The 71,888-nt window shown below is 38.4% G+C and overlaps 8 protein-coding genes and 1 long non-coding RNA gene across 13 annotated transcripts in view; 4 read left to right on the top strand and 5 right to left on the bottom strand.

Annotated features, from left to right (window-relative positions):
- Nucleotides 1-1,326: 1,326 nt before the first annotated feature.
- LOC135428336 (uncharacterized) lies at nt 1,327-22,276 on the top strand. Of its 2 annotated transcripts, none has more exons than XR_010436245.1 (4): nt 1,327-1,680; nt 21,423-21,617; nt 21,671-21,832; nt 21,897-22,276. It is a non-coding gene; the product is annotated as an uncharacterized LOC135428336 (long non-coding RNA). The 2 variants fall into 2 exon arrangements; XR_010436243.1 differs by lacking the exon at nt 1,327-1,680 and adding an exon at nt 21,245-21,343.
- On the bottom strand, nt 18,054-19,252 carry LOC135428230 (uncharacterized). Its single transcript, XM_064682083.1, has one exon. The coding sequence runs from the start codon at nt 19,175-19,177 to the stop codon at nt 18,170-18,172; it is 1,008 nt and encodes a 335-aa protein (XP_064538153.1). The 5' UTR covers nt 19,178-19,252; the 3' UTR covers nt 18,054-18,169.
- Nucleotides 22,277-29,094: 6,818 nt separating the features above from the next.
- On the bottom strand, nt 29,095-31,227 carry LOC135428538 (uncharacterized). Its single transcript, XM_064682605.1, has one exon. The coding sequence runs from the start codon at nt 31,185-31,187 to the stop codon at nt 29,271-29,273; it is 1,917 nt and encodes a 638-aa protein (XP_064538675.1). The 5' UTR covers nt 31,188-31,227; the 3' UTR covers nt 29,095-29,270.
- A 181-nt stretch (nt 31,228-31,408) lies between these two features.
- Nucleotides 31,409-33,465, bottom strand: LOC135428468 (uncharacterized). The gene has a single exon (XM_064682515.1). It carries the CDS (start codon nt 33,357-33,359, stop codon nt 31,452-31,454), a length of 1,908 nt encoding a protein of 635 aa, XP_064538585.1. The 5' UTR covers nt 33,360-33,465; the 3' UTR covers nt 31,409-31,451.
- On the bottom strand, nt 33,409-36,037 carry LOC135428479 (mitochondrial sodium/calcium exchanger protein-like). Of its 2 annotated transcripts, XM_064682526.1 has the most exons (7): nt 35,886-36,036; nt 35,603-35,820; nt 35,137-35,543; nt 34,723-35,076; nt 34,291-34,653; nt 34,158-34,225; nt 33,409-33,724 (listed from the first exon to the last, which is right to left on the bottom strand). In XM_064682526.1, the coding sequence occupies exons 1-7, from the start codon at nt 35,976-35,978 to the stop codon at nt 33,488-33,490; spliced, it is 1,740 nt and encodes a 579-aa protein (XP_064538596.1). In that variant the 5' UTR covers nt 35,979-36,036; the 3' UTR covers nt 33,409-33,487. The 2 variants fall into 2 exon arrangements, with proteins under 2 accessions (XP_064538596.1, XP_064538603.1); XM_064682533.1 differs by lacking the exons at nt 34,158-34,225; nt 34,291-34,653; nt 34,723-35,076 and having other exon boundaries at nt 35,886-36,037.
- A 3,118-nt stretch (nt 36,038-39,155) lies between these two features.
- LOC135428269 (uncharacterized) lies at nt 39,156-40,264 on the bottom strand. Its single transcript, XM_064682136.1, has 2 exons — nt 40,246-40,264; nt 39,156-40,143 (listed from the first exon to the last, which is right to left on the bottom strand). The coding sequence occupies exon 2, from the start codon at nt 40,018-40,020 to the stop codon at nt 39,235-39,237; it is 786 nt and encodes a 261-aa protein (XP_064538206.1). The 5' UTR covers nt 40,021-40,143; nt 40,246-40,264; the 3' UTR covers nt 39,156-39,234.
- Nucleotides 40,265-44,016: 3,752 nt separating this feature from the next.
- On the top strand, nt 44,017-45,594 carry LOC135428462 (uncharacterized). Its single transcript, XM_064682487.1, has one exon. It carries the CDS (start codon nt 44,017-44,019, stop codon nt 45,592-45,594), a length of 1,578 nt encoding a protein of 525 aa, XP_064538557.1.
- A 7,642-nt stretch (nt 45,595-53,236) lies between these two features.
- The window catches only part of LOC135428571 (zinc finger protein 814), a 240,866-nt gene continuing 222,214 nt past the window's right edge, over nt 53,237-71,888 (top strand). For all 3 annotated transcript variants that reach the window (XR_010436279.1, XR_010436280.1, XM_064682645.1), the window contains exon 1: nt 53,237-53,285. The gene's annotated coding sequence lies outside the window, so the exon portion shown is untranslated. The remainder of the gene's footprint in view (nt 53,286-71,888) is intronic.
- Nucleotides 67,373-67,777, top strand: LOC135428463 (uncharacterized). Its single transcript, XM_064682503.1, has one exon. It carries the CDS (start codon nt 67,373-67,375, stop codon nt 67,775-67,777), a length of 405 nt encoding a protein of 134 aa, XP_064538573.1.

Consider the following 71,888-nt stretch of genomic DNA (forward strand, 5'->3'; position numbering starts at 1 on the left):
ATGTACATGCATGTCCATATGTAAGTTAGATATAGAAAATTAGACATACATATGTATGTACATATGTACATATATACGTGGCCATGCATTCACCTATTACCAAAAACACATTAAAATTCATAATTATATGTATGTATGTCCATATGTAATTTAAGTATAGACAATTATCGGTTAGCACTATTCATACTTATATATTCACACAGTACCGTATATACCAAACACATATGGGCATCGTATACATACGTACATACATATATAATACAGAATTAGCACTTACCACTTTTATTTTCGGTTCAATTAGATTATAAATTATTTCGTAATTTGTATTTTAATTGTCTGTTGCTATTTATTAATGGTTTGTTTTATTTGTTTTAAAATTCGGCACTTCACTTCACAAACTTCACTACTTACACTACTTTACACTTCCACAATGAAAAAGAACTAAATTTGACGACGAGAGCGCGACTTTCTGTTACGCCTTGTTACCATTCTGTTTCCAATGCACAACAAGTGAGAGTGTTCTAGTAGGGAATGCCCAGCCATGAGATACCCTAAGCCCAGGATACGCTGCTGTTGCAAAACATTTGAACATGCTGACAGATAGACGGACCTCACCAAATGGATTTGCATATTGCACTGATCAAGAATATATATACTTAATGGTGTCGCAGTGCCTCCTTCTGCCTGTTACATTCATTTCAAAAATCATCAAATCCCTTCTACGCATTTTCAAAGAGTACAGGATATACAAATGCAGCTTTGTTTTCGCAAATTCTTTTCAATTTCGTCGTTCTCTTCACCCGCTCATTTCTGTTGTTGTTGCGCATTGGAAGAAGCATAATAAGATAGAGTGAAGAATTGACGCGGTGGCGGCGTCAAATTTAGTTTAATTTGTGAAGTGAAAGTGTTTTGTGAAGTGCGGTGCGGTGCGCGGTATAAAAAAGTAAAACAGCCAAATAAATAAAACCAAAAACTAAATAACTAATAATATGTTCGTATTGTAATATGTCTAAGCAGCAAACGAATAAGTGTTTCTAACGCAACAACAAAAACGCGGTAATTGTGCAGTAGTTAATTATGTATGTACATATGTGCTGCAGTATGTACATATGTATATACATAGTTTTTTTTTTTTTTTGTTACGTGCATATTTATATTTATATTCACATATGTATGTATGCATGTGGTATTGCTAAAATTGTAAGTGGTCATTCAAATTGAGTAAAACGGGTATAATGGTTTTCTACAGTGTATGTAACAGATAAAAACTCCATTTATTTTATTCTTGATCAATGTCCGTTTTTTTGTGTGCACAAACGCATAAAGCAGCTTGAGTGCCTGTGTGTGTATATGTGTATATGAAGAAAGTTCCAGTGTTTGTTATGGCAGCTAAGAGCTGGGCTTAGGGTATCGTCTTGTCGATCATTCCCGACTGGAGCAATCTCAATTTTTGAGCATTGGCAAATGAATGGATAGAAGTAGCGGAGGAAGAAGTGGAAGAAGGACGGGTAGTCGGCAGCAAATTTACTTCGATCGCCAAAGTGGAAGTGTAAAATAGTGTAAAAAGTGAAGTACCCGTTATAAAGCAAATAAAACAAATAAAAATTATTTTAATAAAACCAAAAAATCAAAATGAAAAGCAAAACTCATACAAACTCTGTGTGCAGCTGCAAGAAAACCGTAAGTGCTAAGTTTACAATAGAATAATTATGTATATACATACATAATACACATACATATGTATGTACATATGTGTGTCGGTATAAACGTTACTGCGAACATATGTAAGTATGTATGTATGTACATACTCTGTGCAATTGCTTTTAATTATGTTTGTATAGATTTACATGGTTATATAGAAAAAATAAGTGAATTTTTTTCAATATTTATGCTAATGTATACACACATATATATATATCGGCTTATTTTTGTGGATTTGACAATAATATAAGGTTTTAATTGTCGTTTTATACTCATCACCCATTGAAAATTGGTAAAAGGAGTATAATGGTTCTGTAGGTGTATGCAAAAGACTGAATGAAGCATCTCCGACCCTATTTGGTATATAGATTTTCGATCCATGTCTGTCTGTCTGTATGTGCTTGTGCTTGTATATGTGCATATGTTTACTGAAGAATGTTCGAATGTTTGTAATGGCATCTGAGCGCTGAGTTCAGGGTATCGCTTAGTCGCGCATTGCCAACTAGAGCAATTTTAGATTTTGGGCAACAGATGAATGAATGAAAAGAAGGGGCGAAAGAATAAGATGGCAAAGGTGCAAGTAGAAAATGGAGAAAAAATATGGAATTTGTGAATTGTCCGCCATAAGGCAAATAAAATATACAATAAATATTTTTATAGTACCATAAAACCAAAATTTATGCAAAAACTTATAGCAATTGCTAAGTGAAATGAGAAAAAAAGGCGTAAGAGCTAATTGTGTAATTGCATAGTTGTGTATACATTCATAACTGCATGTACAAATGTGTGCCTGTAAAAACGATACTGCGAACTTGCATAAATATGTATGTATGTGTGTAGATACACTGTGCGATTAGTTACTTACATACATACTTATGTACGTAGAACTGCAAATGTGTATAGATAATTAACAATATTGATGGGATTATATATATAATATGTATGTTCGCATGTATGTATTTGAATATATACATATATGTATATGTATACGTATAAGGTATTAAAGTGGGTAAATAGGGTAAAATTAGTTTGTTGAATTGTATGTGACAGCCAGCAGGAGGCACCTGAGACTGCTTCAAGTTTATATACAGTGGCTCACAGCTTATTTCAACCAGTACATAAAAAAAACTTTGGGAAGCTATAAAAACTAAATTAAGAATGATATTCAAATGATATAAATGCAGGTTTTTAAATTATTGTTTCAAGTTTTAAACTATGACTTCATATATTTTTTAAATATTTTTTTTAACATCTTATAACAACTAAAAACAAAATCACAACCCAAAACAATGTCACAGCTTATTTCAACCATTTTCTTGATTCAATTTCAAATAAAAAGTTTACAGCTAAACAATATTTTTTAATATTTAGTATGACCACCCTTGTGATCAATAACCATTTTGAGCCTTTTTGGCATGGATTCTACCAACTTTTGGGTAACCTGTGGCGAAATTTTGGCCCATTCCTCAACCAATGCAATTTTAAGATCTAACTTATTAGATATTTTGCGTTTGCGAATGTTTGAATCCAAAATGGACCACAAATTTTCAATAACATTTATGTCTGGCGACTGTGCCGGTGGCTGCATAACATGTGGACAGTTCCAGATCAACCATGTCTGAACAATACCCGACTTATGTTTCGGATCATTGTCTTGATAAAATCTGAACACATCCCGAATGCCCAGATTTTCCGCACTTTCTATTAAATTATTTTTCAAAATCTCAAGATATTGAGATTTGTCCATTGTCGTCTCAATAAATTGCAGATTTCCAACGCCGGCTGCCGACATACAGGCCCAAACCATAACGCTCCCACCGCCATGTTTTACTGTAGCCTTCAAATTTTTTGTTTGCAGCTCTGTATTTGGTTTACGCCACACATATGAGGCTCCATCAGAGCCAAAAATATTAAATTTGGACTCATCGCAGAATATGACGGTGTTCCAAAAACTATCGTCCTTATTAAAGTGCTCCTGGGCAAACTTTAAGCGGCACTTCTTATTTTTCTCACTAATAAAGGGCTTCTTGCGCGCTATTCTGCCATTGAAATCATGTTCCCTAAGCACCCGGCGAATAGTTTCTGGGTGGCATGACTTGCCCAACTCTACCTCCACATCATTGGCTATTTTTGGAGCCGATAGCCTTGGATTTTCCCGGATTTTCCGAACAATATAACGCTCGTCGGTTGAATTAAAAATTTTGTTGGGAGCATTTCTCCCCTTATCATGGGTTCTATTTTCTCGGACAAATCGGTATATTATACTCTGCACTGTAGAATCACTCAGTCCAACCATTTCACCAATTTTCCTGCGCGAATGACCGTTTTTAAAATGATTGAGAACGAGTTCTCTCTGCTCGATAGTTGTTCGTGGTCCCATTTCGCTAAATACAATTTTCTGCAAGATCTATTCTCAAAATTCAGCTAAAATGTATTTCACCATATTGCGAATTTAATAAGTAAAGCAAAAAAAAAGGAAACAACCGTTGCATCGTAAGATAACGGATCATTGCCCAATTGCAAAGTCTCTGGTTGAAATAAGCTGTGACATTGTTTATGGTTGAATTCTTAGTTTTTAGCTATTATAAAATAGTTAAAAAAATTGCAAAAAATTATCGTAATCATAGTTGATAACTTTAAGCATCAGGCTAACAACCTGCATTTCTAAAACTTTGATATATCTTTAAGTTTAGTTTTTATAGCATTGCAAAGTATTTTCAATGTACTGGTTGAAATAAGCTGTGAGCCACTGTATGTATATTCTTGATCAGGACAACGAGCTTATTCGTTTTAGCCAAGTCCACCTATTCGACTGTATAAACGCGTCGTTCTCAGAAGCCTAACTATAAAGTGATTCGTATGTGTCCTTATATGATCTTCTAACATTTTCCATTATCTCTGTCTACCATAATATTCCTCTCCGTCTCTCCTAATAGACTGCGTTGATCCTTCCTCCGATAGTTTTTGCGGCGTATCCTTAAAATTTTACTGGCAATTGAAATAAATTTCTTTAAGTGATTTCGTTGTTGAATTTTATCCGATATAAGAACAATTCATTTAATGGATCTACTTCCCTTTTTCTATTTAATTTATTACTCGATAAACATTTATTTGAAAATGTTTGTTGGAAAAGGCCACTGACATTTTACAATCGGACTTGTGACTGAGCCTGAGAGACACTTGCACAAATGAACATTTGCAGAAAGAGTTCGACTGAGTGACAGTCGGCAAGACAGCCGACAATGTTCAGTTTTCAAATACTCAAACACTAAGATGGCAATACTTGCTATAGACACACACACACCCGCACACACACCCGCACACACACCCGCACACACTCAGTGCTAACTAAACAAACACGTACATACTTGTATGTCAAAAGTATTTCGAGATTTTTAGCTACAAAACTGCCAATAACAAAACTCCAAGCATCCAACCTTCATGTGGAACAGCGCCTCCCACTCCCCGGCATCGCCCCCAACCCGTTGGCGGATGCAGTTTGGACAAATGACAGCAGACACAGCCTCATCTCGTCTCGTCCTCGTTGCCCATCCTCCAACACGCACCACCCACACGGCGACAGGGAAAGACAAGCAAATGATGAACCGGCATATAGAAGACTAGATTTTCATTTCGCCTTTGAACTAGTAGAGTGAGCGAAAGAGAGGAAGGTAGGGGGGGGGGGGGTGGAGGAGCAGATACTGATGTAAAGGAAGTTCATTTTGCGAAAGGGCAAAGATGTTCATCAATGGGAGGCGAGTGAAATGAGCAAAAAAGCCTGCTGGTTGACAACTAGCAAAGTATTTTTTATTTTGTTGGTCATGTACATAAAATATTTTATTTCATTTGGGATTCTCAAGTGAACACATCTCCAAAATACATACGTATATGTAAAATCTCTCACTTGAAAAATAGTTGACATTTTGAGTATTATTTTAGATTTTAGTGAGCCTGTCTTTGCAGTTCCTGATCAGTGACAGGCGATGCAAAGGCATTTAATTGGATGGGCATTTATGGGCAGGTCTGTTGCCTTTGGCCTGGATAGCTTTTAAGTCTTGACTCGACGATAAAATAATTGTTCGCCATGTAGGTTTCTTTTATCAGAATTGCTTTCGTTGTCAATTAAATGAAAATAATGAAACTCGCAATGCGGGAGATGAGCTGCAAGTCAAATGCTCAACAATAAGTAGCAACGCTTAAAATAAATCTGATTCATCTGTTCGGATTTCTGGTTGGTTTTTCTCTTAGTCTTTTTGGTTGTCAATCAAACTGCAACTTACGTATGTCTCAGGCAAATCAAACTGTTTTCCTACATTGCAATTACTTGTCTACCTATCAACCCATCCATCCATTTACCCACCCATCCATCCATCCATCCAGCCATCTATCCATCTAACACAAGCGCTCAACTGTCCAAACTGTCTATTCAACTGGCCATCTAATTGCAGCAGTCAGCTCACTCGGATGGCCATCATTCTCAACCCAACTCCTGCCGCAAGGATTCTACCAGAGAATGTCCTTTGCAGCAGCATCCGTTGTGTGTTTCGGCTTCTCTGTTGTGTAATGTGCTATCGTCCCTGTCTTTAGTTGTAAATTTTAGTGTTTAGTCCTTTATTATTTTCACATTTTGCAGTCATTTACACTGCTCAGCGGAATAATACAGCTGCACTTGTGTGTCCTGTCCAACTGACCGTCCATCTCGATGTTCATCCGTCAGAAGTCCGGTTGATGTTGTCCTTCAGCTTTCGCTTCCTCCAACGGAATTTACTTCAAATACCCTTCAGTTTAGATTCTAGTGCGTATATTTCGAGTGGAAGCATCCAGTCTTTAAACGAGTCTTAAGCATGTAGCGAAGAGTATGTAACGAGTGGAATTAAGCAACGAATAAGAGTTTATAATGAATATATGTAACGAGTATATTTAATTACTATAAATCAGTATGTGGAGTTGAGGTAGAGTAGTTAGCCAAAATAATTTGTAAAGGGCGACGATATAGGTTGAAATGTGTAGCGTGAAAAATGCAGCAAGAAAAAGTTTACAGTGCATGTTTACCTTGTAGAAATAACAAAAAAGCGATTAACCCATTTTATTTTAATTTGTTTTATTTTGCGCTGGAATCGAACAGTAACTTTTGATCTCTACAAGTATGTATATGATATTAACAGAGAGGGATATTCACAATGAAGGGGAAGGAGGTATTTAAATGACGCTTCTCTCTGATGGGGTCAGACAGGACCCTGGCGACCGTTTGGCTTGGTTTGAATTCTAGACTAGAGTTAGTATTTTCAGTTAGTATTTTCATAGTCGAAGGTCATAGGTCACTGTGCTGTAAAAAGAGTTGCATTGATGGCTTGTATCTACAGATTAAAGATTAATCTATAAAGAGATCCAACTTCATGTAAATATTGCAAACAGCAGAAATCCCATTATTGGCAATGTATAATTTTACAAAGAACAGATAAATAGCCAAAAGCCGCTTAAAGGCCAATGAACCCGGCATCGTTGTGTGTCCCCGCGTGAGATGAGAGCTTTCCACTTTGGTAATTTGTGCGACGACTAAAGTCTATTTGGTTATTAGTCTGTGGGCCGGGTTCCATTAAATGAGCGACAAGTCCGACGGCATCATTACGCTGGCATTAATATATCACATGGCCAAAAGTCAGCCAGGCTCAGGGCGGGGATTGGGATACCGTAATTGCGGTTATGTCTGTGTGCGTGCGGATCGAGTTTGTTGTTTTTTTTTGTGCCCAGCATTATTGGCAAAAATTAATTAAATATTTTCCAAATGAATGATTCAACGTAACCATTGTGCGGGATGGCGGAATGTCGGCAGGTCAATCCCAATCCGGTATCCTAACCAAAACCAGACCAGGACCAGGGCGAAGCAGGCGAGGAGGGAGGGGGGGCAGCACTTATGCACTCCTGCATTTGAATTATGTCAAATCCATTTTGTTTTAATGAAACGTTGATTGTTTCGCAATTAATTTTCTATTGTTTGACAGTAATTATTATTATATTATAATTTATATATTTGCATTGTTTTGAAGCACACACAAAAGCCCAGCAAATTATTCGCTTGATATGCAAAAACACATCCTGTCGCTGTTGCGTGTCTCCCTATTGACAATGCAAACGATTTTGGCTATAATTGTAGGGCGATTCTGATAATAGTTGACATATCGATAACAAGTGTCCATAAAATGATGAGACTGCGGAAAAAATAACAAACTAAAGTTTAAAGAGCCGTGGAAATATTAAATTAAAATTTTCAATAGCTTTGCGACTGTTGCATTTAACTTCAAAATGTAAAGTTGAATGTATTTTATCATAATGAAATGAAAAATTTAAAGAATAATCTCGTGCGCCTTGTCATTATTTTGTATGATTACGACTATAACGCTTACCTAGCTAATTATTTTTGAGGTGTTAGACTTTTTATACCCTGAACCCATTAAAAATATGTAAAATGGGTATAATTTTTTTTGTCTTTGTGTTAGCCTGCCTGCCCGTCCGTCCGTCTGTCCATATGTACGAATGCGTCGAACTCAAAACCTAACAGAGCTAGAGACCTGAATCGTTGGTCCTTCTAGTGCCCGCGCAGTACGAGCTTTTTCCGATAATCGCTAAGTTTCCTAGTTTCCAAGCAATCAATAAAAATCGATACCGAAATCCTGTTTTTTACGCCAATCTCTTAGGTTTTAAGAGTTAGAGTCAACAAACTTAAAATAATAATACTTAATGCTATGGACAGAGCAAGTAACTTTTATTTTGTAGGCTAAAACTTGAGGGTACCATTTTCACGTGAATTTTGACTATGAAAAATGTTGCTCTATTTAAATGCTAAATTGATTAAGCGGCCAAACCATGAACAAAGAGCCAAACCTCGTGAAAATCTGATGAGATTTGACCGAGTTATGGGGTTGGGAAATTTTGGCCTATGTCTATATAGGATATTTGAGAGTGTCATTATCACATGAATTTTGACCAAAAATAATGTTGCCAGATGTAAATGCCAAATTGATTTAGGGGCCAAACCATGAGCAAAGAGCCAAATCTCGTGAAAATCTGATGAGATTTGACAGAGTTATGGGGTTGGGAAATTATGGCCTATATAGGATATTTGAGGTTACCATATTCACATGATTTTTGACCAAGAATAATGTGGCCAGATTTAGACGCCAATTTGATCTGTAGTGAAAATTGATACGATTTTACCAAGTTATGGAGTTGGGAAGTTTTGACCTGTCTACATAGGACAACAATATGTATACCCCGGCTTCTTAGAAAATAAGTTTTAAGCCGATCGGTAAACAAAGAAGTTTCATACATACGTTTTTTGGGGATTTTTCCACACATGTGGATGGAATTTCCCGAAACCCCGTCTTAACGTGCATCATCATCACATTAGGTAACTAAAGGTAAAATTTCAGCTTCATAGCTCTGCGCGCTCTGTGCGTTGATCCCCAATCAATCAGTCAATAAGTAAGCTAGTCAGTCAGGACAAACAGTTGTATATAGAGAGATATATGTCTATCTATTCATGTGATTCGTTTTCTGTTGTTTCCTACATTTTAGATAATCGGGATGAAAATCAAATTGTTCTTAATTATTTACTTGAAATATTTTATATGATTTTATACTGTAGGGTCATTTTATGATGTCGTCATCTTATAATATACACCTGATCCAACATATTAAATTTGAAGCAGGTATTGCACTTATATCAGTTTATTCGGGATCTTAAATTAACAAGTAATAGTGCTTAGTATTTTGTATATGGCTTGTTGACCATTTCTAAAACTCGTACGACAACAATTTATATCAAGTGATGGCCGTTTTCATGGCATTTGCTGCAGCTGCTTGTGCCCGGCCTGACATACGGAGTGTGTTTAGCTGGATTTTGGCCATTTGAACTGTGGGAGCTGGAGCTGGGGGAGACGCCATCTTGAGTATGGGCCATAAATCGCTTAGGTTGGTTCGTCTTCGTCAGTTAATTTAAAACATGTCAGACAACTCCGACAACTTTGGACAATTGATTGACGTTTTAAAAGTTTAGCAGAGGAGGCGTCGCTTGCACCAACAACAATAACAACAACAACAACAGCAACAATCACATGTAGACAACAACAAGGCCACAAGAAAATCAACTGCAACTGGACAACGACCAACTGTTGGCTTGGCTTGGCCATTGGTCTGGCCTCCACAGGCCTGGCCAGGTCTGGACTGGACTGACTGCTTGACCAGAATATGCAGTGACGTTTTGGAATTGCAAAAAGGCCGAAAGTAATTTATTTATTCTCCATTTGTCTTGACGATGAGCAAACGAGCCAAGTGATGGCCGGCCACGCTTCGATGAATGGCGTTGGCGTTGACCGTTGGACGATATGTGTTTCGGCCTCCTTGACTTGGAGCTGGCTTTGGAGTTTTTGGGGGCACAAAGTGGATGCACTCGGTTGAGTTTTGAGCCGGATTTGACTAGCTGCCTGAGACTTGTTGGACCTACTTACAATGAATGAATATGTTAAAGTTCAGTTTATCCAGCCTCATTTAAGTGCTCTGTAAACTGACGGTCGTTTGTGCGGTATATATTCCATATATATAAATTTGAAAGACTTATCTTTAAAAGAGAAGGAATCTACCCTTTGTTGAAGGTAAGGGGATGCTAAAACTCATAATTTCCAAGTTTCATCAAGATATCTTGACCATTGTAGCTATACGATATAGTGCTGCGATCTGTAAGGTATATTTGCTGTGTGTAAAATTATATAACAATAGGGATATGCATACATACATACAGACTGACGGACAGACTGATCTTGACAAGACTATATTAAAGCAGTATAAAAGATTGGGGCATCGCCCTTCTATATGATTCTCATGAAAACAAGTATGATTTGCAGCATTTTATGCTTGAATTATAGGAGCTTTATTGTACCTATACAAGGATATGTATTTAGATATTAATAGGAATATATGTTCACAATTCAGACTCCGGTTAAGCTTATCTTCTATAGATATATTTTTCCATTAGGCAAGAATCTAAAAAGCAGGCTAAACTCGTATTTCTTTGGCAATTTAAAATGTTGCCAAGGGCAAACAAGAAGCAGCCATCCATCTATCTGTCTATGGATGCAGGTTCCTCTGCTGCTTTTCAACATTCTTCTTAACTAACCATCAAAAGAAATGGTCAGCAACTTTTTATGAAAAAAACCAAATAAAAAAAAACAAAAACAAACAAGAAAGCCATCAGCTGTGCATATGTCTGGTTCTGTGTGTGTGTGTGTGTTTGTGTACTCTTGTGTGTGTGTGAGTGTGTGTGTGAGTGTGTGTGTGTGGGCCAAGAGAGCATTTCCAATGCAAGATGACAGCTCATTCGTCAAATCACACAAAGAAAAATTTGAACTCTTCATCAGCTTTTTGGGTCGTCGTCGTCGTCGTCCTCGTTGAATTCCTTGTCCTTGTTCTCTGTCCCCATCACCGCCGACATCTCTTTTGTCTATGCAGTAAGCGCCATTTCGCCGCTGGCGAGTTGATGTTGACGTTTCAATATTGATGCAATGTGCTCCGACTGGGCGTTCGGCCCCTTTGCATCCCCTCTTGCTAGACGAATCTGCTGGCAGAATCTCTCTCTATATAACTATATATATATATAACATATTTCATCGGCCATGTCCTGTTTTGCTCGCTGCTTGCCAATTCTTGACTGACATGAAAAATAACAAAACAACAAAAGCGGTCAGTGCCAAAAGGATAACGCGAGTAAACAGCGCGCAGACAACGTCAGCTTGATGACGATGACGTTGTATTGGCTCCAGCCCTAAACTGAAACCTATGCCCCATTCTATGCTCGGTCAACGGAAGCAGAGTAATCCATCGTCGAGCGCCTTGCTCCCATGTCCTTGGACCCGGCAACTGCCAACTCGCTGCTGCATATGCCGCGCATTGCATTCCCATCCATTCATTGGTCCGCCCCTACCCGGCCCTGTCCAGCTGCTGGATAGCCAATTCTGTGCAGCTGTCTTTTAGCAATCGATGGATGGATAGACGAGCGGCTCCACAAATCCTACAAGTACGAACTTGCATGTCAAAATTGATGGACACGTTCTACGTACTATATGCTAATGGAGCGTAAGCTAAACACAGGCAGATCTCAAAACCGAATGCAAAATGGTTGAGATGGAGCCAAGCAACTTATCATATTATTACATAATGCCCCAAATTCTGTGACATTTTGTCATATATTCAGGCAATTACTTCTTTTAATAGATTCGAAACTCTGTCCAATTGAATCTGCATTTCTAGCCCTAATCTTCAAGAAAAATCTTAAAACCGCGGCTTTTCCCTCTTTTACACACTAGAAAGTAAAATTAATGGTAAACTTATGTTAAATATCCGAAAACTAATTAGCTTTCAAACATTGTTTTATAATAGTTTCCCAAACATAAGTTATACTCTATGTATAAAACATGGAATTTGGATCTTGGAAGGTGTTCAGGTTCTTCAAGGATCGACAGCTAAAATATGTAACATACTTCTTTTGATGATTTGTCATCGCGATGTATTCCACAAACTGTCATTCACCCTGTGAACCCTGACCCCACCCGAACCCATTCACCAAATGATGCAATAATTCTTGAGTCTTGAGATGGCTACATCGCAAAACTGGGCGCCAAGCAACAGCTGAATCAAGAAAATTTGGCCTCCGGGAGTTTAGCTCGTGCGCAAAGGATTACTGGGGACAACTGAGGAACTTGGCATAGGTTATGTGAAAAATGCACAGGACATTAAAGCAGCTGCTACTGGCTAGCGCTGGCGCATGATATATGGACCGGCAGCTGCTCCTGTCCTGTCCTGTCCTCCTGCTTACCTGCTATCCTAGCATCCTAGCAGCCAGCATCAGCGTCGACAGCTTCTTCTCGTCATCTTTGCAGCGGTCAGACGGTGGCTGACTGACGGTCCGGGCACTGTTAATGGCTTCGGTCCATTATCTCGTCATGTTTGTTACGAAATTTAATTACTCTTATTTATTTTGCAGTGCTCCGCCCCGTACCGCTCCGCCCCCCCTCCCCACATTCCTTGCTCAGCCAGGAGCTGCCCCCAGGTCCTTTGTTGTGTTTTATGATTTTCAACTTCATCAAAAAAATGTGAACGCAAAAATTAAATGTGAAAAAAATTAAATTAAAAACACTTTTTGCTGGATGCGTCCTTATGCTGCTTCTTCCTGTCTCATGTTTCGCCTGTCCGCCTAATGTTTCGTCAAAAGGACAAATCAGCTCCAGGACAACACTGCACTTGACCCCTCCACCCAAACACCAACCCCAACCCCCGCCCGTTGCCATTGAGCTTTTCGAGGGAGGTGCGGTAATGAGTGTCCTTTATTTGTTTTTGCCCTAGCAAAAAAAAAAAACGACTCACAATTTGCGCTTGCGATTAATTTTTTAATGTTTTTTACTTTGATTTTTTCACTCTTCGGGTAGCTTTACAATATTTCGTTGCTGATAATTAAAGTTAACAGTCATATTAATGTCAGTCTGAAATTATAAATGATATCTAGTATCGAGGTCTTAGAGGAAGTTATGAATAAAAGCCGGAAAATAGGTTTAGCTTGTGCATACAATAAATCTAGCCCAAAGCTTTAATGAGCTTTGAAAGCTGTTCACCAATCTTGTGCAACTGAGCTTTCTGCTCTGATTAAAATATTTATTCAGAAGTTTCACTCCCGACTAAAGCCCTCTTACTTTTTTTTTTCTATTAATCTATGCAATTGCATGCACTTAAAGAATTCGTGGACTTTTGTAGCTGTGCTTTGAACTGAAGCTAGTTTTATTTAATCAGAATGAATGCAGTATTTCTGCTCTTATCCATTTTATTCCCTATTAGTATAATTTAAAATACATTTAGCCATGAATCTTTGAACTTAATCGAGTCCAAGTTGCATTTAAGGCTAAGAACCAGAGTTGCCTGCTTGCCTTTGCCTTTGGTCGTCACTTCTTGACGCTCTCAATATTCATCTAAGTGCTTACCAGTCCTCTACGTGCCTCCCTCCCTCTCTACCACTTACGTTCCCTACCTCCCTCCCTTTCTCAGGCCCTCTCTCACTTTCCAGCGCTCTGGGCTTGTCAGCTCCCGAGTATAACCAACAAAACGTTCGTCATTTGCTTTTGTCTTTCGGTTTGTTTGCACACGCCGTTTCTTGCACAATCCTTTGCACTTGCCACGCCACGCCCCACGGCCCAGGCACCATGCCCCATGCCCCACGCTCCATGAGCAACGCTCCATGGCGCCCGCTAGCCTCGACTTGACTCGACTCAGCTCAGCTCTGCTCAGCTCGGCTCGGCCCCTGCAGCTGTCAGTCAATGTGTCGTGTCACAGTGTCTCTCCATCTGTCTGTCAGTTGCATGTCTCTTGTCTATCTACGTGACATCAGCCCAGCGAATTTTGCTCCTTGCGCAAATGCTCGCAAGCAAGCTCGAAGGATGCCGCCCGGCCAAGGCGAAGGATGCTGCGAGAAGATGCTGCTGCAGCCGATGGATGGATTTTTGGATTCGCAACTTGCACTTGGATTACAAGTCTGATTTTGATGCGTACATGCTGTACCCGGCTGTGTATGTGTGTGTGTGTGTGTGTGTGTGTGTTTGTGTGCGGTCGGGTGGGTGGTCGAGTGGCCCACAAAATATTGCACTTGCTCAGCTCAGCTTACTCAAACTACTAAATAGGTCAATATCCACGTTCATAGTCACACACTCACCCACACACACAACCACCCACCCACACACAGTGCGTTGTGAGCTCAAGTTTTCTTATGCTTTTGTCTTTTGTCCTTTTATTATTTTATTCCTGGCCTTGTTTTAATTCACAGCGTCTGCTGGCGCGTCATCCTCTGGCATTCTTGGTAGACTTTGTCGTCCTTTGGCAACGTCTCCAGCAACATTGTCTCAGTCGCATCCTTGGCTAGAATGTTTACACATGGCTATAGATACACACATGCTCGAGTATGTGTGTGTGTGTGTGTGTGGGCTGCCTGAGTTGTAAGTGACATTTGCAATTTTCAAACTATTGAATGAGTGACAAGTTCTGCAGACACGATTGAAACTGACAGCTACGTACTGCTATGCACTCTCGTATTCCTTTAGCTCCAGCCAAGGGCTAGTCCTTAGTCCTTGCTGCACTTTGTTTCTTCAGCTTGGCCTCGCACTCTGCCAGCTTAAAGTCCTCACCGCCCCTTTCAGTCGTTGTGTGGGGAACGCGTACTGCCAGACTTTTAAATAGTCATATATCTCTGCTAAACGAATAAACTTTAATTATTGCATCTAGTATTTTCGGCTTGCATGCATGGGGGCCAATCAATTATTTATATGACCTTATCGAGTCTTACAGCACTGGAAATTTAAAAACTATATATTAGATGGAATAAGTGTATAACAGGAGAATATCTCATAGACATAAATATCATTATCAAGAATATACATATGTAAGAAAAATAGAAATAATTATTTTTTATAATAATTTATGCATTCTATAATATACTTATACGCAATAACAATACGTGTAGCTTCTTATATACTATATGGATCCACATATAGATCCAAAATTAACTTCAAAGTCAAGGTAAATTAAAATTGAGGTTTCTCATCTGATTAAGATTAGTTTAAATAGATGAATGAGCAGACATAATATAATTATATAAAATCTTTTTTTCTGTGCTATAACATCGAGTTTTCACGACTCGCTTAATTAGGTGCCTGGCAGTTGTATTATACAAGATTTCTCTAGTACTATGATTCTGTCGTTATAATTTCGGTAAATGCGCTGTCTAAGTGAGCCAATCATCAGGTTAATGTGCAACGAATTTCCGGGTTCAAATCCTGAGCATGTCTGACTCTAGAAAAAAATGCCATTAAAAAAAAAATATCATGTTCATAGCTTGTAACAATATAAGTTTATTTACTATTATATATTATTATTTTTATTATTATTATTGTTATTGTTATTATTATTATTGATATTATTATTTTTATTATTATTATCATTATTATTGTTGACAAAGAAACAATAATAATTATTATTATCATATTAATTTTTATTATTATTGATAATTTTTATTAGTTTTATTATTATTATATACTATAATTATATTCTATTCTGCCTATATTGAGGTCATATCATGATATTATATACCAAAAACTGCTGTTGTTGCTGTTAATAATAAATTGCGTATTATGATTACAAATTGTCTTATTAATTATCATATTGTATTTTAATATTTAATAAACCCAAAATAAGTCTAGAAATATGAGTACAAATTTGCATATTAATTGGGCTGTGGAACGCAGTTCGACCGAGTGAAAGTAAAGCCAAATAGTATAAATTAATATTCATTTAGCAATCCCAATATTCCACGATATAAGTTAAACGTATTCTTGTTATATCTTATGCATATTATGACTGTCTATAATTGTCTGCATATGCATATTAGATCATTTAGATGGCAATTAAATGCAACCGGATTACTGTGCAGTTTAGTCAGGCCTCTTGCAACTGGTTCAAAACACATAAAGGTGTTAACAGTACAGATTGTGCTTATATTTTATGCATATATGGACAAATATGAAGAGATCATTGGCAAATGGTAGAGGTAATTGGCTTTGCAGCGGACATTAACGAGCCTGCAATGCGGCAATTACTCAGGGTAATGTGTAATTTGCATAATACCGGTGCGAATGTATAACAATAAAATAACATATTAAATAATGGCTAAGAGGCACTGACTAGCCGCAGCACTGTCTAGCTGATTGAATGACAGACTGACTGACTGAATGACAGACTGAATGACTGACAGGCTGAATGACTAGATGACTAGATGAGTCACTGGCCATTAACAATTATATTTATTTCGTTGGAGCTGTGGCGTTCGTCTGGCTGAACGTCAATGTCAACATCAATGTCACATCCATTGGAGATGTCAGCCAGACATATATATCTGACGGACATTTCGACAAATAATTCAAACCGCATTTAATAATGAATTCAACGCATTGTCCACAGTTAGAGCCCCAATACGAGCTGCATCTGCGGCTGCACCTGCGCCATTTGGAGCCCTGGGCCACACATAGTTATTTACACTCATGCCCATTTCATCTGGGGTCTGACAGTCGGCTGTGTGTCGCTCGTGTCACTTCTTGCAAGATTTATGCTGTATAAATTCAATACCGATAATCGCAAAGCCTGAGCCTGGCTTATTTTTGGCGCTCTTAAGTGCCGGGAGGTGCGTCCATGTCGATGCCGAAGTCGAAGTCGATGTCGATGTCGATGACAATGACGATGACGACGACTCCGTCACTCACGCATCATCCTCTCCACAGTCGTAAACTGATGGTTTTATTGGCCAGCTGAATCTGTCGCACAATGTGTCCGGCTTGGCGCTGTTAAAAGTCGCTCGTAAATTTCAAATGAAGCGTTGCGAACGTATCGCAAAGCAAGTGGGCTTGATCGTATCGGCCTTAGCAGACTTTCAAATGCACTGCAATGTCATTGTCCTGGCAAATAGTCATGCTAATTATTTAGATTTATATTAAAAGAAATTTCGGAATAATAAGATTATAATTATTGAATCATTCCGGGTCTATGTAAGCTTGAAATGGATATAAAACTTTCTTATGCTGAATAAAATCAAATTATTTAGAGTCTTTACTACGGACTTTGGCCTAAATTATAGTTATAAAACACATGGATCTTACATTATACTTATAGAAATTATTAATTATAATTACCAAAGGAAAGAAAACAATTAAATTTATTGTTTTATTATTATTAATATGTTTGGTATTATTCTATTTATTATTATTATTGTAATTATATTTTCTTTAAGTAAAACTGCATAAACATTAAAAAAAATATATAAATATTAATAAATATAAATATATAAATTTATGTTTTCACTAAACGATCTTAAAGATCTTTTTAAAGAGAGTTTTTGTAGTTCTATGCACACTTTTGGGTGATTTATTATTATTTTAATTTCATTTACTCTTGTCACTGTTATCTTCTTTTATAAGAAGCATACTTCATGGCTGGGTACATTGGGCTATAGGAAGGCAAATGCGCTTGCATGCTCGAGGAACTGCAAGCCGAATTAGTCATGCGCTTAACCCGTTTGCTAACTGCTCATATTTACATAAGACGGACTCATTAAACGAACCCTAATAAAAAGAAAAACACGCAAAAAACACAAAAGATATACATATATTACTCGTATTACGGCCGCTGACAGCTGCCATCATATTTGATCGCATCATCATCAAAATCAATTAGCATAAAATGGCTTATCATTGATCCAAAAATAACGCGAAATATTGATGGAAATTTATATATTTTTGGCATAAACAATTGAACGAATTTTTATCTCGGAAACTCCCGAAACGTGCCAGCCAAAAAGATGATAATGAGGAAGCTGGAAGCCAAGATGGGCTCATTCATTGAGGAAGACAATGGGAGCCAGCGAAATTCTGCGATCTTCTGTACTTCGCTGGGCTAAATGCGCACCAATCGGAAATACTATGATCTTTATTTTGTCATTGACCTGCAGCGTCTCATAGTGGAATCGGTCGACAATGTGCACATCAATTTTGTTCACGGCATGTGATGGAATAATGGGGCTCAAATTCACATTACAGCAGTTGAAGAAGAAGTTGGTGCAGTCGATGTTTACGGCCAGCTGGTAGAGACCCTCCACAGACTCGTTCCAAATGCTGACGCTCTCAAAGTGCACGCTATCCTTTCGGCATATCTCGATGGCCTCGTTCGTGGTGCGGAATGTGTGCAGGCAGAGGACACCTGTTGGGCCGGGGCCGAGCCCCAGCTGATTATGCTTACCATTGCAGACCACAATGGGCGTAGCCAATGGCGGCGGCACCTGCTCCTTGGCGGCAACGATTAGTTCCAGTTTGAGATCGTGAAGCGCCTTCACTGAAGCCCGATAGCTGGACTGTGTGGCCACCCGTTCGCACAGCGGACGCATCTGGACACGAATGCGCTCCACCAACTCGTCGCGTATGCTCTCCTCCACGAGCAACGTGACAAACGCATTCGATTGAAATGGTCGATGTAGGGAATCAATTATAAAGTATAGGGCACAATTGATATCACCCTGCCCAAAGATGATCATAAGCTGTGGACAGAACACTTCAATATTAGCTTGAATATCTGAAACATTAAACAATAAGGTGTCTTTCGACAATGGATCTGAATCGGGAAAATCTGTATCCCCAGCCTCGGAAACTGGCGGTGTTGGCGCATAGAACGGCAGAAAAGGTCTTTCACCATAGCCATCGGCATTACATTTCAGATTGAAGACCATTCGGTTCGTTACTCTGACTGCATCCTGCGATGGATGCGAACTTTCCGACTTAGCTGGCAGCGATTCATAGGATGGTATGGAAACAACATCGTAGCTGTTTCGACGGCCCTCGTTCTGCATATTCAGCGTAGAATTTTCAGATTTTTACAAATATGTGTATGTGTATTTATTAACATTTGTGGAATTAAAGAAGATTTTCATTTGACAATTTTTACCATGCACTAAGGAAGTTTAATTAAATATCGCAACGCTGCAAGCCGGGCTTATAAAATCCTTTCAGCTTAGCTTTTTCCCTCCGCATGCGGTTTATTAGTTGGGAGCACAGAATTTAGCAACCCAAACCGCGCGACGAATTATTTATTAATCTGAAAATTTATGATCAAATGTGACAGTAAAATTAAAATATCACCAGCAGATACAAAAGTGCTTCTATGCAAAACTTGTGTTTAGGCACCGAGCCACAAATGCTTTTGGATTTGTTGAAATTAGCATTAAATTATTATAAATATAAACTATAATAAATGTTTGTGCAAAATATTATACAATTTTTTGTTGTTTTCCTTGTTTTTGTGGATTGTCCTCATTTTGGGGCGCTTATTACAAAGAGCATAGAATGTTAATTTTTTGCATAAACAACAACAAAAGCAACAGCAATTGCTAATACAATTAAAAACATTCAAAACCGCGAAAATATTTTTGGTATTCTATTTAGAATGGGATTTGAGGGGCGGGCAATAGAAATGCCAACAGCAAAAAAACGAGACGCAAATAACCCATACGATATATTCGAATATTGGTAGAGCAGAGAGACAGTGAAAGAAGGCCTGGGGGAGTGTAAGAGAGAGGGAGTCGGGGGGGACAATTAAATTAAACAACATCAAGTGCAGTAGATGTAACAACAACAACAACAATAACAAATATAACAAACAAAAATACTGCTGCTAACGATGACTATTTACATTTATCAAGAGTAATTATAATAAAATGCCAAAAATAAAATTTAAATTAATATAGAAAGCCGATTATAAAATAGCCCCCCCCCCCCCCCCCCCCACACACAGCTCGACTCTAATAAAATGGCTACAACAATGCAGCTGTAGTTGCCACTGCCACAGCAACAACAGCAAGTGTCAAATATAACAAATCCCATAAATCAACAATGTGAATTTGTTTACACAAAAAAAATTGAAACAAAAAATTATAAATATAAAGCAGGCCAACATATACAATAAATAATTGGGCTTAAATAAAAAATTTTACAAGTATTTAATATTAATATGTACAGATTTTTATTTAGCTATGCAAACAATGCAAACAAGAAAAACAGTTGACATCAAATTGTTGAATTGTTGATACCAGGGCTGCCAACCAATTTTTTTTTTTTTGAGCATAAACTTGCCGAGAAAACAATTTTTTTAAGTTATGTTGCTGCTAAGCAATTAAATTTTTTATATTTTTTAAACTTAGTTTTAGTTCGTAGTTGTTAATATCATTACCAGTAGCTTTAATACTCTTAAAAAGAATCAAATGTCTACCAGAACCTACTTTTAGACATATAATTTCTATGGCAGCTATATGATATAGTGTTTCGATTCGGCTGATCCTGACATCTGAACTGCGGCTGTTTATAATGATCTGGAATATACATATATTTGTTTTATGGGGTCGAAGATGTCTCCTTCTACGCGTGACACAGTTCATGACAACATTAAAATACCGTCTACAAGGGTTATAAAAATTTATAGTTCTTCACAGAATATCAAGATTCGTAGCAAAAGCTAGGTTCAAATGTAAGGAAAATCAGGTTTACGATTTGAGTCTTATGAAGCGTTCGTTCGAACTGTAAACTGAGCCACCAAACATTTTTATTGTGTTTGCACTCTTGACTGAGTCTGAATATGATTATGATATGCTTTCGTACAAAATCTCATATTTTGACGGAACTTAACTAAAGCTTTCAATTAGTTCTACATACTATAGGATCCATCGAAGAAGCTAAATATGTATATATTTTAAATATAAATATAAATATTTCAGCTTTGTCGGTGTCGTATCAAATATAATTTGTTATAAGGAAGATATAATAAAATTGGGAAGACTGGAAAGCAGAATTCCCCTGTACATAATTATGTATAACAAAATAATTCAAATTATTTATACTTATATAAATATTTATAATACTTAGTACTTAGCTTAGCAATATACTTCAAAATTGATCTGGGAAAATATTAAATTCCCAAAATGCTGGCAGTAGCTGTTAAATATTCATTTATAGTTATACTGGGCGTAAGAATTGTTAAACGCTGACTAAAATATTATAACTGACAAGTTTAAAGCTTTTATCATTGACTCTTTTCTTTTTCAGTTTATACTTGCGATAACAATGCGCATAACTTTGCCCCACATATTGGGATATGATGAGCTATATCTGTTTAATAGAATGAAATTTCTTGTGATAAGGGTCTATATATCACTTACTAGTTTGATAGTGCTTGAGATGGTCTCGATATATCTGAGTGTTAGTCTGCTCTATGCGACGACCGATTGGATGGCTGTGCTGGTATGTAAATGAAAGCCTTTAAATATGTATGAAATATAACTGAAATACCTTAGTATTTGCCCCTACTGATATATGCTATGCACCGCACATATGCCACATGTGTCGTGCAGCTTGCAACACTCATAACTGTCAAAGATGCTCGCGATTTTCTTATTGAACACTGGCGAAAATACTTCGAATCTGATGATCAGTTTTGGATTGAGATACAGGCAAAGGTGGAACCTCTGATTGCAAATTTCAAATATTTATTGTAACATATGTGTACATTTCTTGTCTCAGTTGGGTTGTTGTGGCCTGGAGGGACCACGAACTTATTTGGACTACTTGCGTAAGGTGCCGCCAATATGTTATAATGAAGGGAACGTTTTAAACACAAGGGGATGTGAGGATGTTGTTTATGATAGTTTCAATGGCGTACAATTCCTCGCCAAGGGACTCAGCTGGTTAGCACTGGGTCTACAGTTTCTTACGTTTGTGCTATATTTCCAGTTTGTTATGCGTAAATATATTTATTTAATTAACCAGAGAGGAATAGGAATGAACACAGAACACAGAATAAAGTTTTGGGGACAAACAGAAAAGGTTGGATTTCAGTTAAAATGTAACTATTTCGATGGTTTTTTTATAAAGCGCAATAAATTTTGATATATTTTAAACAACCTTTAACTGAAGACAATTATAGCATAACGTTTTGTTATTTGTTGGGCGCAATAAAAATATGACTCTCTTGTCTATTGAGATCTCGAACCATCAAGTCCGTTCAAAGCTTCTCCCAACATAAGAAATTATCTATTTAATCTATTAAATTCGAAAATAAACAGTACTCAATGCTGGGTTAATACTTGTGATTTATTTTGCGACAGATAAAAACAATACAAAACAATACTGGAATTTATGTATTTGTAATTTTTAGAAATGTCAATTTTATCTATGCGCTTTCTGTGGCATTTAATGGCGGGCTAAGGGGCAAAGGGGCTGATGACAAACCTGGGAGAGACAAATAAAATAAATTGAAATTAGCTTCCTTTGTTGCCGTTGACAATTTGAATAAAATTAATATAAATTTTCGCCCATTTTTAATTAATATATGTCAAATATTTCGCGTATGGGTATTTATTTGCAAATTTATTTGTCTGATTTGTAAACAGTTTTCTTTTTCTGCTGCAACATTTTGCGGAAATTTTAATTCTATTTTTGCTCTTTTTTTTTGCCGCTGTTTGTAAATGCGGCGATAACAAATTTCACGGCTAGTTGGGAAATGTGATGGAGGAAGCCAATCGGGAGGGAGAGAGAGGGGGACAGAGAGAGCGAACGGAAACATACTTTGGACTTTCAAGCGGAAACGGAAGTCAATATTAGTAGGCAAAAATAAATTTTCGCCATTGGTCAATAACAATGCACTGCAATTATTAATGGTCAAAAGCTGTCGCTATTCTTGTGGCTTCCAAAAACAAAATTTTTCGTTCGTTTTTTAGAAATTTTATTTATATACTAGCTGGTAACAGGAAATTATTTATAAAATTTATTAACCAAAGGCATGGCTCATCGTGCATATTTTGATACATTTTGAGGCATGTTGAATGTTGACAATTGATAAGGAAATTCGTGTTGCCATAAAAGTGCGTTAGAGCGAAATCAGTTTTTATGTTTTTTTACATTCTTCAAAAGTGCTTAAATATATATTATTATATGGGCTTTATGTTAGTTCCGAGAAGAGCTGAAACTTGACTGGTTCTTCATACTTAATAATCAATTGTGGATTATTGATAAATATCGATACCTCTGACCGCAGTCTTCCGGAGTGTGTAATATCGTCGATCCTCCGATCCCATAAAGTATATATATTCTAGATCATCATCAACAGCCTTGTTGATCCGTCTATCCGTCCGTCCATCTGTCTGTTTCTATGCGAACTAGTATCTCATTATTTCTGTTGTAGGCAGTAAATATGTCGGAACCGGCCAAATCGGACCGCTATATCATAAAGCTTCCAAAGAAAAGATCTGTCGAAGAGTAAGTTCTTATATGGCAAAATATTCTCTTTTGCAAATTATTTACCTCAAACTCAGCATTAGCGAGCTTCACTATTCTTATATATCTGCAAAAGGGAAAAGGAAAATGTCTACAAGGATATTAAATCTTCTGCTTGCCGTAGATATACTTCCTTTCTCGTTTTAATGTTATTCATAAATACCTATAAAAAGTATGTTAACTATCTGGTATTAGTATCTCTGTGGAAACCTAATTTGTCACTAAAAGTAAGTCGTATTTTACGCGGACTTTGACAACATTTAGCGACTGTGCCTGTAGATGACCAGCATGATTGATTACAATGGCAATACTGAAAGATAGGGTTGTACTCTGTCAGCGTTAAATTTAAAAAACCGCGTATACGTTAGATAATCAGGCCAAGTCATAAATTTCAAATGCACACAACAAACGCGAAATAAAAAACTGTCTACAGCTCGTGTGTGAGCAATGTAGAGGATGATGTTGGGGGGTTTCGGGTAGTTTCGAAATGCCAATTGTGAATGGGGCTGGCAAGTGTCAAACATTGGCCATCAGACAAGCACCCAGCAGTGTGAGTGGGTCTTATCATTTGCTCATAAAAATGTCAAAACTATCTCAATGACATTGACTGATGACGTCGGAGATGTTGCTGGAGATGACGATGGTGATGATGATGATGAGGAGGAGCGCAATGTGCTTGACACTCGCATGGCTCGTCCTGAGGATCTCATATGGCATGTGCCATGTGGCATGCGGCATGCGGCAGGATGCCAATGCTAAATGCTTTTTGCCAGTGCTACTCAAACGACAAGTGCCTGCCACATGGTTGGGTGTATGGGGCCAACATTCAACACGCATTCACTGTTTGAGCGATTTCAGTTTTTTCTTTCGAGCTGCGAACCAACCGAGCTATTCAGCCATCCATCCATCCGTCCAACCAGCCATCCAGCCATCCATCTATCCATCAGTGTTGAATGAGTGAGACCGAGTCGCTCTTGAAGCCATCATCAGCATAACCATCCTCTGGCTGTCATGATTCATGGTTTCGATTGAATTTTGATTGACAATATCGCAAGCATTTAAAGTGTCTGTTTCCCGCATCCGTAATCTATGGAATTTTTGTGTGTGCGTGTTTTTTTTATTCCCTCTGACAGTGCTTGAAGTAGCTCGACTTCTGGGCTCTGTGGGCTAAGTGATGCAGCTTTGCGAAGTGATTTTAAAATCATTTGTCATTTGACAGATGAGCCTTTGATTGACTCCAATGGCAATGAATACATCAACTGAGGCGTAGATAATACACGTACAAGTACTCAGCTATGCATAAATACGCATACAGATGCGATGAATACCTCGTTCGGATTGAAGAACACACTCGCAAGTACTTAAAGTTAAACACAAAAAAATACTCATATCGTGGCGAACAGCTTATCGCAATTATATCGCATATCGCTCTACATAATGAATAGAGAAATTAGTTAACTTTAATTTATGAGCCAACTAATATGTGTGTCATCCCCATGGAGCCCTGCTGATTGCAACCCCATCGCATCTGGGCCCACCCACACGACATACATACACATCGATTAGCGATAAGATCGACACGGCGCGAATTTATGGCCGCACTCAGATGTGAAATAACAATTTCTTTTGACATTGATTGAATTAATTTATGAGCCCAATCCCAAAACACCAGCCGTGATCGGAGCTGCCATCAACCATATTGACAACTATTTATGGCGTTACCAATCTGAACCAAATCAGGGCGATTTGAGTGATTACCTGTTTGCCCAATTTGAGATTTATACTTGGACATTGAGTGAATCGAACGACGTTGTTGCCGCGAGACATCGAAATTTACAGTCTTGGGACACTTGGAAATCACATCGCTGCGGACTACCCCGATAAGCCGCATTGGGAACCAAAAGTCTGCACGCAATTCTATACTATATTCAAGAAATTTATTGACATACTTGATTTATATTTATCAGTTAATAATCGTAACCTCTTTGGTGGGAAAGGGCATAACTACACTCAAAAAAAAACAAAAACAGTTTTCTACAAATTTGAGAATATCTGCATGAATAAATGAGTCACAGAAATGTGAAGATTGGCATCTGATAAATAAGTCGGTTATTTAGAACTTGGAAGGATTTGATTTGTTTAATAGTTACCAAAAGTTTACAAGAGATTTGGTAAGATACAATTTTATAAACTAAACTAAAATGATAAGCGCAAATCAAAGCTTGCCGAATTCTCAGTAAATCCAAAATCCTCTACATTCCACTCATTGGTTTTCTTTTACATCTTACATTCAAAATCCTTTGACTATTTTGTCAAAGAGATTTCAAACCAACCGGAAGAACAATTCATCCATCAAAAATATTCAAATTGGGCTGGAAGAGATTTCTGTGTCACCCCCAAAAATTAGAAATTTCTTTACCAAAATTTTTACCAAGAAAAGATTACTAACAAAATAAAAAAATTGAATAAAAGAGGAATTATAAAGCTTTAGACGATTTTATACAGCATTTTTAATAGTGCATAGCAGAACATTTTTTTATTATTTGCTATTCGATTTTGTACATTTTTTAAAAGAACAACAAATAATACTTTAAGGAGTGTAAGCTATTATTAGCACTTTTTTGTACTTAAAATATGATTTGTCTGAAGTCAAAAAAATCTTTTTAAACTATTTTATAATCGATTTAAAAAGATATCGAGTACAAATCGCCGGAAGTTTATTCTATTCGTGCCGCAACTCAATTTCCCGTTTCTTGCACCTGTAATTTAAAGTTTCCTGGATAAAAGTTTTTAACCTTAGAATAACAATAATTAGTGAGTGTCTCGTACTGGCAGCCCCGCTACAGAGCATTTCGATTAATCTGTTGAAATGTCATGTGACAAGTTGGAAAAGAGTTCAAAAACTGACTGGCAACTGGCAGCTGGCAGCTGGGACAGTCCATTGCTTAATTTTATATACTTTTATCCCATTATTTAACGAACACAAAAAGAATAAAAAGCAGTTATACACTATGGGATTGGGTCTGACAATCGGGATTGGCAAACGTGCAGCTCACGCGGGGATCACGTACCGCGGGCGCATTCCAATTTGCCAGCCGACGACGCTGCTGAATGTCGACGGAGGCCGCGCTTGACAATCGCCAACAATCAGTGAAAAATGCGTTCATTTTAGGACATTTTGCATTAATTGAATGCGAGTTGTGTGCTGGACAAACCGAATCCGGCATTTGGCATTGGCATCCATGGCGCCGCAGCCAAATGGTTTTTAATTATTTTTTTAAATTTATAATTTTTGTTGCAACACGCGATCCCCGTGAATCCCCTCCACGCGCACATGTTGCTCGTAAATAAATTGCAAATTATAACGAATGCATTTTTTTTTTTTGTGCCTGCCTTTGCGCTATATATTTTAATTTTAATTCAATTGCACGTCTCTCAACGCCGACAACTTGGGGACTGGCTCTTCAAATAAACTGACATTTTGACGCAAATTATCCGCTGCGGGCAATCCCAATGCCAGCGGCTATAGTTGGTTCATGTAAAGGCTTTTCAGGGCTTCCTTTTTTTTTATTTAAATATCAATTTTATGGCGTTCTGCTAAGTAAATTATATAAATTGCATAGTGAAATTATCATAAATAGATCCATTATATAGATTCTGATTTGTTGACCAAGAACAAGGCATTCTTTATATATGAGAGTTTTTACAAAAGAAGCATTACTGCAGAAAACTATTAATGAGAAAAAAAGGGTTTTCTGTGAAATATGTGAACAGGCAGAAGAAAGCATCTCCAACCCCATAAAGTATCTGTAATCTTGTTCAGCATCAATAGCTGTAATAGTTTTTATGCAATAGCATTCTGCGTTTCTTATTTGAAAATATTTTTTACTTCCACCTAAACCAAATTATTAAAAAATGTAGTGTAGTCTTCTTAATATCAAAGGAAGCAAATTTATTTAAACAAAAACTCTACAATAATATTCCGGGCTATTTAACTCCAACACGAATTCTATTTCTTCGATATTAAACAAGTCCAACAAATTGGTTTGATTGTTAGCTGATCCAAGATCGATTGTGACCGCTTGGAAAAGTTTATAATTTAAGTTGGGCATTTGTAAAAATTGACAAACATAAAAGAAAACACTTTTACATCGTGGCATTGCGGTATTGAACAATTCGTAGCGAACACAATATTTATGGTTCACAATCGGAAATTATAACCTATATGAAAGTCAAAGAGACGAAAGCCAAAATCATAAATTCAAATGCATACAAAAAGCTTCAACAAAATACGTTTGATGACAATAAATATAAAAAGATCATAAAGCGAGCCAGCACAAAACCCAACACCAAACAACAACAACAAACAACAATCTCAGAAACAATATCAAAATCTATGACAACACTCACAATACAAATCGCGTTTAATGGGTATAAAAAAAAAAACGCCAGCTGGAAAGCTAATGCGACACGTCGAAGATTAAATACCCTTGATTAATGGCTAAATACCGATTTTATAAAAAAGCTTTATTTCCTACCGATTGTTCCTATGGGAGCATAAGAATAAAGTAGTCCGACTATATACTGGCTTGCAGATATGTTAGAAGCGTGAAGCTCGTAATTGCTAGGCTTGATGAAGATATCGTGAAAAACTTAATTGTTAACCGATTATTTCTATAGAGCTATAGGATTCGATGCTGAAGATTTTGCTCATATCAACATTTCTTACATTTTTTGCTAATGTGAAATATGTTGCCTTTCCACACTTTTCACATTTGCAAAAAATGTTACATTCGCCAAAAATGTAAGAAATGTCGATAGTGGAATTAGGCTAATCTCACAGTTTTTAACATTTAAAGATTGCCAACTCCTGCAAAGAGTCCATTAAATGGAGGTCCTACTCCGAGGCCATATTATCTGACCTTGAAGGAAAACTTTGCGGAGCTTGGGTAAATCAAATCAAGCCGATCAGCTGTTTATTTAAAGAAGCAGTAGCGCGATCGCAGAATGTAAAGTTTCTAACTGTAAGATTGTTTATTGCTTATTGGCATTGGGCTATATGTATTATATTACTGTATATATATAAGCATAGAAAATAATTCGATTTCAGCAGTGAAATAAACTGCGGGGCAACCCGACATAAAAAGTCTGCCCATGTGTTACAAATATGGCAATAAAATAATAATACCCTATGAAAGTGTATTACAAAAAGAAACAACAACAAAACTCAACCAAGTCAGAGGCGAGACCCGTGTGTCATAAACCATTTGACATTTATCAGTTCGTCAAACTGAACTGACGCGGAGCTTGCCTCGCTGAGGCACAGTCACTGGAGCCAAGGCAGAAACTGGAAATGGAAATGGAAATGAAAATGGGTCTAGCTCGTGTCTGGAGCAGGCTGTTCGACTGTCAGGCGGCGACTCGACCGAGTGATAACTTTTGCGCCTTCGAAATGAACAAATGCTTTATTGTAATTGTCGTTATCACGATGTTTATGAGCTCTTCGGCCAGACTTATAAAATATATCTTATAAAATTGTATTTCTTTTAAGGGGACAATCCCTTAATTTTGCGGTTACAAATCTCTCTTCTCAAACGAACAACTTATCATTATAAAATCCACTTATAAGCAATAGCAAAACATTTCAATGTGACGATCTTTTACACAATACGATTGGTTTCCATATCTGTTGGTGCGTATTATAGCTCCATTTAGAGCTAGTGAATTATCCGAAAATCTTGTGGTTCCTTCAAAAAGTCCTTCGCCCGGAGACGTCTGCAATCGAACCTTGACCTCAAACTGCTTATCGGCGCCTTTTTTAAGAACATACGCCTCTTGCACCTCCTGCAGGTACAATTTCTGGCAGAGCTTGTGACTTTTGATCAGCATGTTGATGCTATCCACGACAAAGCGAGCAGCTCGCTGGGATACTATGGCAGACGTATGTATTTTGTTCAGCTTATGACAATTACATACATTAGCTGGAATGTGCGCCAATTTACAATCTCGTACCTCTGGTATGGGCAGAAACAGGCTAATACCTCGAGGTATCTTTTGACCCAGTCCCTTCAGTACTGCCGATCGATTTACAATGTTGCTACTCCGAAGAAGCTTCAAATTGGTCAAGTCCTTGAGGGTCACATGTAAATCGAAGGTTGTGACAAGACTGTGAGAATTATATCGAAGATTAGATATGGCTGCGGGATAAGCCTTCTCTAACCACTTGGGATACAGGGCTATCAAAAACGGCAGAGACTCCTCGAACATGCCCTGCCAGGTTCTGCGAAAAGAACCGAAACGCAAACCATGATCGGACATAAAAAGTACCAGGGTGTTTTCCAAAACAGACATATTATGAAGGCGTTGAAGCAACCATAGATATCGTTCGTCTAACACACGGGCATAATTGTAATAGTCGTGAACCCCTTGCGTTTCCCAAAAGATCGAAAAGTGATCCCCGCTGTTCAAATGAGGTATCAGCTTATTGATGAATTCATGGTGAATGTCCGCATACTTGCGTCCTGCACTGCAGTGAATCAAGTCAAACTCATCTAGGCTGTACCTAGTGTGAGAATCCACCTCAACCATCGCGGGCCGCAAATAGAAATCAGTGGGCTGTTGTCCAAAGCCTTTCATGCAGTAGGAAAATGTGCCAATAGCCCTGTTATCTTCGCCAAAGCTCGTGTTGTAACCCGCAGCCTTGAAGTGATTCCACAGAAACTTGCACTCATCAAAAGAGGACTTATTCTTATAACAGCTACCCTCCAATTCCGTGTCGCTTAGGCCAGTTAATAGTGGGGCTAGATTTGGAAAGGAATTGACACCGACTCGGTTGTAGCCCCAAAACTCAACGTGCGGCTGATGCCTAATAAAAGCAGCTGTTGAGGGCATCATGCGAAGAAAATGCATATGTGATATGGAATCGATGCCCAGTATCATCACAGACAGGCGATTCGGTGACGATGTTGTCGAGATTCTGCGTGGAGGTGGTGCTGCAGGTAAAAAGAAATGAACATCGTGGTAAAGCAATTTTCTCTTAGCCCCAAAACACTGGATTCGCAATATCCTAGAACCGTCTTCAACTTCAATTAGTGGCATTTGATTGCTCAAAAAGAAGGTTCTACTTTTCGTGACTTTGTTCGCGAAGTCATTATATCGTTCCACCAGCTTATAAGTGCAGTTAACTTCGGTAATGCTTTTAACTCCGAAGGTCTGTACAATCTCTGTCTCTGACATTGCCAGCACCAAGAAATTCGTATCCTTTACCGTTTCACCACGAAATAATTGAGGCTTACTGCATTTTCTAGACTCGATTTGCCGAAAGTACTTCAATAATGGTGTTGCATTTGGATTCAGAGCCAGCATACAACAACCGGACGTGTTAACAAAGTAACCCTCCGTTGCAGATTCTCGTTCGTCGTCCGTGTAGCAAATAATGTTTAGCAGAATATAGTTAAATACGCAGACCAGGATGGCTCCGAAAGTAATCCATGCGAGCCTCTTATTGCCTAATCGGTGTTTCAATTTTTGTTTTAACATATTTTAACGAAATAAACTTTGACAGCTAATCAGAACTAGTGAGAACTTGAGATATATCGAATCGTTTTGAACAAACTAAGGTGTTCGATATATATCGGGTTAATAAAATATCGATATATCGAGCTAAAATTATATGTTATCGATATCAAGGTTAACTTAAGAAATTACTTTAGCTGCATTGTGCAGGAATCTGTTGCCTTACTAAAGACTCATGTTCACTCTTATATCGAGATACCTTGCTTTATTTAAGTTCCTCCATCTATTTTATAAACAATAGCAATACATTTCAATGAGATAGTTGTGCACACAGTACGATTGATTGCCATATTTGTTGATTCGTAGAACAGCGCCATTAAGCGCTAGTAAATCGCCTGTAAATCTGGTAGTTCCTTCAAAAAGTCCTTCTCCCGGAGTCGTCTGGATTCGCACCTTAACCTCATACTCATAATCATCATTATTTCGATTCAGCAGATACGCCGCTTGCACTTCTTTTATCTTCAATATCTGGCAGAGTTTCTCACTTCCTATAATAGCATTGATACTCTTCACCACAAACAAAGCAGCACGCTGAGATCTAACGTCGGCAGTAGCTATCGAGCTTAAGCTATGACAGAGACAATAGGAGGCTGGAATGCCGGCCAATGAACAATCTCGCACCTTTGGTATGGGTAGAAAGAGGCTAATACCTCGAGGTATATTCGGGCCTAGCTCCCGAAGTGCCGCCGTTCGTTTTAAAATATTGCTATTGTGAAGAAGCTTCAAATTGGTCAAGTCCTTGAGGGTCACGTGTAAATCGAAGGTTGTGACAAGGCTATGAGCATTATATCGAAGATTAGATATGGCTCTGGGGTAGGCCTTCTCTAACCACTTGGGATACAGGGCTATTAGAAGAGGCAGCGATTCTTCTAGCATTCCCTTGTAGGTCTGGCGAAAAGAACCGTACCGTATTCCATGATCGGACATCAGGAGTACCAAGGTGTTGTTCAAAATACGAGTATTGTTTAGGACTTGCATTAATTTCAGGTATTTCTCGTCCATTAACTGGGCATAGTTGAAGTAGTCATGCACCCCCTGGCTCTGCCAAAAGAATGAAAAGTGCAGCTTATTTGCTATATTCGGTATTAGCTTGTTGATGAACTCGAGCAATATATCTGCATACTTGCGGCTTCCAGTGCAGTGAATGTCATCGCGTAGATCAATGCTGTAGCGTGTGTGACTATCGATTTCCAGCATTACGGGTCTCAGGTAAAAGTCCGTTGGCTGGCGATAAAAACCCTTTTTCTGGTAATTAAATGTACCGCCCACTCTGGTGTCTTCGGCGAAACTCGTTATGTAACCAGACAGCTTAAAGTGCTTCCACAGGAATTCGCATTCATCGTAGTTCTCGTAGCCATTATAGCAGGCAGCTTCCAGCTGGTCGACGTGCATGCCACTGAGCAGTGGCACCAGATTGGGGTAGGAATTGGACCCGACGCGGTTGTAGCCCCAAAACTCAACGTGTGGCAGCTTGCCGATGTAGGAGCCCAGGAAAGGCATTGTGCGCAGATAATGCATGTGTGACATCGAATCGATGCCAATTATCATAACCGATAAACGATCCGAGCGTTTTTCCGGACGACGTTGGGATCGTGAATGTAGAAAGAAATGAACATCATGATAAAGCGTAGTGTTTTGGCTATCCGTGCATCGGATTCTCAGTATTCTGACACTATCTTCCAATCTTATTGTGATTATCTGATTGCTCAAACGGATGATTCTTTTAGTAACGTATTTGTTCTTAATATCATCATATCGCTGCACTGTTTTGTATTTGCATACAATATCCGAAATGTTTTCCACATTCCAGGCACTTAATATTTTCTCGTTCGACATTGTCCGTATCAGGTAGTTCTTTCTATGAATCGTTTTGGCCTTAAAAAGTTGAAGTTTGTTGCAGTTCTTAGATTCAAGTCGCAGTAGGTAGGTTGCCGTTCCCATTGACAGCGGACTCAGAGCCATCATGCGACATCCCGACGTATTCACAAAGTAACCCTCCTCGATTTCATGCTCGGCATCGCCATACGGTATTACGGTGCTAATGATATAATACAGCGAAACGCAGAAGAGAATTGCCGCCAAGAAAATGCGATAATAGCTTTTAGTTCCCCATCTGAATCTCTCATTCGGTTTCATCGTATTCGGCTAAAAATATGTCGAATATATATTTTAAAAAACAAATTAATTTTATCAACCGCTCTAGCTGTTTATTCTGACAGCGTTTTCAATGTTTTTGTGTTGCGAAAATATTAAATAAATCAATCTCATGTGTAACTCTCATCGAACTGGCTGCGATCCAGGCTGTGATCTGTACCGAAAGCATGAGTCAGCTCGAACTCACTGGAAACAACAAATATTAGAAATAGCCCATAGATGGTTATGCCCAGCAGTGCGCCAGATCGACGTAACATAAAATTAGTGGTAATGCCGTAAAAAATGATCATAACGAGACCTATGATGAGCATAATAGAGGCCGATTCGCCAACGGTACCCTCGGTGATCTGACGAAGGATATAAAGATAAAAATATATAATTAATATAAAAATATATTTATATAACCAACTTTTAGCTGGGATAAATTACGAGTAACTTCTATCTATCAATGTTGCCTCCTTTCTATCCCTTTTCTATTTTCCTCGCTTAACAATTCTCAACCACTTAAAGAGGGTCACGGCATTTGCCCTAACCTGGAGCCGATAGTCGAAATTGATCTCGAAACGACTATCTAATTATTAGAATATTCGCGATACATGCAAGGTCTACCCTTAGATATAAGATCTGTGACAAGCTACAATTTCGATATTGCATTGCAATTTTGACTGTCACTCACTTTATCGGGACCATGACTGCAGACCTGTTGCACTCTATATATCTCTATATTCATATACATATATATTTAATGCGACAATAATTCAAAAATCTTCAAATACTCACTCGAAATTCACCTGGTGGCGAAATTATAACATTATACAAAACTGGCATGCAAACGGCCCCAAAGGTAGCTGAAATGGAGATCGCACACGAATTAATCGTTGTGTTAATGAAGTAGATGTGAAACGCGACATACAGAACATGATATACCCGAAACAAGCGGAAAAGGCCATCCGGGGAAAACCCTTGCGGGCCATGCCCGCATTTGCCATAGTATCAGTTAGGCAACAGCCCCAAGTGTAGAGGGTGCATCCGATGAACGTATGACTGCGGTTGAGTGTAATGCCCACAGTTTCGACCACGGCAACCAGCTCTTTGGTCGCCACGTAGAGCACAAAAATGCTGCCTATCACGTTCAATATGGCCATGTATTTGTACCAGCGGGGCACCGTGTCCGTGCGCGAATGCAGAAAGGCTAGGCCCGATAGTGGTATGGTTATGCCACAACAGATCCCAAAAGCGGGTAGAGTCCATTTGTGTAGTTTTAAATAGATATGAACTGTGGCAAGGAAAAGAAACACAAGATGCAGGTTAACTGTCAAATACCCAATCTGGCGCAGCTACCGACCGATCAATACAATGATTGTTGTCGGTGTGAGGAAAATCTGGATGCAGCAGAGCAGCTTGGACCACGTGTAGCCGCAATCGTGGAAGTACATTTGTGGTATATATAGGCGCAAGAGAATCAGAGGCGGCACCTTAACCAAGGCCCACATCTTGCAGATGGTCCACTGGCTGTTGAAGCCCTTTCTGTCCAAGGTGTCAAAGACCCGAAAGAATTGCCGAAGTAGATGCCTATTGGGCTTATGAGTGCGTCGCCTCATGTCCAGAAGACTGACTGGAGTACTTGTTGGGAATGAGAGGGATGGCTTGCTAAAAATGCTCTGCGACTCTGCGACTTGTTTTGCCTTCTCCCGCAATTCTGCATATAGAGTCACAAATCATTGCGGGGGCAACCACTCCATTTTCGCACATAACTCACCCTTATCCCTGCGATACTGAAGGTACTGATCGCAAGTGACAACCGCAATATAAATGGGACATATGAGAGACATCGATACGGCCCAGGCAATTGTTATGTAACCGTTGCAAACCTTAATTGTTAAGTCCACATAGCTTACGTAGAGCAATACGAAACCCACATCGCGGAGAAAGAATATCCCATCGATGGCAAATGGCGTTACCCATACGATAATGGATGCTGTGAATACGCTCACGAATAGATTCACGGACATGGCATCTGAATAGATGTGACGCGAGTCCGAGTTTATTGCAACAACGCCACTGAATATGTCTGGAGCATTATTGCCGAGTGTCAGTATGGTCAGTCCAGCGATATATTCATTCATGTTCAGCATTTTCGATATGCCCGTTAAAGCAGGCACAAAGCTAAAATTCAGTTGGGGGAAATTATTTATAACTAAAATTCTCCTCCCAACACTACTTACAAGTTTTTCGTGGTAAAGTATATGACCCAAAAGAGCAAGGAACTGACAATGAGCAGCAATACGATGCACATAAATCGGAATAGATGGTTGTCATCGCAACCGCAGTAGAAGAACGAGTTGTAATTCAACATGAACATACGGGACAGACACGCTTCACTATTCCTGGCATAGTCGCAGCGTCGACTTTTGTCCAGCAACGTCAGCCTTTCGCATCGATGCTGTTTACAAGGCGAAACCGCTTAAAATCGTTCTTTGGGCTCTTTTTAATGCGATCCAAACATACCTGCGCCACCGGCTTGGCGAAATTCAGGTGCGCCTCACAGTGGGGCGACGTTTGATTTGTCGTGTTGAAGTACTCAAAGAGCCCAATATTCATTTTACAGATTTGATATAAAATATAAATTGAAATATTCCAAATATAAATTTCTTGAGTTTATTTCGAACCCAAAGATCGAGACTGGGTAAAATGATATATTCGAAAATTAAAAATCAGTTTTCAAATATATAAATATTAATGGAAATCAATTATTAACAAATTTTATTATTAAAATAAAGTCGGAGTCGAACTCGCAACTCTCCTCAACCGACAAGTCTCCAGCTCAATGGGTTCAGTGTATAATATAAAATATGTTTCTTTTTATAATTAAATGGACAATAAGTAATTAAATAATTTATATTTCTATAGTATTTTTGGGCATGAGGAAATATGCTTTGATTTATTTTTGATTATTATTCAATGTTTCCCTCAAAATGCCCTAAAACTAAGGAAAAAATGATAAAAATTCTAATAATGTTCTGTCGAGTTTCCGATTTAATTGGAGGTAAATACAATTATTATGCTGGTATTTATTTAAGTAATAGTGAAAAATACAAAAGTTGTCAATGGTTCGGTTCAAATATTTCTATGAGCACGATAATCTTGTATCGAATTGCAAGTAGATATCTGGTGGCGGGTGAAAATTAATTAGAATTGACAAAAAAAAAAAGAATCGAAATTTAGAAAAATCGAGCGCAAAATAAATAAATTAATTTTCGCAAAACAAACGAGCAATTGTTGATCCCACATTTCGATATGACAAATATAAAATGCATTATGCTAACTACTAATAAATAAGGGAACAACAGCTAAATACAATGCCGAAATGCTAAATACTAAATACTTTTTGCAATTGTTCTAAATAAATAATGAGCACAACTGTACGCAATTTCTGTGAGAGGTGCGGCATATGCGAATTATAAAATCTAATCACCTTTGTTTAAAATTTAATGAACGCTATAATTTCAGAGGATTTGCAGTTGCACAGTCATCAGCAGCATTCTGTGGGTGGTCGATGGGGGCAGATGGCTAACCCAGGGGTATCGGTAATTGGTGACAGCCGCATTATATAGGGACGGGGGCGGAGGTAGGGCGAGAAACCAAATATGCTGGCCATAAAAATTTAACACAATTTTCCGAAAAGCAGCAAAAACTAAATACAAAAAACAAATAAAACGGATTTGTATCTGTTAACGAAAATCCAAACCCCCCCCCAGTATAACTACAAAAAAGTAATGCAAAACTATGAAAAGACAACAAAAGAATTTTAATTTTATGTTATTTACCGAATGCAAATAACCAGTTTACAGCATCAGCAAATGGCCCAAACGCTGGCTGACAATAACAAATATTTAATGCTTTCATAAAAATCGCACAATTTATTTAACAAATTATCCATTTTACCGCTATTCGCTTTGTTATATCAAATGAGGTTAATTTGTGTGTTAACCCAAACCGTATAAACATGCCCACATACATCAATATGTATGTACATAATTGCATAGATGTTCGTATATACTTCCTCTCATTCTCACTCACACTCTCTCCCCTCTCTCTGTGAGGCTATATGTTTCAGTGTGCCAAGTGAGGGTAAACACATGTAGCCGATCGACAGTGCTGGTTAACGAAATTAGAAGATCATATAAAAAAGGAAATGCTTATTAGTAATGTTCGCAGGAATATAAAAAGTATTTACAAGAAAGATTTCACTTAAAAAGATTGCAGTGAATCTATATACATTGCAATTTTCCTATTTTCGACAGTGTGGGTAAATGCAAATCGTCCGCTGAAAGTGTGGGTAGTTAAACTAGTTCTAATTGAAGCAAAACTATTGAAAGTATTCGGTGGTTCTATTCACATCTGGAACCATCAAGATTCAGTTTGTGAGCCCGATTTCTTACATCTATGAACAAGGGACTATGTTCAAACCTGGGTTTTCCACATCTAAGAACCCAGGATTATGTTCGAACCTTGAGGCATCTCTGTCCTTACACATTTGATCAATTTAATTAATTATAGTTTTATTTGTAGTGCTTATAAATATATTTTTATGGTTGGAAATTATTAGGCTGTTTAAAGATGTATGATTCATTGTCCTAGCTTTGGGTTGTCTTCAGTAAGCTTATTCGCTTGCAGGCTCGATTCTTGGCTAATAAGAAATCGTAATTTCAAGCTCAAAAAAAGTAGGTTTGGTTTGGAATTTTTAATGGATTTTGCAGTATTATAATGACAGGGCTTAATACTCACACCCCTTCGCCCTATTGATTTCGATGTGCATGTCGAGTAGTCAGTTGCAGGCCAGTGTTGGGCAATCAAAAATAATTGCGGTACACTCGGAACGCACTGCGGGATATGTTGGGCGAACGTTTGGTTCGTGTTTTGGGCTGGGGTTTGGGCTCGGGCTCGGTTGGACTGTTGCGTTGACGTTGTCATCAAAATAAAAATTAATTATGCATTCTATGCGCTGCATTTGCTTTTGTTGTTTTTGTTACTGTCATTTCTATTTTGGTCTTTTTTGCATTTGTTGTTGTTGCTGTTGTTGCTGATGCAGTTTTGTGCGGGATTAATGTGGGATTAAAGCAGCATGCATACTTTTTAGCATTTGGATCTGATAAGCGTGGGCGCAAATAAATTACAAATATAATAATTAAGCAGCATTATTTCTGACAAAACAAATGTCCGATTATTTCAGACCATCAACCGCCCCATTTTCCACTAAATGCCACGCCCCTCCCATCAGCTGCGGCGCTATAATCGCTTCGACAATCGCTAAAAGTTAGCGCAGCACAATTGTTTGGCCACGAACGGTAGAGGGCGCCAGCGTGTGGACTGGCGCGGCGCCCAACGTGGGGCACTAAAATGCATTTGTGCATAGGAATTAATTACGCATAATGACAATTTGATAAAATTGAAAAATTACATTTTATTTAAATTGATTTATTGTAATTAAAAATTCTATAATGTCGCCGGCGTGCAAATAACCCAAACAATACCAATTGCATTTTATCGCTATCGACTTTATTTGAACCGTGGGAGGCTTCATACAGATATGGGAACTATGTTCTATGTTCTCTTATTTCTAACCTATGTGTCATAAATAAACGCTGCAAAACGAACAGAAAAAATGGTGGATATTTCAATGTACAATTACTCGTTCTATAGTTCGGACAGTAAACTTGGTTCTCGTTCAAATCACTTTTGGGTTTAACCTGATTTGTGGCCCAGGAATAAACAAAGTTTTCCATCGTTAAATGGATTTTTAATGCTGTTCATCAGTTTGCAATTTCAACTACAATAACAAAAACAAAACGGTTTATCAGTAAAAATAAAATATATAGGATATCTTATGCTTTAGCCATTGCCCAAAAGTCAACTTCCGGCGAGCCACTTGTCGCTTCAGATCTTTTCCCAACTTGGGAGCGGCAACCTTTTCCAAAATCTTTGGCGGTTTCTCTGGTTTCTTTTCTACCAGCTTGGCAGATTCTTCCACAAGCTGTGGCAATTTCTCTCGTTTCTCGTTTGCCTCCTTCAGAGCCTCTACCACATCCTGTGGAATATTCTTTGGATTCTCTCTTGGCTGCTTGGCAGACTCTTTTACAATCTGTGACGGTTTCTCTGGTTTCTCTTTTGCCTGCTTGGAAGCGGCAGCCCTTTTCACAACCTTTGGCTGTTTCTCTGGCTTCCCTAGCTTCTCCAGCTTCTCTGTGTCGGTATCGATAACACATAATGGTGATAGGCCCACATCAGGGTCATCGCTAGCAGCGGCGTCTACGGCTGGCTGCATAATATTTTCTGTTGTTGGTTCGATTCGGGTCTCCAGCACGGGATTCTCCGGCTTAACGTGTACGTATATATCGCCACCATAGCCGATCTTTTGGCCATCGTAGCTGAGCGCAATTTCGCAATCCATCATACAGAAATACTTCAGATACATTATATTTGTTTCTGTGAAGCTCTTGTCCACAATGTGTCCGATATCGAGAAAGAAACGATATACCAAATAGGCGTAATCCGGCTGATAGCCGCTGACGGAAATCCAGAAAGGATTATCCAGCTCCATGCTAACCGAATTCGGCTCGTGATCACTTTTGATAACGGCCATGGGCACCAGTTGCTCCTTCACCTGCGGCTCCTTGCTGGCCGCCGCCGTCTCTGCCTCTGTGTGTTCCGAGGGGGCAACGATAAATGGTGGCAAATATTGTTTATTCGAGTGCTTCTCCGCGTCCTTTATAGATGCAGCCGCATAAGCCATGATTGTTAGAAATGAAATATATATAGATGTTAATACCGACAGATGTCTTGTGAATATATATTTAAATGTACATACTGAATACAAATCGTTGACATTTAATTCTGGCTGACAATGAATTTTTTGTTATTTCTAAACTTCTCAAAACCTATCGACTTTACCAAGACACTTTGATTAAATCGTAGTTAAATATATATTTTGATGTACCCTAAATCCATTAAGTATGGGTAAAAAGGGTATAATGTATTTGTGCAAATGTATGTATCAGGCAGAAGGAAGTAACTCCGACCCCTTAAAGTATATATATTCTTGATCAGCATCAATAGCCGATTCCATCGAGAGATAGTCGTCTGTCTGTCCGTATATATGAACGGAACATATAAAAGCTGGAGACTTGACTAGTTCCTCCTTGTGCCCGAGCAGATCGAGTTTGTTTCCGATATTCGATAACCTGCCCCGTTTCCAAGCTGTCGATAAAAAGCGATCAATTTTTTGAGCAAATCTCTAAGGTTTTCAGAGCTTCACTCACGAAATTTTACATGTATCTTCTCTAATAGTAAAAACAGATAAAGTATCTTTCATTTTTTAGCTATCGAAACCCCCCCCCCCCTGCTTCCGCCCTAGTTACAAATCAAAGGAATATATCGATTGGAAATACTCACAAATGAAAGCCACAATTTTAATGCTATTGTCCTTTTGAGAATATATGAATATTCCATTGCACAATAAGACCTGTTTTCATTAAGATCTAAGGATTGAGATCTTTTTTTCAGGCAAGATCAGATATTTTCTTCTTGCTCGTCTGGAAATAAATACTAGACATGATTAAAAACTGCTCTGAAAATCACATATCGAAAAACATTCCATATCATCATCGGCAAGATCAAAAGCTTCCCTTCCGTTCTACTGTTTTTCTCCCTCTCTCGCTCTCTCTCTCTCCCTCCATCTATTTACGCATATTTTCATAGAATTTACAATATGAAATTTTGACTGTCTATAAATTTGATCATTTGGAACAAGTTCAAAGCATTTCTGTCGATTGAGGGCTGCGAGTCAATAAAATATTAAAAATTGCAGTTATAAATATGTTTCTGGCTTTGGCATGGCTAATGCCAGTGGGCGCCACAAAGTGGTTGCCCACCCACACAGCCGGCCAAAGCCGCCGACACGGAAGTATCCATCACGGCGGCCCATCGAGGGGCCCATCAAGGGGCAGCAAAGATTAAAGGCGGCCACCGATTGCCGTATCCGTGGATCGACTTCAAAAGAGGGAGTTGTTATTGTTGTTGTTGTTGTTGTTGACGAACCTGTTGATGCCTCTCATTATAATATTAACAATTGAATTATGTATCTACATATCTAGCTATGTGTATCTGAATGTATCTATCCCTGCAATTTGTTTATATTTGTTTGTGGTTGCCCCGTCGGCCGCGGCGGCGGCCTTTGAACTGGCAACTCTATTGAACTCGGCTGCGAACTGATGGATCAGATATTGCGTTATAGTCCTACAAATGTACTAAACTACTTTCCAAGTCGAAGGTGTTAATCATCATAATTTTGTAATCGCAATTCGATTTCTGTGTATCTCAGATCAAAGTCAATTTCGGCTCGTGAGCTGAAAAAGTTCATCTGAACTTTTCGATAATTAGCTGCGATCTATCCATTGATTTTCGTTTCTCTGGATTAGTCCGATTATTGGGCAAGCGAGTTTTGGTAAGAAACTATTTCCACTTACTTTACGGTAGAAATTTCGATTTAAGTTTTGCAGAAATTCTAAAGTTAGTGGGAATAAAGGACATAATCGGATATCAGATTTTCAATTTCTCTAATATGATAAATCGATTTTATATGCAATAAAATTTTTATAAAATAAAGACAATTTACAGGTATATTATTTAATCTATCGAAGATGTCTTTTGAAAGTCTTACACATTTCGCCAGAATTATAAAATGAATTATTCTATAAAAGAATGCAACAAATAAATTCTTTGAATATGTTTCATTTTGTAAACGATTTTTAATTGAAATATAAAATACCCAAATCTACACAGAAATAAGATATATAATGAGATTCCAATAGGAAGAAGTCTTTTGTTTATTATGTCTTATTGGAAACTATCAACAAAAGGCCATACCAACTCATTCATTTCCTAATTAACGAATATCCAGGTATTAAAAAGCATTAAGGAAGTGAAAATATACCCTTGCTCTTAAGATGGGGTAACTATTTCAATTAAAAAGTTCTCTTTGTATTTAACATCTGCACAATCTAAGCAAGAAAAGCCCATGGAAATGAACTCAGAACATATTTTAGATAAAATTTTAATGTGACCAATAAGAATGCTGGTACATTTATCTTTATGCTGGCAAGAGCTGTACATTTGATGTCTATTTTAAATATGCGAATATCTAATTTATAATTAATTGTCACACATTTTTTCTAATTGGTTAAATCGATAAGAAAATAAAACAATATTTGAATCCTATATATTTACTGCACATCCCGAAAATATTGCTAAAGGAGGAATTATCTTAATTAAATATATTCTTTATATGTTAAATCAATTTCAAAATAATTATTCTCCATTTTTTTAAGATATCTTAAATAATTAAATGTATTACGTCACAAATGCTTAAATCTGCGATTCTAACGGTTTTAAGTTGAAGAGATTTGAGTCTCACTTGCCAACTCAAATAGTAGGTGGCGTCGTTGGCAGCGGCAAGGGGGTTGGAGGTCGCAGTCGCTGCTGCAGCTGACGTCGCTGCTGGCGTTTGCCGGCAAAAGCTTGCACATGCAGCGCCCCCTCCCAACAAGATAATGTGCGCGTTTGTTTGTGTTGGAGCGCGCAAAGCAAAATACGCTCAACTGAGCAGCGACAACAATAACAATTCTCTCGCTCTGCGTGAGCATCGTGCAGCGTCGCCGACGCTGCTTCAGTTCTGATGAGCACGAGAGCGACTCGAGCAATTGCCAATTGGTATTGTCTCTCTTTCCCCTCTTGCAGACGCTGCGCTGTTCCATTGCCGGCACGTTCCGCTTTTCCCCAGCGCATTACCCCTGCGCTCTCTCGTTCTCTTACGCTCAAATGCTGTTGCTGTTGCTTATGCTTTTTAGTTGTTGTTTTCTTTTGCTTTCCCCTGTTAGCTGTCAGCGCGTCGCTCACACTTGCCTGAGCAGCGGCTCGTGCCATCTCGCTTGCGCACCCAATGAGCTGGGCTATTTGTGTGGCATGTTTCGTTTTCTTTTTTTTTTTTTTGCTTTTGTCTTTTTTGCCTGCCCTGCTTTGTCTTGCTGTTTGCGTTAATTGTTGTTGTTGGTGTTGTTGTTGTAGCTACTGTAAACACACACACACACACGCAGCACACATAAAGGGCTTACATGTTTTATATTTGCATTCTTCTTTTTGACGTTTGTTTTTCAGTTGTCATTTCAAATGTTTTTTTTCTTCTAATTGACTGTACTCAATTGTTATCGATAGAATAATCGATATTGGTTAAGCTTGAAAGGAACGTTTTATATGATTTTAGTAGCAGAAATATAAATAAATATCGATTAATATATCAGGAAAAGTATTGAAAATTGGTAATGTTAAAAAAGTTATAAAAACTTGTGCATTTTCATCGATTGGAATATCGATATATATATATCGAATTCAACATTCGATTATCGGTAAGCATTTTAATGATATCAGATTAGATTTGTAAAATCAAGATTGAATTTTCGATTTAGCGGTTTTTATCCACTTTGCATCCTCGAATCGAATTGCAGAATTTGTCAATTCGAAATTGAGAGTTTTATAATTTTTGAAAATAGTCTTAAAATTTGGTTTCATCTAGCAGAATTGCAAAATGGTTTACTTAAAGAGCGGTTGTGGTTGCGGCTGCTCCATTAACAATGTGTTCGCCGGGAGCTTGAGCAAGTACTCCAAGCAGCTGGCAACTGTCTACAACAACAACAACAACAACAGAGGCAGCTGCGGAGGCGCCTGCTCGATCGACCGGGCGAAGGATTGCTGCGGTGCGACGCGGCCTCTGGACGTGTCGGAACGGATACAGTGGCTGCGACGGTACCGGCTGCACGTGTCCAAGTCCACCTGCGAATGCCGCAAGAACTCGCCCAGGGATTATTGGTTTGATACGAATCGTGGCACCATTTTGGCCCTGAGCCGGGCGGTGGGTCTCCATGCGGACGTAGTCTCAGACTTTCTGTACACGCTGACCATGCAGAACTTCGCCAAGGTGCTGAATCCGCGCGGCTCCTACTGGTACAATTGCCATGTGCCACTGTGCAACTTCGACACCTGCGACTTCTACTGCGGCATCTTTGACAGCGAGGGCAATGTGCGCACTCCCTACCAGCCGGAGTCGCTGGTCAAGCTGTTGGCCGTGCTGCAGTCGGTGCTCAAGGAGGGCAAGGAGTCGGACAATGGTGCGCACAGTAGTCTCTTTGGCGACGCCAAATACCCGGCACGGAAATTCGGTCCGAAGCCCACGCGGCACAGTAAGAAGCTCACTGACCGCTCGGGCATCGGACCGAACTCCCTGGCCAGGCAGAACGGGCTGAGACGTCGCTATAAGCAATACGAAAGGTATCGTTTGGATGGCCTTGATCCAATTGCCTTATGGAAGCCCTGCCTTGGACCTGACTGGACTTTCGATCACGCGCTTGAGCCTCAATTTCGTGTTGGGAAACCAGGCGCTGGCAATGCCGAAATCACTAAAACCACCTTTGATGCGACTAGAAGGAGAATGTATTTTGGCGATAAGGTGGGCTATTTAGGTCCCAGCAAAGGTCTAATACCCAAAGCCACAAATGGCCAACAAGTTTATGTTGGGGAGAAGCGGGGCCCCGCGATTGGGAGTTCGGTGCGGGGCTCAAATTTACGGAACCTGTTAAATCAGATTAAGGATCATTTGGGCATCGAGCGGGACCTGGACGATTTGGTAGTTGCCTTGCAAGGATTCGATCTGAAGCAGGCTCGGGAAAGCGAGATGGACAGAACAAAGGGCATGGCGCGGCACTTATCCAACGAATACAATGAAATTATAAAAGGCGACACCAGCTCCTTACCAATAACCGAGAAATATCACAATACGCCCAGGCGAAGTGAGCCCACCTCGGCACGGGTCTCAGTCAGATCCCAGAAGCTGTCGGTGAAAGACGAGAAGGCTCGGTTCTATTATGGAGCACAGGTGCCGATACTGGCGCATAAACCCTTCGATCCGGATATGCCGGAGACTTGGATTCGTCGCCATCCGACGGCTGCTCGCATGGATGATAAAGGCAACGTCGTCGAACGGGGCATCATTCATCGCTACAGACGCAAATCCGTTGAAAAGCGACTGCAGGAAGCCCGTAAAGGCATGTCAATACGCTCCGTGTACAGTCAAACCTCTGACGTGGATGTCAAAAGAGAGACGCATTAAAAAAAAAAACTTATAAGTAAACGTCTTGCAATTCTGTTCATGAAACCAATCCAATTCTATAAAAACATATTTGATTATATAAATGTCCGCTTGAATAAAGTTGAAGAAGAGGAATGAAAAGTCGTTTTGTTTAATTGGTGGGCAGCTTTAATATAGTTTAGGAGAATTGTGTGTATACTATGTATCAATATATGAAGTTGTGTAGTTATATCAAAAGGGTTTATTTATTTCAAAGGGTTATCAAAATTCATTTAATTGCATTCTTCTGTAAATGAGCTCTCTACATTTTTTAGCTTGTTTAGGCAAATGAAGGGCGCGGGCTCGAGTCTCAGGCAGTGTGTACAGAAGTAGTTTTGTCTTAGCCGAAGTCCATAGCAGCCAGTGCTCCTTAAAATGGAATTTAAAATAGAACTAATAATAAAAAGGATTTTTTGTGTGATTTTTCTTTATCAAACCTTATTTAAAGTAAGAAAAATTCCATTGTTTTCTAACTTGTATAAAATTTTCCAAAAAATCGTCCCACGATTCAAAAAGTTAGGCCTATAGCTTGTGCTATATAATAATATAAAAAATAAATCTAGTTAGTTCTTTGAGTTACTTTAAATGATTTACAACTTATAAAAAATTGTCGAAATAATAATCGAAAAATAATAAGTTGATCGATTTAATAATAACAAATCTAGTAATAATAAAATCTAGTATAAAAAAATAAATCAAGTACTGGAAAATTCAAATGATTTCCAACTTGTATAGAATTTTCAAAAAACTCCTCAAACGATTTAAAAACTTAGGTTGATAGCTTGTAATCAAGTGCTGAAAAATTCCTATATTATCAAAAATGTATGAAATGTTTCAGAAATTCCTAACGTGAAATGAGAAAAGAAATGCGTTCATTTCTTTTAAATACTCTAAATGCTTTGTTCAATACTTTATTTATTTACTTGAAAGTTTCTATTATATTTTATTAATGCAATATTTTAAACAGATTCGTTTGGTTGCTTGATTTTCCACGCATTGCTGCGCCCAAAATGAACGTGTCTTATGGAGTCGTGCGCTTAAAAATTGTTTAGAACTTAAATGTAATCTAAATATATATACAGAGTTTAATTGTTGTCGTAGGGAACCTTTTTGAGTAGAGTCATTCGATTTGTTGGGCTTAAAACACTCGCACTCGCACAGATCTAGACCAGTTATGTTGTGTTTACCAACCGCATCGTTTGGGTTCAAATCTTGTCGGCACGCATAAATTGGCATGGAGAATCCAGGTAGAGCCGCCGCCACAGCTGCGCCCCTAAATCACTCGGAGACATCCATGGGTACTCACTCAGCGCCAGCTGAAGCATTTACTTCACTTCGATTCCCATTTATTTTTAGTCGCATTCTCCACAAAACATATTTTTGTGATTTGCTTTTATGACGTGTGGTAATTTGTTGGCTCGTTAAGTCGCTTTAATAGATCCAGCCCCGACCCCAGCCGCGTAGCCCCACTCGGTTACCCATCCCCACTCAAAATAAAATGCACAATCCGTTTGGTTCTGAATGCAACTCCTAAATTTTGGTCTGCACTGGTCAATAAAGTCAGTCAAGACTAGCTGAACTAGAAAATACCCTATAAAAAACAACCCTATAAAAAAAAAACCCTATATTACATAAAAAGGCTCCGATACATTTTTGCAGAGACCTTTGATAAGGAGCTGATCGAATTCTAAGCAAAATAAATGTCATGCACCTGTTTTTCACCAATTTTCCACAGTTGCGGGTGAAATGTTTCAAAACCTTATAGAAGCTTTCAGCTTTTCAGCTCTTAAGGTTTGGGCTGTGCGTTGATGATCTGATTCAGTCAGTCAAACAAATCAGTCATTCAATCAGTCATTCAATCAGTCAGTCAGTCAGTCAGTCAGTCAGTCAGTCAGTTAGTCAGTCAGTCAGTCAGTCAGTCATTCAATGAGTCACTGATTCAGTCAGTCATTCAGAAAGTCAGTCAGTCATTATATTAGTCAATCAGTCAGTCATTCAGTCAATCAATCAAATAATTATATATACATTAAGATGTGGCTTTCCAGCTATGAAGTCCGCAAACTTGGTATCTCTTTGGACTCTTCAAGCTGATCAAGTGTTCTTTCACCTTTTATGCTTCTGGACACCTTTCTCATTATTATTATACCCTATTTTATATATTTTACGACTACAGGGTATACAAATGTTTTACGAGCAGCCAAAGAGAAATGCAACTGAAATGTTTTTTATTGCATCAGAAACACTCAATAAAAGCGAATTATTTGAGTCCGATTCTTGTTGTTTTTCGTTGTTTGTTGTTGTAGCTCCGCTTTAGCTTTTACTTTTTCTATTTGTTCGGCTTTTACTTTTGTGGTCTCTTTGAAAATTGGTAATTCCCGCATATTTTTCCGATTTGGCTTAGTTATTTTTTTCCTATTCTGCGGTGCAAATGCATTTTTATTATAAATTAAGAAAACAAAAAGCGTATATATTTTATTTTACACTATTTTTGTTATATACCCTTCTAGAGGGTATCTCTATATATTTGAGTTCTTTTAGGCTGGTAAGGTTGAGCTCAAAAGTTGTATACAAATATTTGTTTGGTTTTCGGAATTGAACCAAGATAATAATAATAATAATAAAATAATTAGTTTGCCTGGATCATTTTCCATTATATATTATAATATATATAAATACATATTATATATTACAATATATATTGTAAAAATTACTTAGATACTAGAGTTTAAAAGAACTTATATCGAAAATCAAAGATTTAAGAGTATTGAATTTGAACTAAATCAAAAATGTAAGTCCAATATCAGCAAAGGGTATTTAATCTTCGGCGCCAGAATACTCTCCCTCTCTCTAGCTACTATTTTTGTTTACTTTTTTTTTTAACTTTACATTTGTATCACATTTTTGTTAATTTTTTTAGTTTTGTGATTTTATGATTTGTTGATTGCAAAAATATATTTTGTGAAGCTTTTTCATATTTTGAATTTAGTTGCACTCGCGCTTTGATTAATTGGCACTTACATGAAATGCCATTTGGTCAGCTACAGTGAAGACTAGTGGAGAGAAATGTACACAAAAATAAGAAATACAAATGTGAGAATAGTGTATTTGTTGTACAGAATATTATTGTATGGTAAAAAGTTATTCCGAGTTTACTCTCTGGGCGGAATATTAAATACAAATCTCCTAGTTCTTTTAACATATCGCATGGGAAGTTAATGAGGAGATACAATTTTATTTTAGTTTGGTAAATATACCAGCTAAGTTATTCCCTGATATAGGCAGGAGGGTATTCTTATATTGCCACGATACGTGTAAAGTATACTGGATAAGTATTAGTTCGATATATATACGTATATATATTTATATATAAAGCGAAATCGGCTAGATCTGCCCAGCATATCATATAGCTGCCATAAGATCTGTCGAAAATTATATTTTTGTGTGAACACGTTTCGTTGTAATAAAGATATCTAGTCTAAACAAAATGATATTAACGTCAGAATAATATATCGTCCAGCTCTTATATTGACACATTTTATGATCTATAAAGATATCTTTACCAAACATACCAGCTACGATCTTCACACATCTGTAAGCCCTTAAGTTATATGTCAATTGGGGTATTTATTCTTTGATAGCCTTTATATCTGGTAATATTGTATGTCAATCATTTTGATTAGACAATATATATAATTAAGAAAACTCAGTACAAACACAAGCTTTTCCAACAGTTTATAATCCGTCATAGTTCTATTGGAGTTTTATTTATGTGAAACTATTCCGTCTATGCCATCAATCAAAATGGGATGTAAAAAACAAAACACAGCCGCATTTTGTAGCGCATCTGTGAGATGTGAGCAGAAGTATGTCGCCTGTCAGTGTCTGACATCATAATAGTGTCATTGTCATCAAAGCAGCCTGACAGAGTGGGAGAGAGGGATAGAGAAAAAGGAAGTGAGTCCTGCCAAAAGCGTTTGCAGTCATAAATCAAAAGAGCGCAGCCAAACGAAGGATGAGCGCAAAAAGCTAAACAAAAACAATTAGAAATAAGCGGCAAAAACTAAACGCATGGACAGGATGGCCAAAGGATGCCACTGGCGCTGTGCTCCATATGCCAGGCATAAATAAGCAAATGCAACAAGGACAAACAAGGACAATGGGGCCACGTGGAGGGGACACGGGCGCAGGAACGACAACACGACAACGACAACATTTCATCAACGCAAACGAGCGAAACGTTTATCAACTGCTCAAATGGCCATTAAATGTGTTGTGCGTGCGTGTGTGTGGGTGTGTGTGTATGTTTGTGTGTGTTTGTGTGTGCACATGTGATGGCATCAGCATCAACACCCAGTAGGCATCCTGTTGTTGGCCAGTGCATGGGCACGGCTATCTGCCAGGACATTCATCAAACGATAAATTGAGTGAATGACTTCATGAGCGGTGCAGAGGGCGCACTTCCGTGCCCCGGGTGCTCCGATGCTTCCCCGTGTCCCCCTTGTCACACTCTGCCCCTCGCTGCCGCATCCCGGCAATTGGCCAGTGTCGCTTGGAGGCGTTTGAAACTGTTTATTCTGCACTCATGTGAGTGACTGTCTGACTTAAATTGCCATCACATCCTGTCCGTGCAGGACGAAAAGCGAAACCAGCAGCCGAGAGAGAGAGAGCCAGCGAGACAGAGCGAGTGAGAGAGAGAGAGAGAGGGAGACAGTGCGAGTGCTCGCTCCATTGCAGTTGTTTCTCTGATTGGTATTCAGACCCATCCGCATGTTACACATACGCCGCGTTGCACTCCGCCTGAACAACAACTCAGTTATCGCAGGACACACACACACACACACACACACACACGTACACACGTACACACATTCACAACCATCAGTCAGTCAGTCGTTCTCTTTTGTGTCCTTTTGGCTTTTTGGCTGATTTGCGCCTGCAGTTGGCGCTGAATTTTCACATTCGCCTTAGGCACATTCATCATTTGGTCCTTGACGTGACGTTAGTGTTTTAATGGACTCCACTTGTCCGCTTTGATCACTGCCCGGCAGCAAGGACATAGCCGCTTCTTCTGCTCCGGCTGCGCATTTTTGTTTGTTCTACGTGTTGGCAGCAGCCGCTCTGGCTGTCAGGACACGCCGTCTCCTTGACTCAATTCGACTTTTTTTCTGTGCAGCAGCCACTCTTGCATTTCATTGAGTCATTTTGCATGTCCATTTGCCCAACTGGGAGATTTATCTTTTCAGAGTTTGCTCGGACCAGCTGAACACATTCGAAACTTAGTTCAGCAAGTTTGTAATCTGCTAATTGCAACAGAATTTTGATTTGATTACATTGGGATTTTTAAGTTTCCTATTTGCGTAAATAGGCTAATTAACAACTTTAATATTTGTTTCTTAATGCTCCCCAATATCTGGTCGTCAAGTATGTGAGAAACTCCATTACGGGAAAAATCTATAAAAATGGGAAAACAATTAATTCACGATTTAGTCAATGAATGAAAAGGCTTGACGTTTCCGCCAGAAGAATATAAAGTATTATAAATAAAAAATACAAATAAAATAATAACAAAATAAAAAAAAATAAATAAATAAAAAATTAAAGATAATTATTAGCGTTTTAGAAAACAACAAAATAAACAAATATGAAAATATATAATATATAAATAAAGAACAATAATTCATAATGAAATAAATTTGTCTTCTATATCTGTCAATTGCCATAGAATCCATCGGTCAAAAATATAGTTCCTGCATAAAAAAAATCGTTTTGTTAATTAGAAGGCTTTATTTCTTATCGAAAATCTGACAAAAGTTTTCAGACTTTGCCACTCACCAGCTGATTTATGCTGATAGTATTGTTGATTTTGAAAAACTTAACTCTCCTGTTACTCAACTTTCGCTTGGTAATCATTGCCATCAAAATACTCAGATTTTCTTGGCGTTGCATCGCAATGTCAAGACGAATATCGATCAATGATAATGCGGATATGGCAAAAAGAAAAAATTTCAATATTATCGCATTATTTTTGTCGTGTACTTGTCAGCTACTTAATGAGCTTACAATAAGATCTCCATTTCAATTGCGGGCAGTTGTTGTAGCTGGAGACATCAGACGTCGACGACGACTTCCTGACGTTAATCGCGCGACGAGTTCTTGGCCATTGGAATCGTGGCGCTAATATAAACTAATTGGCATACTTAGACGAGATAAGGAGCGCTCTATTCAGTCACAACCCACTGCGGTAGTGCGCCTCACAGAGCGACCACTGAAATGATCTAATGAATTTTCACTTAATCCAAATCAAGCGGCGATCAGACGGCAATCAACGCCAGTCGCCAGTTGCCAGTCCGCCAATCCGCCAGTCTGCCCCGTTGCCCGCCCGTTGCCCACCCCAAGACACATCGCACTGTGGTGCATCTGTTGGCGTCGTCAACATTGTCTGCAAATGCGCCAAAATGCGTCCAACTCATGAGAGCTGGTTGCTGGCTGCGCGGTAGGGGCGTGGTTGGGGTAGAGGGAGGGGAGGGCCTGTCGTCGTGCTGTGTCGCTGCTTGTCATAATCCGATCAGCAAAGAGCTGGCAACCGCTTTGGGGCAGGGGCAGAGCCAGAGCCAGGGCAAGTATGATCTGTGAGGTCGTCAGCACGATCTGTGCGCCTCTTCTGTGGGTTGGGTGCTATTGGGGGCTTGGAAGGGGACATTTCACGTTGATTTGCATTTCATTTCATTTCATTTGCGCTAATAATTCGCATGACAGATGTTCAGCCATAATTAGAGATTAATTGTTCTATTCATAATTGGTGCAGAGAGCCTTGATATTTTTGGACATTTGCAGGAAGGCGCAATTACCCTCAAGGTGGGGTGAATTATATGCCTGTCAGCTGTGCCAACTGTCAACCAAACGTGCGTCCAAATCTGGACTGACGGCAACAGTTGCCAATGCGGAACTATCGAATCTGTTGACTCTCAACTCAACCTAAAGTAAATCCTCGCCACAACTCAACAGCTATTTGCATTCAACTCCTTATAAATACTATATTTATCAATGATTTAAGTATTCTGTGTTTTAGAGTTTTATATATATTTAACTGAAAGTAACTTCTAAAAATCTCCTTCGCTCTTCTTTGCAATCTGGCAAACATCCCACTATTCTTGTTTGTTAGAACGTGATGTTGACAAACACAAACATTGGTTATGGATAGGTTAGTTTAATTTCGTATCGTTAAGCAAATGTAGGCTTAGATATTTATATCATATGTATTATCTTCCTTCTTGGTTTGCTCACTTGTTTCTTAGCCTCCCAGTCGAGAGATCCTTCCTCATCTTCTATTCGATTCTTCTATTTATATTCCAATATATATGTATATTCCAAACACATATATCTGTGCATGTGTGCATGCATTAATTCTCTTCTGTAGCAAACTTTTTTTTTAGTATCGCCTTCCTATGCGATTCTCATGAATTTAAGTGAGACTTAGGTGATTATGTTCTTTTGTTCTTTTTATTTAGCATATAAAACATTACATCTTTCACTTTCTCTCTCTCTTTCTCATTTGTTTTTCGTCTACTATTGCTTTAACTTCAATCCGTTCTCTTCTTATTTTCTTTAATTAGCGGATGTGAATATTCAGAAGTCCTCCTCCCAAATCATGCGTGTGTATATAAATATTTTGGGTAAGTGCATGTTTAAATGATGTATTAAATTATACATTAAATATATTTTAAATGAATTCTGACCTGGGCAACTTTAAATAAATTAGTTTTAATATATATTAATAAAATATATATTAGAAAAGATAAGGAGTTGAACCGAGAAAGGTTGCTGTCCCTTCGCTACTTTTTTTGACTTACAGAAATGAGTCAAATATATAAATATAAAAAAAAGAGTACATAACTATCTCCCATTATCTACACAAACTGACTAATTATTTAAATAGATGCTACTAAAGACATTTATTTAATATTTACTACAATATGCTAATGATAATTTATTCGCGAGTAACTCAAAGCTAGCCAAGTACTGTATATATAAATATGGATAGACATGTATACATAGAGATATATATTCTGATATATACTGCACATAAACAATACACTCATCTGGTCGTATACATAAATATTTATGAATTTCCGATAGTCGCTTTTGTTGAACAAATCGTCGCAAATCGACGCAAAGTGCTCTAATTTACGTCAATTTCTAGAGAGACGAAAACGAAAATGTCGCACAATTAGGAAAGAAATATGAAAATGTTGGGGAAAATTGGTCGCCCAACTCGCCCAACTCGCCGAGCTCGTGCCCAAAAGCCCAGAGAGCCATGGGGCCAGAAACATGGCGGTCATGATGGCTCCACAAACGAAATAAAATTAATTTATGAAAACTATTTGCACAGGACGCTCGGACGGGCGATAAGGACAACGGCAGTCGGCCAACCCCCGTTTAGCCGGTTAGTCCTGGCAATTGTCCTGCTCGATGGATAGACACGCGCTCGTCATAATTCTGTATAATCTATGTACGATTTGAGTAAAAACAAAGGAAAGCCAAACATAAATTTGACATTTTATGTGCGCTTTTCCATGGCTCGGCCACTTTGGCAGCTACTTTTGCTGCTGCTGCTGTTGGTTCTGTTGCTTTGTTTTCCTTTTTCCTTTCGCTTTGGTTTGGCCCTTGGAGACATTTTGTGCGCTATCATTAGGAAAAATAAAATATGCCACAGCCGCTGCTATTGCTGCTGCTTGGCCGTCGTGTATCCTCTCCATTTGGGTTCGGGCCATGTCCTGCGGAATGTCAAACAAACGAGCCAGCCATCAACTTTATGGCCAAATAACACAAATTACAGAAGGCCAAAAATGAAAACACAAAGAAAATTGACTGCAGCCAATACAACTACAACAGCAAGAAGCAATTGCGACTTAGAACAGGCAAAACATAAAAAACAAGGACGTTCCGTCAATTCTGTTTGCATTACATAAATAAAACCAAACAACATTGGATCTGTAGACGTTCCCTAGACCCCCAGAGTAAATAAACCCAAATATTAGTCTAGTCAGGCAAACTGCAATCAGATATTAAGCTTAAGCTTAAGCTAAAGGCAATAGCACAGCTTACATGCTTTGGTGTAGTTATAAGACTAGCTTTTAACTGCTTTAACATGATCTTGCATCTCATTTCACAATCAAGGCTCTGTTAATGCCAAGTTTTGGTTTATTGTAACTTGGGGCATATATAATTGCAGGTTTTGGCCTCAAGCTGATTCTCACAAATTATCAATTCTGAAGAGCACATTTCAATTTATTTTAATTAAAATTTCAATAAATACAAAAAATACAAAAATTTTAATGTTAAAAAAAGGTTAATAATTTTCAAAAATAATGCTAAATTTTGTATTCTTGTTTTAGGCTAAGCTTGGGCTGCTCTTAAGCCAGCCAATCCGAGATAAGGTTAGGTTGAAGGTAAATAGAAAGTTCGAGTTCCTATTCTCATATTTCCTAATGCAATATCTTCTATGCTGCAAGCGTTTTTCTCAGTGTAATTTAAATTTATTAACTTTGCAATTAACAACAAATAATATTAAATATATCCTAACTCTAAGACTGGATTCCACTACACATGGACTCATATCCTTAAGCTGCCCTAAGCGACTATCTACATTTTTCAAAAACTTATTTCAAGTTGAATTCTTTTGTATAAATACAACTAACCTAAAAGTTGAAAGTATCGCAACAATGCAAAAACAGAATATTTAAGATAATATCTTTGATACTCCGCATCTCTGTGCTTTGACATTTCTATGAAGAAATCTCAGAATCAGATAGTTACATAACGCCAGATTTCGCTTGGTCACACCCCTTTTTAGTTGCTCAAGCAGCCCCTTTTCGAAACATTCCAAGTACTGAAGCGTGGGACAACCCACCAGGATATCATTTGCTTCGGTGGCTGCGTCTTTGCTCGTTTCGGTTCTCGGTTCGCTCGTCAAATGTTGGCTCCGATGTTTGTTTTGATGGAAATCCAGCTGCCTGCTCCCACTGGTCGCTCCTCTCCATGGCCAGGCCATAGTTGGGCGAAAGTTTGTGGCGGACGACACAAACGAATGTGTGGAGCTCGTCCTGTGGTGCGTCCGTCCACGTGTCCATTATCCTTGTGGCGCATGTTTGTCTTTCATCATCTGTGTTTTTTTCCACTTCAGTTTTCTTGTTGTCTGTGTGTGTGTTTTTTTTTCTCTCTTTTTCTTCTGCACAATTTATGTTTTTTATGCTCTGCTTTTCATCTATTTTTGCTACATTTTTGCTGACCACGAAGCGGGAAGGGAATTTACAGCACTCGTCCTTGTTGTCCTGTGGAACACATGACTCCACTTTGACTGTGACTGCGACTGTGACTGCTCCCAGTTGCCATGTCCATGTCCTAAGCTCGCCAATGTCCTGCGCTGTGCCTTATCCTTGCCACCATTTGCTGCCTTCTCTCGCCTTCTCTCTCTCTCTCCCTCCCACTCACACACACAAACTCGTCGTGGAGTATCTTCTGCTCTGTTTTGTCTGTCCTGTGGCGGACATTTTTCTTATTTGCAATAAATTTGGTTATGAATGTTCGTTCGGCTGCCCTTATTGCTGTTGCTGGGAATTGTACATAATTTTCACAATTTTGATGTTAACTTGAAAATTTACGATACGATATTTTGAAATGATGGTTACCACCAACCCAACCAGCTCCATCTCCAACGACCTGCCGCTGCTCCATTCCCTCACTATTCCGTCTATCGTTTAGCTTGCAACGCTCTCTGGATGTGCCCCACAATAGCATAAACAATTCATTTTTACAACCTTTTGCTTACGTATCGCAACTGAATTGCAGCTCTGGAGCTTTGGCATTTTGATTCGTGTGCAAGCGTTAAATAAACGCAAGTGGTTTAAACTAATTGACACTCGTCAATTGCCACCTGATTTGCCAGTTATGTAATATTCTGTCAATTAAAAATTGATAAGTCTGATATTGATATGGAAAATTTTACAAAAGATAAAGTTTATTTAAATTGTGGGACTTAAAAAGAAAAACAAGTAAAAAAGTTTTAAGAGCTTTGAAAAGTTAAAAAATTAGGAAAACTTTGCGTCAGTACAAATAAAATTTTTGCAGCTTAGAGACTAATTCTGCGCTATAAACTATTGCATTTTATTGTTGATTTTGTTTTTCTACATCACCAAATTTTTAGAGTATGTTGTCCGTCATGCAAAGTGGCAACACTGCAATTTACAATCTACAGGTCAAATATTTAGCAGAAGGATAAACTGCTTGATAAATTTAAACATCTGGATAACAAGCTTTTAGCTATGTTAATGATGAAGTCCAATTGTTAAATTTTATTCAAAATATAACTTCTATTAAAATATAGCTTAAATGCTTGGTTCAAGCTTAGAACTGACTGAAATACATCGCCATAAATGTATTTCAGCTTTACGCACGCAATCAAACAAATTGGGCGCCCATTCTACTGGTTTCACACATTTCCATCGTAATGTTCAGCAGACACTTTATTAGGGGAAATTTAACACATATTTTCAATGCAGATGAAATGTCAAATTGTCAACACTACCCAAACGCCCGAAATGAGAGGAATACCTCGAACTCAGAAGCCCATAAATGGTCCTTTTGTTTTCTGCCTTGTCAGCGGGCAGACAAACCCCGAAAAAGAACTAAGTAGCCTTGGACAGGCTGAATGAAGTGCCAGCCATAATTATGTACAAGTGCCACGCCCACACACACACACTCACCCACACACACACACACACACTGTGCCCCTAGACAACAGTTGACAAACCCGAATTGCTATTTTCGAAACAAAACAAAAGACAAAGTCAACAACAACAAGGGAAAAAAAAATTATGAGACGAAATTTTCGCAAATTTTTCAGCTGTGTCAAAAAATTGTCAGCACGATGTGCTCTGCGGCAAATGGCAATCTAAAATGTTAACCAGCCCCACAGTCCACAGTTCCCCTCCGCTCCCCTCAGACCCCGCACCATCTCCATTCACATATGAGCTGGGCCTCGACGGCAACTGTCATAGAAATGTGAGTTACATTTGCTGCAAAAATTTGACAGTTGATATTTTGAAAATTGTTGAGCGAAAAATGCGGCAAAGTCGAAACCGAAACTGAAATTTCAAATGCATATGGAAATGGAAAAGCTTTTCTGAATTGTGAGCATTGACATCAAAATGTAAATGGACTGCAAAACATTTTCGATTTATTTCTAATTAGAGCCAACTTTTTGTCGTTCTTCTTGTTGCTGCTGTTTTGGTTTGTCGTTTTGGCCGTTTTGTTTAATGAGTTTCAACATTTGCTCGCAGCTGAAAATATTTGACAGTTGTCATTTTGACAGTTTTGCGCAAAATTGCTAAAAACGGTCTATGGCTACAGAGAGTGAGAGAGAGAGAGAGAGGGAGAGGGAGATAAACTGAACCGACCAACGACTACCCTTGCCATGTGAATAAACCTACTCACATGTGTCAATTTTTGTGGACATGTATTTTTGGACTCGACTTGAGAGTCGTGCGAACTGTGGTCACTTAAATATATAATATATTTAACAATATTTAACCACAAATAAATCAAAATGCATGGCAAGATTTCGGTTAGTTCTGTAACAACTTGTGAATTACAAACCAATTGCCAATTTTTTAAATAGTTTGTTTGATTAAATAAGAAATTAAAAAAAAAACTCCATTAAATGTTAAAAAAAAAACTATAATAGAAATTAAAAGAAAATCAGAAATATTCAACTAAATATTAAGATAAAAAAAACACATTCACACATATAAAAGTCTAAGCCTACAAAAACAGGGTATCAGTAGCTCAGATGCAAACCATTTCCATTCTTTTTCTATGAGCCCAACGAGTTGCCCTTAAACACTGAACCTAAACTTTAATTAAGTCTTTCAAAACTTGGCAGTATGTGTTCTACTTCTTTCTTTAAATGAAACAAACAAAAATAGATATGCATTATAAATTGATTATTTGAATGAACAATCCCGGCCAACATAACTAGCCCGTAGACCAATTTTAAATAGATAATCGCAGCCAACTTAACTAGCTCTTCAAATAGCTTCAAACAGTCAATCGCAGCCAACTTAACTAACCAAACTATTTCAAATAAAAAATCACCAGTCGAACAGTTTTAAACAGTCGCAGCCAACTTAGCTCGTTCAACAGCTTGGCAGTCCACTTAACGTGCGCAATATTTATTTTTCAAATATATATATATTTGTATATATATACATATAATTCATATATCGCCCACTAACAACTGATGCTCCCTCCGCTGCGCGGTTTACCCACACATCTGAAGTCTCTGCTCTGCTGTTGGTCATTTATCGGTAGATGCGGCTGTTACTTTGCGTCTTCAATGGGAGCTCTTCGTCTTTGACAAAAGTGCTGAAAATGTCATTAAACATGTTGTACCCATTAAGCGAAATCATTTAGCCAAATTAATTAACTTGTTGTTCTTAGCGACAACAATTATCGAGAGTGAAAAGAACGCTTCCATCATCATAAAATATTTGCCGATGATTCGTGAAAATTAATAAAAATTAAATATGTATATAATGAAAAGAATTATACGTATTCCCTCTGTGTGTATAAATGGAAAGCATTTCGCGTCAAGTGCTTTTTTCGGCTGCCTCTGCTTTTGGTATTTGCTTCATATTCGAGTTTTGTTCGTTTTTAATTTTTAATATTTTTGTTTTTTTTTCGGTCCCGCCATTAAATCATAATAAAAAATGATAATTGCGATATTCACCCGGCGAATCGTAAATAATCGCCGCATGCGAGTGCCAGGCAGACAAGTGTAAGTCGTGATTCAAATTGACGTGTCAACAATTAACATAACTCTCAGCGTATCTGAAGCCCCCCTCCTTTGCCCCGTACCCTTAGCCGATCTTTTGCCCAATTCCCACATAGCCGTCAGGGGCTATGCCCACGCATTTGAATTTCCGCCTTTTTGGTCAGGCGACAAGAAATGCACTTAGTTCGGCAGCCGTCAGACAGCGGCACCGGCACCGGCACCGGACCCGGATACCTACCAACCTCCCCTGCCGAAGCGGCGACCCCCTCTCTCTCTCTCTCTCTCTCTCTCTTGCCCGTCAATAACTCTGTCCGCGCACTCGTAAATTGGACAAATGTGGCACAGCAGCCACAGAGCAGTCAGTGGCTTTGGGAGCTGCTTGTTCCACGACCCCATCGAACAGTTCGGAGACATTTCGCTGGCCACTGTTGACACGCAGCGGATTTGCTTGTCGCGTGGGTGGTTCACTGTGCAACGTCTTGATCTTGATCGTAATCATCTTCAGCATCGTGATCATGATCATGATCGTGATTGTGTTGTGAAAGAGCTTTGGGTTGCTGAGCCAAACGAGAATATTTGGGGAAATAAATAAGCTAATAAATCATTATGTTAAATTGGCACAATACGATATATTTACTATATTTAACGGCTCGACTTTTTTCTTTCGTTTTTAAACCAAATGAAAATAGAATGTGAACATGTGTATGTGGAAAATGCTCGGCATGTTCGCTGTCATTCAGCCTCAAAGTTTACATGTGCTCACTTTGGATAGACACATGCCATTGTGGCGCACACTCGAGAGATCTTCATGGGATCTCTTGCGCAAATAAAACAACTGATCCGCAGGATTAGCTCCCAAGCGCTGTGCTTAAAGAGCTGCCGGCAATCGGATTCCAAAATAAAATATCACATAGTTGACTCTTGGCTGTTAAACTGTTTTATTAATAAACAATCGTTTGATTGTCTGAAATACTGAAATCTTTGATTTGTGTGATCAGCAGGCCACATTTGTAAAAAGTCTTCCATGGTCACATTAGTCTTTCGCATAACTAGAGTAGCTCTTTCTTTGAGATATAAATGTGAGCTATTAAAGTTAATGTGTTTAACTGACAAATTGAATCAATCTTTTCTGCCTTAAATGAACACAACATTCAATTTATATTCCTGTGCTCAGTGCTTACTTTAAGATTAATAACATTAACTTTTAACAAGTTTCTGTTTTACAAGGCATAACATATATATATAAAGGCATATAGCGACAGTTTTTAGATAAAATTCACAAATAAATTGTTTATAACTTATTTAAAGTAAAAAATATTTATTTTAATTATTTCACATTTTAATGTTGTTCTCCTAAAAGCTTAAACCGAAACTTTCAGTTTAAAACCAACCATAAAATTTAGTTAAGTAATTTAAGCTTAAAAGTAGCTTAAACTAGCAGAGCTTTTAGATTTCTCTAATGATTTCAATTACTTAAAACTAGTTCCAGTTGCGCAGAATACGATTGTGATACATTTTATTTGAATATATATTCTCAACGAAATTTAACATTCTAATATCTAGAGTTTGTCAACAATTGATGCCCCGAAATGTTGTAAAACTGTCTGCACATTTGCTTTCTTTGCGTAATTGGCTCTGATTTAAGCAAATCGTTGCTGACGGTTTGTGATTTTTTTTTTGGGTTTTTTTTTTGGTACACAAAACGAGACATAAGTGAGCAGACGACGCCGGGGAAGGAATAAAAAAGAAATGTAAGGGAAAATAAAATATGGATATTTTATGTGCAAAACTCGCGTCAGGCGCAAGTGGAAATGCCAAATTTAATGTTATACTTCAATAAAAACTGTTGGCCCTGCCACAGACGCGGCAAAAGGCGGTGGCAACATTCACTTAGACGGGGGCAACATGCTGCTGTTGCTGCGCGCGCGTGTGTGTGTGTGTGTGTGTGTGTGTGTGTGTGTGTGTTGCACGTCCGCATTCTTGCATCGAACATTAATTTACAAAATATTAACAACATGAGCAGAACATGCAGCAGAAGGGGACTGAGCGGGTGGCTGCAACAAGAGCGCCAACTTTTTATTAATTGCATCCAAGCGACAAATTTTTGCAAAAATTTGCATTCACAGCAAATAAAGTTGCAGGCGGAGCCATCAGCAACATCATTATCGGCAACATCATCATCATCGTCGCAACACTGCAACTGCAACACATGCAAATTGCCTTCGTTGCTGCCCCAGTCAATGACAAGTGGATGTCAACTAGAGGCAGCAGCAGCAGCAGACGCAGCCGCAGCCGCAGTAGCAGCAGCAGCAGCAGCAGAAGGAGCTGTCGCCGTCGCCGAGTTGACAGTTTTGCTGGGGGCAGTGGCAACCAATAAATAACAAGTGAAAAACAAATGGAAAATATTAAAAACTGACGGATGGCTGCGTTTCGCGTTTGTCTCTGTGCCCCAATTCCCCCAAACGCCGCCCAACGCCCGGCCCCAATCATGCAAGGGCGAGGCCCAAACAATGCGACCAGCAGCCAAGACAAATGAGTGCAAGCTGCCGCCTCGTTGCACTGTGGGCAACAGTCGTTGCAAGTTCAATGCTTGTTGGGCGATAGATCACAGTGGGACGAGTGCCAACAAAAGCTGGCCAATAACTAATAACTTGAAAGTTTCTACAACACAAAAGCAAGTGTTCCATTAACTAATATGCAAGCTTCGAAAATCTGTAATAATGAAAATAATAATAATAATCAGATTATGCTAGAAGATTTTGTTGGATTTAGTTAATTATTGATATACACTCGGTAATAAAATATCAGTAAAATAAACGAGGTCTTCCACAACACACTTTCAAGGAGAACCGATAAATGATGATACACAAAAAATGTTATGTTGTAAATACTGACAATTTTATTTAAATAACTAAACAAAATACTTGTGCAGAACATTTTATTATTACTCAAGAATTATTGACATTTTGTCGTTGGAAAAAATCAATATTGTCAGAAAAATATTGTTTGGGAATATCGATGGAGAGATCAATTTTGAACGCACAAAATTATCAAATTGGAAAAGTTGGTATCCAAGTAAAAACAAATAAAAGGTGCTCAACTATTGATGCTGATCAAGAATATATATGTACTTTATGGGGTCGGAGGTGATTCTTTCTGACTGTTACATTAGTTTTTAAAAAACTATTATGCCCTTTTTACCCATTTCAATGAGTTTAGGGCATAAGAATCGAACAGCTTTAAAGCTGAGTTCCACTTGGTTAGCTACAAGTAAATATGTTATATTTTATGTAATTATTTTTAAATCACAGCCCACGGTGCGAGCGCATTATTATATTTTTTCTCTGAAATGCAATTAGACTTGCCTGCTATGGCAAAAGAGAGAGAACATAAATGTCTTTATTAGCGAAAGATGCAAACTGTGAATAGAAATCTCTCTCTCTAGAGAGGTCGTTTAGAAAAGAGATTTCGTGATTTCAATTTCGATGCTTGATTGCTGCATAATTTAATGCTGATGAGTTGGGTTGATGGGCCGTGAAAGGCATTTTACATAATAAAACGAATATAAACACATCTGCCCCAAAAAAATAAATGTTGAGCGCACTCCGGGACGGCAGTTTGTGTGTATAAATAAAGAAATTTGAATAAATATAAAAATTGCTGTAAATCACAATCAAGCCAATCGAAGAAATAGAAACACCCACTATTTATAATATTTATATTTTGTCTCTCTTGGCTACGGCTGCCAGTCGGTCGCGACGCTTTGTCGCCCGGCGACAATTTCATCATTGAATCAGCTCTTTTGGGCCAAGCGAATGCGTTAGAGACTAAAACGAAGCATATTTATTGTTAGTGCCTGTCATATATTTGTTTTATAGCGCACAACATTTTCAAATTGACCGAAAAACATTTTATTATGAGGCGTTTTACAAAATTAGAACAAAAGCCCAACATCAACATGAACGCCCAAGACAATTAGCTAAATCAGCGGCGGCTGCATCTACTAGTCAGATGCAAGATACAAATGTATCTGATCGCATTTCGAGTAAGTGCCAGGGGTGAGACAATGTCTCAACTCAAAAAATTGCCTTCCACGTTGAGCATTTAAATGCCTGCGTTTGCCATAAATAATCGCTAAAAATAAATGCGACGACACAATTTGTGTTCATATTAACACAACTCATAAATCGAGCTGAAATTGTTATAAAAAACGAAACTGCAAAAGAATTCATCAAATACAGAAAAATAAAAAAAATTTATAGATATACATAAAATTATATTCAAAGAATATTCTGAGTTTTTGAATTTTGTTTCGCTCAACTGGGGAATAGCTTAAGTTGATCAAATTGCGTAGAGTTATGAACAAAAATTTTTTGAGATCTATAAATAATATTATAAAAATACGATTTTAAGCAATTTATCTAGCAAATATCAAATTAATAGAGGCAATGGAAAGCCAACTAAATTGGTATTTAACAAGTAAGAGGGCTCTAGCCGGGAGTGACCGACTTGGGTATACCCTGAAGCTTCTTCTACCAACAGCAAAGGCAACTATCGCTAGGCAGGGGGGGCAGCAGACGGACAGACATCTCTAGATCGACTCGGCTATTGATGCTGATTAAGAATTTATATATGGGATCGGAGATGCTTGCTTCTGCCTTCTACAATCATTTTTACAAAAATTTAATACCCTTTTTACCCATTTTGATGGGCTCAGGGCTTAAAACTTTTAATTCATACATATATGATAAATAAATTACTTATTTTACGACTTAAAACTCAACCAAACGATTGCCAAGCAATATTCCTCAAGTAAAGAATAAACCTAAGTGAAACTTGAATATTTTAATAAATAAATCAATTGAATTAAGTAGTAGACAGCGATTTCAGGTGGAATTAGCCCATAGCTCCAACAATTATGCGCAGAATTTGGACGGGTTTAGTCTAGAAAAAAAATGCGCAGCAACTATTTAAAATACGATTTTTATAATTGTGTTAACCCTGTCAACATTAAAAATATTTTTAAAACAGTTTAAATTGACTACCGTTCAGAATCCATTCCGTTTAGCTAGTTTATGTGCATTTAGAAATAGTTTCAATTACTATTTGGTATCTTTGAGAATCATCTGCAACTGCGAATGATCTGTTGTGTGGAGCAACATGCGTTGCCCACATAGACTCGGTCTGTACAACCGATTGACCCCTAACAAACAGCGCAATCAATTCGATGTGTGATCGGATTCGCGGATTCGCGTTGCTGCAATATTTATTTAAAGTTTTATTGAGTGCAAAAGCCCGAAATGTGGTGCAAATCTATGCATAGAAATGAACGCCAGCGTTTTGCAATAATTTACTTTATTGCGGCGAGTGGCAACTGGCGCGAGTGGGTAACGAACATGCAGCATAAGATTTGAAATTCAAGCAGCAGCCACGCTGACCAATGGCTGCCAGTGCCATAAACAAAACGTTCGGTGGGGCTGCAGGCCAAAAACAGCAAACGCCAACGACAACAGCCACGGCAGCAACATCGGCAACAGCAGCAGCAGGCAACAAAAAGTGGCAGACGCAACAAGGCAGCAAACATTCTCAACATGAGCAGCTGATATTTCACATAAACGACATAAACACTACGTCGAGCCACGGCCTAAGCCCAAGGATTGGCATCGGCGGCGGCCGACTGCGAAGGTGTAGCTGCAGCAACGGCAATTGCAACTGCGGCAGCTACCAGCAACAGCAGCAGCAGCCGCTGAGGACAACGTCGGATGGACAACAAAGCAACTGTGGAAGAGTGCATGCTGTGGCCTGAGCTTCAGACTGCGGCTTGACGACGCCATCGCCATCGCCACCACCAGAGCCAAAGCCAAAGCCACAGCCACAGCTCGAGGAGCAAATATATCAAATGCGATCGATCGCCAATGTCGGGAGCTGTTGTTGTGTTTTCATTTTTGTTGAGCAGCAGCAGCGCGAAATTGAAACGCAAATATCATTTATGCGGACACCGGAATACCCTTTACACGGTTAATAATTTTTAAATATTTTAAGGTTTAAAATTACATACGTAAGTATAAATAAAAATTTTAAAAAAGTTATGACAATTAATAGGGATTGGTAAATATGTAGAGATGCATATATATATATATTTTCTTTATTTAAGTAAAAGTAAAAATATATTAAAATTCCCAGCATAATTCTTTTCTTTAATAACTCCCAGAAATTTATGAAATATTATTTGGATTCTAAGATACGCTAATAAATTGCTTTTAATATATCCTATTAATTGGAATTGGAAAAAATGAACAAATTTTACTTACTTACTTTTGTTTTAAGATTGGTAAAGGATGTTGGTGTTATAGAAAAATGCATAGCATATCTTTTCTTTAGTAACTCCCTAAAATGTATGAACCATTACAGGGTTCGGTTCATGGGTTCTGAGATGCACTCCAAAATTGCTTGTAAGCTAATTATGGTATTTTTCTTTGCTCAAAAACATGAAATTCTTCACTTTATGGTAGATTTTTTTGAGGTTCAAATGGAAGTTTCATCTCATACACATTTCTAATAGGTATGATATTCGATTAGATCAAATTTTATAATTATATATATATATTTATAATTATATATATTTTATTTTATTTATTTTATATATATGTTTTAAATTTTAGTCACATTAATTAAGAGTTTAGTCACATTAATTAATCATGAGAATATAGTATGCTTGACAAAAACTATAATAAGTATAAGTATATAGAAGCAAACTTATTTTTAAATTAAGTCGTGATTATCTAAATTTATTCTAATTTATTCCGATATTTAATACACAAAATGTATAAATAACATTTCTAAGTCCAATGAATTTTTCATGTGGAATAATTTTTGTTTGTAATATAATTCATGTATTTTAATACAAATGCGACTTTCATTTAACAAAAAATAATTCAAGATGCATTCGTCGGCGTTTTAATTATTGTTTAGCTTACTTCTTGTTGCTTCTCTCTGGGCTGCTGCGCATTGAATTGCAATATTTCTCGCACTATGCCAACACCCATGCAGAGGGAGAGGCGTTACAAGCTCTATATGTTAGTCATAGCAGCTATCCGGGGGCCAATTGGCAATGTAAATCCAATTTGATCTGTGCCGAATGCTTTTGTTCGATGTGGCAGCAGAGCTGCTGCTGCTGCTGCTGTTGCTGTTGCTGAAGAGCTGTGGCAACTGTAGCGAGATCACAGATCTGGGATGCTGTTGCCGGTTGCCGTGGCTGCTGCAGCAATTGCAACTGGCCAAGTTACTTGGGCTACTTGGCCGTTTGGCTGCTTTGGCTACCTTATACGCTGCGATCCGATTGGCATTGGCAGCGGGCCCTCAAAACTTTGAACTGTTGCGCAGACGACTGCGGACTTGTGCCGGCTTTCAGTTTGTTGTGGTCATCAAAGGACGGACCTGGACGGACACAGCGAACAACGTGTATAAGCATTCGTGTTGTTGTTGTTGCTGTCGCAGCTGTGGACGTTGCATTTCTGCAACTGCAACGGTTGCATGTGCCAATCGAGCGACTTTTACAAGCTCCAAAGGATGGCGACACAATTTTTCGTTATTTTCTTTTTTTTGTTTGCGCCTCTCGCATTGTGTACAGCTTTTGGGCAAACGCGAAGATTCGCGGCCCCGATATCCACGTCTGCGATATGCTCAATCCTCCAAAGCTGGTCAGGTCCACCCTTGTCAAGGAATTAGCATATGAGAAGACCCAAACTAGCCATGGCTCGAGCTGCCACTCATGCAGATGTAAAATAGTTTGGCAATACATAGGGAAAAGCTGGCAAATAAGCATGGAAACAATCAAAAAAGTATCAAGTTAGCCTTGAAAGTTCAGTTGGTCAAAAAAAATATATATAAATAAAAAAAATAAACAACTTCCAACAAATTCAAATCAACATGTCCGCTGAGGAAGCTGAGGAAGCGCCAGCAATAACAGCCGATACATCGAAATTTACGCCAATTATTTTCACCAATGCACCCGAACAGGCTGAGGAACATTCTCTATCAATTGGCAGAGAGAAGCTCAAAAAGTGGCTGGGCCGCGTTGTGCGTGTTACCCTAAAAAATAAGTTGGTTTTAATCGGCATCTTCAGTTGCACGGATCATGATCAGAATCTCATAATAGCCAACTGCGATACGTTTATGCCCGACGATCATGAGCCTATTGCATACGGCAATGTTGTGGTGCCTGGCGATCAGATCCAGTCATTTGCCGTGGATATGCCGCTTAACTTGGAACTGGAGCTGGGGGTGGAGGCGACAGAGCTGCAGGAGACGGAGCGGACAGAGAATGGTGACTAATTAATTGACATTAACTAAAAGCTGAATAAACAACCAGATTATCAACAAGTTAATTGTTTAGAAATGATTAATTTTATATACATTAGAGAATTTCACGCGTAAACGTGGAAAGTGGTTGAAAAGCCGTTTATTGCGATTTTAGAAAACAATTTCTTGACAGTTTCCGATTATATTTATAATTAGGTCCTTGATATTTCTTTAGTTCTTCGTACAAGGTATTTTGAGTCTAGTGGAAAGGTGTAAAGATTTTTTTTTTGCAATTTTTGTGTTTGCAACGATTTTAGTAATTTCTTGATAGGGATTCCAGGATATTAATACAACTTGGATACTTAATATATCTTTAGACTTTCATAGAGGGTAAGGTGAAATAATTGTAAACCTAACCTATTTCTATATAAATATTTAAATATTCCTATTTTTCATTATTAAGAAATATTCCGACATGATCTTATTAAGTCAAAGGATAACATTTTAATTACTTGGGCATTTCTGCTAATCAAAATAAGTTTTCGAACATGTTTTCTGTATCAAGTAATTTTCCAATATGCAATGCTTTACAACCAACTCCCATCTGTCAGATTTATCTACGCTTCAGTCGATTTCAATAGCCAATGCCAGTTCTGGTATTGTTCGATCATTGAAACCCTTATGTTTGTCATCCATAATATTGAACGATGCTGCCAGCTTCTTGAACTTGTATTGTGATTGTTGTTGCTGTAGCTGAGGCGACATTTTTGGCGAGCCATTGCTTGGGCCAGCACAGAGCCAGGCAGAGTCTGGAGTAGGTGCCTTTATTTATGTTTATGGCAGATGAGACACGACGACACTGCATCGCATTAGCTGCAGCTACCAGAGCCAGAGCCCAGAGCCTGAACCCACGGCCTGAACCCAGAGCCTGCTCCAGTGTGCCTGCTCCAGATGCCTCCAGTGTGTATATATAGGAAATAATGGCGCACAATGTGATTTTACGTTGACATCTTGGAATTTGGTAAGCGCGCGCGTTCATGTCTCATCAGCTTGTTAGGAGTTGCAGAGTTGTTCGACGAGCGGTGGCAAGGCGAGGGCATCGATTGAGACCCAGCGAGAGAGATGTCCATCGCAATTGTCTGCTGCCAACTGAGTTAGTAGCTGCAGCTCCTCCAGTTTGCTGCGACTGTTGCGTCTGCCACAGCCGGTTGGTTTAGCGACCGGTCCATGGCTCGATCCTCGCTCCAGCTACAGCTCCAGTTCCAGCCACTGGCTGGGATTGTTTCTCGCACGCGTGCGCATTTAACAAAATTTATTGGAGCCTGTGCTCTGGAATTTGGGCTTGTGTTTTGTGTCTGTCTATCACTCGCTTGGCCCGTTTGGGCTCCATTGGCTTCTTCTGCCTGGCCCATTGTTGTGGTACCTGAAACTCTGTCTCTGTCTCCGCTGCTGCTGCTGCTGGCCGTTTTGATGCAATCGATTTTTAAATAAACGCGTCGCCAACAAAACCAAGTGACTATTTTTTTTCCTCCTTTGCAGCTTGGAGCCTGTCAGCAGCAGCAGCCGCGGCAACCGTGAAGTAGAGTGTAGAGCCTGGTTTTTTAAATATTTTATCAGTTTCAGAGTTTGGTGGAAGCGCTGATAAGGATCGCGCCACTTTTCGAAGAGTGCCTGAGAGTTTTCGGGTTCTCGGTTTCGCGTAATGAGTTCGTTTCACAGCCATCGAAGCTGCTGAAGTTTTGGCAGCAGCCATGTGACAATGTGATTAGCTGAACGTAGTTTTTAAAGATCGCATTCGATCTGGCTAAAGCGTTGTCGAAAGTTAAGCAGAATTTGTGGAATCAAGTAGGAAAATGGTGTATGATAAAAATAAATATAGAAGTGTTCCATTGAAAGTAAAGTTGTATTTTAAACTGAAAAACCTTAGTAAAAGAAAATTGAAACAATTTGAAATGCAATGCTTGAATATGCATTTCTTGGCATTGAAAATTATATTTTTTATTTTCTTTGAAAATACTTGAATTCCTTTGCAAATACTTGGCATACACAAAAACTTATGGAAAATTGTTTTTAGTATTGGTCATGAGCTCCTAATAAAGATTAGTGTGTGTATCTGGCTAATACATTAAATAAGAGGTAGACTTTGTGGGTTATATTGAAAAATGTATGTATTATAAAAAGAATCCTTACCTTATTCTACCTAGGATTATTCTATTCCAATGTGTCAAATAAACTTACAGCTTCTTATAAAAGGTGATTAAGATTTCAATCCATCTAGAGACAAAACAAATTAACAAAGAGACAAAAAACGCGAAAATCGGATGAGTTGAGTTGACTGAGTTATGGGCGTGGGAACTTTTGACCTATGTCTATATAGGATATTTGAGGGTACCATTTTCACATGAATTTTGACCAAAAATAATGTTGCCAGATTTTGATCACAAATTGATCTAGAGGCCAAACCATGAAAAGAAAGCCAAGCCTTATGAAAATCGGAAGAGATTTGACAGAGTTATGGGGGACAGAGTTTAAGGGTACCATTTTCACATGAATTTCGACCAAAAATAATGTTGCCAGATTTTGATGCCAAATTGCTCTACAGGCCAAACCATGAAAAGAAAGCCAAACCTTATGGAAATCGGATGAACTTGACAGAGTTATGGGGGTGGGAACTTTTAACCTATGTCTATGTAGGATATGTCTATGTAGGGTACCATTTTCACATGAATTTTGACCAAAAATAATGTTGCCAGATTTTGATCCCAAATTGATATAGAGGCCAAACCATGAAAAGAAAGCCAAGCCTTATGGAAATCGGATGAGATTTGACCGAGTTATGGGGGTGGGAACTTTTGACCTATGTCTATATAGGATATTTGAGGGTACCATTTTCACATGAATTTTGACCAAAAATAATGTTGCCAGATTTTGATGCCAAATTGATCTACAGGCCAAACCATGAAAAGAAAGCCAAACCTTATGAAAATCGGATGAGATTTGACCGAGTTATGGGGTGGGATATTTTAACCTATGTCTATATAGGATATTTGAGGGTACCATTTTCACATGAATTTCGACCAAAAATAATATTGCCAGATTTTGATGCCAAATTGATCTACAGGCCAAACCATGAAAAGAAAGCCAAACCTTATGAAAATCGGATGAGATTTGACCGAGTTATGGGGTGGGATACTTTTAACCTATGTCTATATAGGATATTTGAGGGTACCATTTTCACATGAATTTCGACCAAAAATAATGTTGCCAGATTTTGATGCCAAATTGATCTACAGGCCAAACCATGAAAAGAAAGCCAAACTTTATGAAAATCGGATGAGATTTGACCGAGTTATGGGGGTGGGATATTTTAACCTATGTCTATATAAGATATTTGAAGGTACCATTTTCACATGAATTTCGACCAAAAATAATGTTGCTAGATTTTGATGCCAAATTGATCTATAGCCTAAACCATGAATAAAAAGCCAAACCTCGTGAAAATCGTATGGGATTTGACCGAGTTATGGGGGTGGGAACTTTTAACCTATGTCTATGTAGGATATTTGAGGGTACCATTTTCACATGAATTTCGACCAAAAATAATGTTGCTAGATTTTGATGCCAAATTGATCTATAGCCTAAACCATGAATAAAAAGCCAAACCTCGTGAAAATCGTATGGGATTTGACCGAGTTATGGGGGTGGGAACTTTTAACCTATGTCTATGTAGGATATTTGAAGGTACCATTTTCACATGAATTTCGACCAAAAATAATGTTGCCAGATTTTGATGCCAAATTGATCTACAGGCCAAACCATGAAAAGAAAGCCAAACTTTATGAAAATCGTATGGGATTTGACCGAGTTATGGGGGTGGGAACTTTTAACCTATGTCTATGTAGGATATTTGAGGGTACCATTTTCACATGAATTTCGACCAAAAATAATGTTGCCAGATTTTGATGCCAAATTGATCTATAGGCCTAAACCATGAATAAGAAAGCCAAACCTCGTGAAAATCGTATGGGATTTGACCGAGTTATGGGGGTGGGAACTTTTAACCTATGTCTATGTAGGATATTTGAAGGTACCATTTTCACATGAATTTCGACCAAAAATAATGTTGCCAGATTTTGATGCCAAA

This window comes from Drosophila montana, unplaced genomic scaffold (assembly GCF_035044405.1).
Source record: "Drosophila montana isolate Dmon_TW-CO22-7 unplaced genomic scaffold, ASM3504440v1 contig_1408_1, whole genome shotgun sequence".
NCBI lineage: Eukaryota > Metazoa > Arthropoda > Insecta > Diptera > Drosophilidae > Drosophila > Drosophila montana.

Bases quoted from the DNA above. Each gene is read 5' to 3' on its own strand.
- LOC135428538 (XM_064682605.1), bottom strand. From the start codon at position 31,187: ATGTTAAAACAAAAATTGAAACACCGATTAGGCAATAAGAGGCTCGCA.
- LOC135428479 (XM_064682526.1), bottom strand. From the start codon at position 35,978: ATGAATATTGGGCTCTTTGAGTACTTCAACACGACAAATCAAACGTCG. The intron at 34,654-34,722 runs GTCGGTAGCTGC...TCCTTGCCACAG, and splicing joins AACAATCATTGTATTGATCG to TTCATATCTATTTAAAACTA. The intron at 33,725-34,157 runs GTGAGTATTTGA...ATCCTTCGTCAG, and splicing joins CGCCACCAGGTGAATTTCGA to ATCACCGAGGGTACCGTTGG.
- LOC135428230 (XM_064682083.1), bottom strand. From the start codon at position 19,177: ATGCAGAACGAGGGCCGTCGAAACAGCTACGATGTTGTTTCCATACCA.
- LOC135428269 (XM_064682136.1), bottom strand. From the start codon at position 40,020: ATGGCCGTTATCAAAAGTGATCACGAGCCGAATTCGGTTAGCATGGAG.
- LOC135428468 (XM_064682515.1), bottom strand. From the start codon at position 33,359: ATGAAACCGAATGAGAGATTCAGATGGGGAACTAAAAGCTATTATCGC.
- LOC135428462 (XM_064682487.1), top strand. From the start codon at position 44,017: ATGGTTTACTTAAAGAGCGGTTGTGGTTGCGGCTGCTCCATTAACAAT.
- LOC135428463 (XM_064682503.1), top strand. From the start codon at position 67,373: ATGTCCGCTGAGGAAGCTGAGGAAGCGCCAGCAATAACAGCCGATACA.